This window comes from Theropithecus gelada, chromosome 1 (assembly GCF_003255815.1).
Source record: "Theropithecus gelada isolate Dixy chromosome 1, Tgel_1.0, whole genome shotgun sequence".
Taxonomy (NCBI): domain Eukaryota; kingdom Metazoa; phylum Chordata; class Mammalia; order Primates; family Cercopithecidae; genus Theropithecus; species Theropithecus gelada.
The window spans coordinates 157,734,659-157,806,437 of NC_037668.1; the positions used below are offsets into that span (position 1 = coordinate 157,734,659).

The 71,779-nt window shown below is 44.8% G+C and overlaps 1 protein-coding gene across 2 annotated transcripts; it reads left to right on the plus strand.

Annotated features, from left to right (window-relative positions):
- The first annotated feature begins 13,800 nt into the window (after positions 1-13,800).
- CD34 (CD34 molecule) lies at positions 13,801-38,672 on the plus strand. Of its 2 annotated transcripts, none has more exons than XM_025398181.1 (8): positions 13,801-14,201; positions 25,203-25,385; positions 25,982-26,235; positions 27,624-27,704; positions 35,523-35,679; positions 35,932-35,984; positions 36,298-36,462; positions 37,026-38,672. In XM_025398181.1, the coding sequence occupies exons 1-8, from the start codon at positions 14,123-14,125 to the stop codon at positions 37,038-37,040; spliced, it is 987 nt and encodes a 328-aa protein (XP_025253966.1). In that variant the 5' UTR covers positions 13,801-14,122; the 3' UTR covers positions 37,041-38,672. The 2 variants fall into 2 exon arrangements, with proteins under 2 accessions (XP_025253966.1, XP_025253959.1); XM_025398174.1 differs by having other exon boundaries at positions 37,216-38,672.
- The last annotated feature ends 33,107 nt before the right edge of the window (positions 38,673-71,779 follow it).

Sequence of the window (71,779 nt, forward strand, 5' to 3'; positions counted from 1 at the left end):
TAAGGGGCGGGGGACCTAGAGCCTGCCTCTCAATAATAAAGGCATCAACAAATTTGGGGCCATATCTTAAAACCACCAAAGCTTACAAAAATATGTGGCCTTTAGTCATGTGTTGGATATCTGCACTTCACCGTTGGTATTTGCTGTTCACATTGGGCCTGAAAGTGTTACCTTCACAGCATCCACATTCAGCAGGAGAGATGCCACAGTTCAACAAGAGTTCCCACCACTCCTCACATCAGGAGGATTTGGGGGCCGTAAAATTACCGCTGAACTATATGCTATGAGAAATACATTCTGAATCTTCTATTCCTCTCTTCTTCCTAACGTCATGGACGATGAAAAGAACTGGCCTCATATGGTACCCTAGAGATGTGGTAGGGAGTGCTTCCCTGACTTAAGACATTTTCTTTTGACTTATGATAATGTGGGGAGATATTTGAATGAAGATAAATGACCATGTTTCACATTACATTTGAGTAGTAATGGGTACATTTATTGAGCACTAAACTTATTTGCTAGATGTGTGCTCAGCACTTAGTTGATCTTTCAACATCCTACGACCTTGCTGCTCAAAGTGTGGTCCTCAGATCAGAAGCAGCAGCACCACCTGGGAGCTTGTTAAAAATGCAGAACCCCAGGCCCTAGGCCAGACCTGCTAAGTCAGAATCTGCATTTCCACAAGATTCCCAGGTGATTTGTTCATAAGTTAAAATGTAGAAGTACTGCTTTATGAAGCGGGTGCTATTACTATCTACCTTTTACAGAGTAGGCAACTCCGAAGGGTTAAGAAACTTGCTGATCACATTCAGAGAGAACAGAAAAAAGAAACTTGATGAAGAGTACACAATTTGTGAGTTAGAAGAGCTAAAATTCAAATTCAGGTCTGACTGACTCCAAAACCTATATTCCTCACAATATTCCATCGTGCCTCTCAGTAAATTTCACTGCATTAGCAAATGTGTTCCTTTACAGACAGTTATCATCTGTTTAAAGGGCGGTTGTGAAAGTCTCCAATAATCTGAAAAAGAGGCTCTGGAACAGGTATTGCCACCAAAACAGCATTATTCCATCACTTCACAAATCATTTAGCCCTCTGCCTCCACTTGCTCAACTGTGAGTTCCTTAAAAGACAGGACTATTGTCCTGTTTGTTGTTAAATCTGCAGAAATTAACCCAGAATCTGACACATAACAGAGTATCTGCCCCTAACAAACTCCTTAATTAATATACATTAGGCCTGTTTTTTCAAGTGAGTTGTATCGATTGTGGGCAGTTAACTGGGTACTAAGATTATTCTGCTATAAAAGAGGATGCAGGGGTCCTCCCTGGGGTTTCCTGCAGGCCAGGACTTCGGCAGCAGAAAACCACCAAGGCTGCTGCTCCCGACCCATCGGTGCAGCTTATCTCTCCGTCCAGGCAGCCCCCAGCCCAGCCCAGCAACGGGACTTCCTGAGAAAGGTTCTCCTTTCTTTCCTAGCCCTGGAGCACAGCTCCTCTGCGGCTATAATTAACTTCCTTCCACATGATTTATGCAGAAAGGACAGGACATGTGAAATGCAGGGAAGCTTGGTTATAATCCCTGTATTTCTGTGGTGCCACAATTTCTAAAGCGCTTTTTTAATTGATTGCATCTCATGTGTTCTTATTGAGAAATCTATGGAGAGAGGAACACAGACACTCAGCAATGTATAGTGGCTAGAGCAAGAAGTCCTGGCTTTCCCCGGACAATCCCCACCTGTGCACGCCATCCTGGTGTGATTGTTAACAAACAGCCTTTGTTCATGGTCAAATGTGCCCCTGTTTGGGTGATAAATTATATGGTCACCTTAGTCACTGGGGCTAAGTGGTGGTCCTGATGTCACCTCAGGAGTCAGAACGGGGCCAGTCCCTGATGCAGATTTGCTTTCTGGACCAGTGAACCATCTGTCATTAGGGCGTTTCCCCTAGTGTCGTCTTCAGGCCGCCTGCTTCAGAGCCAGCTGTGAGCTGGGTGTCCACGCAGGTGCCCAGACCCACCTTGGTCCTACTCAGAACCAGAAGCTCTTTTTCGCTCTGAGCCTCAGTCTGATGCTGCCTCCTCTGACCTCAGCTTACCTTGAAGTCCCTGATGACTTTCTCTTCCCTAGGCACCCATTCTCCAACTCTTAGCACTGGGAACCGTTTGATTTCAGTTTGAAGGCCTCCATCTTGCCAACACTTAGAAGGTGGCCTGAATACCACCCTGCCCTGTATCCCACAGCACTATTATTAGATGGGAACGTCAGAGGCTAGAGCTGAAATCCCTAGCAGCCCTTTGTCCCCAGAGCGGAGGAGAGAATCGCCGGAAGGGACAGCCTAGCCTGAGGTTAGGCAGTCCAGTTCTCTTTCCTCTGGGCTCCGGAGGACTGCAGGCCAGCAGGAAAGAGCTGAGCTATTCTTAGCCGAGGTGTGGGAGCCTGGCAGGAGCTGCAGGCGCTGCCCCGAGGGTCAGAGACAGGAACTGGCCACCCACTCTGGCTGCTTCCCCTCTCTCCCTTGGCTGCCCCTCACACAAAGAAATGACCACCCTACTCCCTGCAACCAGCAGCAGTGCATGGCTCAGACATGGGTCACCCGTAGTCCCCTCAGTAGAAAGCACAGCTCTGCCTCCCTTTTATATTACAGTTTGTGGGTATATTTAGAGCTGAGCGGGGCCTCAGCCATCACCTCACTTTCTTCTTAGAACCCTAGCATCCTGATAGGTCAGGACTGAGCCCCACAGAAGGAAAATGATTTGTCCAGGGCCACACAGACATTCAGAGTCACGAAGAACTCTACTAAGAACTCTACCAGGGCCAGGTGGGGTCATAGTGTGTACAAGCTGTAAGTTTGGGCTAAGGTTTCCAAGTGTCAATCAGCAGACAGGCGCTATTTGTGCCAACATCTTTGCAGGTCCTCATAAAACAAAGACCACTTGTGTCATATTACCAACTGTGCTTTCATGGAAAGGATTTTACTTTTTCTGCATTTTTGCTCCTCTTATCTTGAGGTTGCAAAAAAGACCTTGCTTTATGAAATGACTCTAATAGTATATGACAATCCTAGGTCAGTCCCTAACGTTAAAACTTTTTTTTACTGATGTGTGAAGTAAAATATGTATTTAGGAAGCAATAGAGTGGAGAATACTCAAAAGAAAATAAAGATACACTTTATTCATTCATTTAATAAATGTTGAAAGTCTATTTTTGGCGTACACTGCACCAGAGCACAAAATACACCTGATTTCTACACTCATGTTGCCTACAATCAAATGGGGAAGACAAGAAATAAACAAGTCAATGTCACTGTAAAATGTGATAAGGGCGATGATGAGTTTCTAAAATAAAATACTATGAGAGGGAATAAAGGGAATGGTGAGATGCTTGTTTTCAATTGGGTGGTTAGGGAAGACCAGAAGAGGAAGGGGAGCCACTTTGCAGAAAGTGAGCAGGGGAGAGAAGCAATTTGACAAAGGAATAGCTTGAGTAAAGTCTTGAGGTTGGAAAAGAGCTTGGGGAGTTTTAGGAGCTGGAGCAAGGGGGAGGGTCTACCAGATGAGGTGGGAGAAGCAGGTTGGAGTCCAGCCTCTTCAGGTCTTATGGAGGCTGAGAAGAGAAGAGTTTTTTATTTTATTTTCAAAGAAAAGGAAGTTATTGAAGGGTTTTCAGCAGGTGAATGAGATGGTCCAGTTTTAATTTTAAATACAAGGGATTGGCTCCAAGATTCCCTCCCCCAACTGTGGGTAACAAAATCTGCAAAGGCTCAAGTCCCTGATATAAAATGGTATAAAATGGCATAGTATTTGTATATAACCTATGCATATCCTCCTGGATACTTTAAATCATCTCTAGATTACTTATAATACCTAATGTAATACAAATGCTATGTAAATAGATATTATATTGTATTGTTTTGGGAATAATAACAAGAAAAAAGTATGCACATCTTCAATACAGATGCAATATTAGGGGTAATATTTTTGAATCCACAAATGCAGAACCCAGAGAAACGGAGGGCCAACTGTACTTTTCTCTACCTGCTGTGTGAAGAATGGACAGGAGCAACTCAAGAATGGTGCTAGGGAGACCAGAGTAGATACCAGTGATATTCCAGGTGAGAAGTGGTAGGTTCAAGACCTTCCTAGAGAAGATAATTTTCTATTTGTTGAGAAAATACACACACACATGCTAAATGAGTCAGGTCATCTGGCAAATGTAGTAAAGTCATATGTTTGGACACAGAGCTTTGGAAAGGAGAGTTGAGAACATTCCAAGACCTTCCCAATCCCTCTCTAGCTCCAATCTTTTACCCTGGGGTCTTCAGCTGGTTGCCGGGCTTGTTCCCCATAGGTTAATACATCCTCAGAGGAATCTCTGAGGCCCTGTCCCTAATGTCCCCAACCAACCCTCCCAAAGCTCTCCAGTTTGGATATGACCATTTCTGCAGAATGCACACATCTGGGAAGCAGCTGCCTGGCCACTCTCACAAAATCATCTCCCTGTAATCCAGTTAAAGCTGGAGTAGAGAGGAGGCATGGGGGACTAAGGAAAAATGTGAAGTCTGCCCAAGATGGGATCTGGGTAGATGTCAGGGGTACCACCCTGATCTTTGTAGACAGGCCTCCAGGGTAGCCACTGGGATTTCAACTGGCCTCTGTGTCTTCTTCTGATCCCCGCAAGACCAGATGTGTCCCACAGCTGTACACCATCTGCTACCCTCTACCCTAGAGGAAGCTACAGTTTAGAGCTTAAAGAAGTGATGGGGAAGACAGTGAGCTCTCCCTTGTCTATAGAGAGTTAATTGTGGGAATAAAGAGTCTAGACGTCCCATGAAGTGGGCAAATGGTTTGGCATTCATCTGCACAGTGGCTCCCCAAAAATGTCCTGGCATGGGAAAAAATTTCAAAGAAAACTTAATGTCCCAGGGTTTCTAACTCCCTTCTTACTCAATGTTTCAGAGACTCTAGTTTACGAACTTGATCTTTCCTATTTGCTCTGCTCTGTGCTCCTCTTCTTTCCTCCCTACCTCAAACACTGGCACCCCGAATTCCCAATCTGGGTCATCAAAAGCCTAACAGCATCTATTCAAGCTGACATCTAATCCTCCCCAGAGGAAGGGAACTGCACTCCCATCCAGCAGATGATGTTATTGGCCCCCTCCCTGAGCCCAGAGGCTTGGTGCAGCCCAGACATATGGATCTTTTTAGAGACTTATGCAATTTGGCAACCCTGTTTCTCACCCTCCAAGCCCTGCTGCTCAGACACTGCTTTGCAGAGAGAGCACCCGGAGAGGGAGGGAGTGGATCCCTGCATGCTCTTTTATTCTTTCCTTGTCATTTCTCCTGGCAACTCTCTACTCAATTTGGAAAACAAAAAGTAAAGTGTTCTTCTCCTGGCCCAATCTTTGACTGAAAACAGGAAAGAGAAAAAAAAATCAAATAAAAAGAAAAAGAGGAAGAGAAAATGAGAAAAAGAACACAGAACAGCACCATGAATATTCTGATCAATTCTCCAAGACAAAGACTGAGAACCCCTGAGCCAACAACACACTGTCTTGCTTCTCCTCTTCTCCATCTCCTGTGTATGTGAATAGACATAGATTCCAGACTATATGGAGCTCCTGGATTTGTGCAGTGCACAACCTGAGCACCATCTGCTGCAACCCTACCTTCTTCAACACTTAATTCATCCTGAGGCTCTGATGGATGAACTTGACCTTGCTCTGTGTGCCCAGGAATGATGTATAATGCTTCTACTGAGGCAAAAACATCTCTGACACTTGGCAGGCTCACCCTTGCCCCTTTGTCCCCTCAGCCAGATACACAGGAGACTGGCGTGTCTTTGAAAAATAAGGAACTTTCTTGCTGCCCATGGAAGAAAGAATGGCTTCTCTGCTTAAGGACCAACAGACAGAACCACCAAGAAAATTCTGTAGATTCCCCAGTCAGGACTCACCAAAGGTATGGTGCTAGGAGTGTAAGACCTTCTAAGGTCCCAAGACCTTATTTCCAAATTGAGACCTTAGCACCAAGACCTTAGAAGGTCTTACTCTCCTAGTACTAGACCTCTGGTGACTCCTGGCTGGGGATTCTGCAAAATCTGAACCTTAAAGGGTGGGGCCATTTTGGTTGAAGATGTTAAACTAGGAGGGGTCCACAAAATTCACAGGAATTAGGTTGTCCTTGAGCCATCCCCCCCTGCACTGCCTCTGAGGTGGTCTCTTCCAGGCCATAGGCCCAACTCAAAAGGCAAGAAGCAGGAGAAATGTGAAGTAAGGAAGCTTTGCCCTTTTCTTTCAGAGCCAGGCCAGGACCAAACACCTTATTTTATTTTTGATGGTTTCATGATAGATGGGACCTCTATATAAAGCTCAAGAGAATAGTTTGGGACAGATGTTTCCTTTCCAGTCACATTTTCCTGCCTCAAGTTAAAAATAGCCATCCTCTTTGCTTTGGCTTCCATAAGATGTATGCCATTAAAGCTCTCTATTTGGGTTCACAGAGACAAAGGCTGTTAAGTCCCCAGCTTTCACAGCCTGTTGGGCCATGAACTGATGCAATATTGGGTTCAGGAAGAACCAGCCCCTTGAGGCAGATTCCTGGACACTTTAGTGAGAAAAATTATTTTCCTACACCTACCTTTAGGTAGCACCAGAAAGAGAATTTCCAAGTGGGGAAGGACATTTCGCAAAGTAGTTCTGTTTTTGTTTTCCTGAATAAATCCCTCATTATGGAGTTTTCTTGAATCAACGACACCCTCACCCCCAGGGTAACCTGAACCCCCTTTGGTATCTGGCTTTAATGGAAGCATAAATGCTGTCGGTCATATTCATGAGCAATGTTGACTTAGGCTTCACCATCAGGAAGATCAATTGAAAGCCTAGACACTACAGAGGGAAATAAGCAGAGACAACACCAGAATTATAGACACAAATCCACAAACAATGGATTTCTGACCTGTTCTCAGAGAGCTGCTTCACAGGGTGTAAGGAATCTTTACTCAAGTCGCCCTTATCACTGACACATTAGCCCTTTGGCCAAGCTGTTTCCACTGTCACCTGACAGCTCCTGTGGACAACCCAGGACCTGACAAATCCAAAGAAATGAACTACAGTCATGCATAATTGCCACATCTTTTCCTTTTCACAGTACAATAGCTTTATGTATTTTTGTTTCTAAAAGTAGCATGTTTATTGTGAAAAACAAAAGTGTTGCATACTGGAGTGAGAAGGAAAGTGAAAATTACCCACAATTCCAACACTGAGACAAATCAGTATGTGTGTATATGAGACATGTATTGCCACCGACACTGACTTTTTACCTCTGCCACAACAAAATAGCATCATACTGTGACATGCTTTTTCTCCCCACTTATATGTCAGATCGCCAGGTCTTTTTTTTTTTTTTTTGAGACACAGTCTCACTTTGTCACCCAGGCTGGAGTGGAGAGGAGTGACCTCGGCTCACTGCAACCTCCGCCTCCTGGGTTCAAGTGATTCTCCTGCCTCAGCCTCCCAAGTAGCTGGAACTACAGGCGCATACCACCACACCCAGCTAAGTTTTGTAATTTTTACCAGAGACAAGATTTTGCCATGTTGGCCAGGCTGGTTTTGAATTCCTGACCTCGGGTAATCCAGCCATCTTGGCCTCCCAGCGTGCTGGGATTATAAGTGTGAGCCACTGCTCTCAGCTTCAGGTCACTAGGTCTCAATAGCTGTAGCAATGACAGAAAAGCTGTGAATTCTGTAGTAGTCTAGTTGACACAACACATCTTTCTCACTCACTCACAAGCTTGTCCCTTAGGGGGCAAAACTGGGACGGCAGCCCTAGAATGATGCTTGGAGGGGAGGGGGACACAAGGCATTGCATTTTACAGCTCTGTTCTGAACATCGTTCCATTTCTGCTTTTGCTGACATCCCAAGGAGCCTATGAAACACACCAAGGTATTATCTTGGGTGCCTTGCACTGGTTGATCAGCCCAAGCTCACTCCCTTCTAAGAAACAGCCCCACCTGCTCAAGGGCAAGAGAAGGGCGTTCTCACAACGTAAGAATCACCTCCGACCCATTGGAAGTAACATAGAAGTATATTTAACATATGTATATATACATGTAAGTAATTTAAAAACTTTTGTAATTTAAATATCTGTAACAAGTTAAGACAAATTATTCACAAACAAGTAACAGTACAAATTAAAAAGGGAACACACTCTAGGTAAAGTACAGATTAACAAGCAAATAGGAATTTTATCAACAACAATTTGAAAGGTTTGATAAATACCCAGTTTCCTAGGAAAATAACAAAACTTACTCAAGAAGAAATTTTTTTAAATCTGAGAATTCAACGATTACAAAAATACAAGCAGTATTGTTAAATAATCCCACATTAAATACTAGGCCCAAATGATTTACAGGCAAGTTCCCACAAATTTTAAAAGGAAGTGATTACCCTAGTCTTATAAAAAACTTTTCCTGAAACTAGAAAAACAGGGAAATACTCTCCAACTCATTTTATATGGACTCCGTAACCCCAATACCAAAACCAGACAATGATGAAAAGAAAAGGAAAAATTATAGGGCTGTTTCATTTATGACTATAGAAGCAAAAATCATAAATAGAAGATTGTATTAGCAAATTAAATTCTACAGTGTATAAAAAAGATAATAAACTGACAAAGTTGGGTATAACTCAAGTATGCAAAGTTGATTTAATGTTAGAAAATCTATAAATGTAATTCACCATACTACTATATTAAAAGAGAAAAACCATATGTAACTTTAATAGGTATAGATAAGGCATTTGAAAAAAATCATTAGTTCATTACTAAAGAAAAAATATTTTAGTAAAATAGGAATAGAAGAGAATAAAGTTAACATGACAAAAAGCACATGTAGGCCGATTGCAGCAACTCATTCCTGTAATACCAGCACTTTAGGAAGCCAAGGTGGGAGGATCACATGAGGCCAGGAGTTCAAGACCAACCCAGACAACATAGCGAGACCCTGTCTCTAAGATAAAATAATAATTTAAAAGTGATAGGTAAATAAATAAAAAGTACATTTAAAAAATTAAGCAAATGTGGAAATATTAGAAGTTTGTGCTTCAAAATCTGGAATGAGGCGAGAATGTGCATGATCACCACTTCTTTTTATCCTTAGATGTTCTTGCCAGTATATTAACTTAAGTAAAACAAATCAATCGCAGAAGGATTGGGAAGGAAACATAAAATCATCACTATTTGCTTATGATATGATCATTTACATATAAAACCCAAAAGAATCTATAAATACTTCAATATAATAAGAGAATTTAATAAGGTAGCTCAATAAAAGATTAATATAAACAATAAATTATAATTTCATACACCAGAAACAAAAATAATTAAAAAGAAGATAGTATTTGCCATAGTCTTAGAGGACATAAATTACCTAGGAATAAATCTAACAATAAATTAAATGAATTTATCATTTAACAATAAATGAATTAAAACCATTACAGGGAAATTACAAACTTTAATGAAGACTCAAACAATGGAGATATATATCAAGTTCTCCGAAGGAAAGATTCCGTTCTCCACAGGTTAATCTATGGAGCAATTTTGATCAAAATCCGTATCGTTGTTTTGGAAGAAATCTGATAAGCATTTATAAAATTATATGTTATTATTATTTGGAAGAACAAAGAGCCAAGAATAGTCAGGGCATTTCTGAAGACAATTTGGGAGAGGAAAACTTGCCCTACAGATATCTGAGCTTATTCAATGCTACAGTAAATAAGGCAATGGCGAAGACACTGGGGTGTCCATACTGACCAATGCTAGAGAGCCTAGAGCCAGACCCACATATGTATGAAATGTGGACACACGACAGATATAGCATGTCAGATCAGCAGGGAAGGAAGAGACTACTCAGTAAATGCAACTAGAAAAATGGTTATCTGTATGAAAACTATATAAAACTGGATTTCTGCTAGTTATTTATTTTGTCTCCCTCAGCCCCAACCTCACTCCTCTGTACTTTTCTCTATGATACTGGCTATAATGTGTGTTTACTCTATTATGTGAGAATATTCAGTTTCATACAGAGGACAAGAAAAGCAGGTAGATGAAACTCATCAGATGTATTAACTACAGATACAAAGTAAGCAAGTCATTTGTGAGACATAGGCAGAATTCAAAAGATGTGCTAAAAATACCGGATGAGTATCCCTTATCTGGGATGCTTTTTGGATTTTGGAACACTTGCATTACATTTATATGTTGAGCACTCCATTCCAGAAATCTGGAATCCAAAATGCCTCAGCGAGCATTTCCTTTGAGTGTCATGTCAGTGCTCAAAAAGTTTCAGAATTTGGAGCATTTCAAATTTCAGACTTGATTCTCAATCTATAGTAAGCTAGCAACCTGCAAGACATGTAAAACAGAATAAATGGAATAGACTACAAAAGGATGGAGCAAACAAGAGTGCTACTTACAGGCAGAAAAGGATAGAAAAAAACAAATCATAGGCCATGAGGTATAGATTATGCCACCTTGGGGTTTGTGTCCGTATCATCCCTAAATTGACCATCTACTGGTGGCACCTTCCTGCCCCCCATAAGCTCTACCCAAGAAATGCTGGCAAAAAGGATGGATTCCCAGAACACTGACAAAGACCTGTGGCCAAGCCTACCTGCCCTTAAACATCTCTCAATAGAATGAATATACCTTGGTTCCAAGCATCTTCCTCAAGCTGATCCCCTTACTCAATCTCAGTTCTGGTCCTCATAACTATACCACTGCAGAGCGAAACACATGATTGAGGCTGTGAGACTATGCAGGACTTTTGCCCTGCTTGCATTCCCAAGTGTATCAACCTCCCGTAAATCTGTCCCCTTGGTTCTGGCTCTATGCTTCAAATATATTCCATAACCCTTGAGATTTGATCATCGTAATTTGGTCTGAGCCTTCCTGATCTGTGGCCTCTGGAATAGGCTGCCTATCATGGAGGCAAACATTGCATCATGGTGACTTACCACAGGACACTGGTTCCCAGACTCCTTTGTCGGCTGATTTCTGGTTAGGTTCTGCCAAGAGGAGGTGCTGGAGGGAGACTAGAAGGTGGAAAGAGGAAAAAAGGGACTCGCAGGTTGTCACTGCATCAGTCCAACAGCTGAACACTTCTACAGCCAAGGATCTCTCCCTGCCAAACTGGGAAAAAAAAAAAGTTTGCAATGTGGGAAAAAAGTTTTGGTTCCAAAATATAAAATTGGAAAATCAAAGTTCACAAATTTTTCATTAAATGCCTATAAAATGTCAACTCAGTCAACTTGTAAACTGCAATTCAACTCTTTAATAGTTTCATGTAAATGTAATAAAGTTTGAATTATAAGAACAAAATGAATATATTTTAAAATTCAGAATTATAACAGCCATTTTCCTTACTTTTTTAACATCAAAGACATTATATTTGACATAGGATGAGGGCCTCTTTTAGGTTGATTGACATGATACATGTGTATTTTGGGGAGGGGTGAGGTAGGGGATGTTTAATAGTAAAAGTGGTCATGACCTCCAAGGGTCTATAAAGGGCCTGAGACAGTCTCTCATTCAGTGTATTTCTGTTGTATCCTCCACTTTGTGCAGTGTAGCTAACATTTTTTAGCAACAGCTTATGAAGCAGGAGAGCAGAGAATTGAGGAGCAGCCCAGAAAGGCTAGAACTTTGAAGGGACTACACAGTTCAACTCTATCTGGCCTGTGAGGAAATGTAAGGCTGGGGTCCCTTGGTGCCCTTGTGTCCAGTGGCCAGAACCTGTGTTTGTGGGTGGCTGGGGCAAGGGTGTGTGTGTTTGGGGTGATGAATCTCAGTGACCCTGGAAAATATGAAGAGTGGCCAATCATTGTCTAGCTTTGTGGTTCTGGGGCTATCCATAGCCTTGCAAGCCAGAGAAGAAACAGCCCTGGTCTCTCAGAGGAAGGGATTTACCAGCCTCCCATATCCTCTACTTCTATTTTTCCTCCCTGAAGCCTGACATCCACTTCGCCCTTGCTCCTTGTACCCAGCATGGGTTCTTTCTATACCAGGGCTTCTTGAACCTCAGTGTGCATAAGTCATGGAGAATACTTATTCAAAGTACAGATTCTGACCCTCACCATTGATTCTGTGTAGACCATGCTTTGAGAAAACTCTGCTCCATAGAATCATTCTCTCTCTCTTTGCTCCCAAAGCTAGTTAAGAAGTTCAGATACTAAAGAAAGACAAGTTACTTCCCCTGTTTCCCGTGGTCCAGCTATGGGAGACAAATAGTATTTAAAGTAACCAGAAAAAAAAATCTGGAAATGGAAGTTAAAGTGGACCAAATTAGCTTTCATATCTAGCAGGAATTACAACTCCACATTTGTTCACAACCGCACACTGGGTGCCTGAAGCAGACCCAGTGGCCCCTGGAGCTGAGGAAGTTGAGGGGAGTGGGGGGCCTGGCAGTGTTGCAGCTAACTCCTTTTCCCTGTTAATTGGGAGTCCCAAGGACCGATGCCTGATTTTAAAATGCGTGTATGCCGCTCTTTCTGTCCCCGGGCCCTTGACATCACTATGTGATCAGTTCTGAATCACCATTTGCACTTTGAAACAGATTCATACCATTCTGTTATATTCAATCAAATTAGCATATCAGGCCTTTGCTCTGATTGTGTGATGAAAGACTTTGTTCCCTGTTTAAAGGAATACTAGGCAACAAGACCAGAATAAGGAGATTTTGGTTTTGTTTTTAGACCTAGATCCTTCTCCGGTGCAACCCCAATGCATAGTAGGTTTGAGATGGACCATAAAGGTAAACCTACTTTTATAATGCTAGAGTGTCTGCAGAGAAATCAGAAATGACCACAGAGTGCTGGTCTGGCTTCTCTTTTTTCCCTTTAGGCTATGTGGCACCGACTTCATGGAAGAGGCTGAACTGAGTATAATTTCACGATTCCACTCTGGATATCAGAGCAGCCTCTCCCAGGTTATGCCTTATCTGATCCCCCACCTGGTGCCATCATCTGCCCAGGCTGGCTTCTCTCTTCTCCGATCTCTACATCCCCAATTCAAGACTAGGCTGCCTACCCCGCTCAGTTTCTTCTATTCAGTTCACCAACACCCAGAAGAACTGGTGAGGAACAGGAAGCTCAAGGATCTATCAAGTGGTGGAGGATGGAGTCACAGAAAGTCCTTTTTCTGATGGGACAGCAAGGTGAAATCCCTAGTGGCTTAGACCCGGGGCTGGAGAGGGGATAACCGGGGAGAAGGCAACCAGGGAAGTCCTTTTTCTTTAGGATGATGGTGGTAGGGAACTATGGAAGGTCACAGGAAAAGTTAACACAAGTTAACAAAAAGTTAACACAAAAAGGTTTGCAGGAAAAAGAAAGAAAGAAAAAGAAAGAAAGAAAGAAAGAAAGAAAGAAAGAAAGAAAGAAAGAAAGAAAGAAAGAAAGAAAGAAAGACTCCAAGAACGGTTTGGACAGCTAAAATGAATACTTACAGTCACGTATACCTGCTCACTCCTGATGCTTCACTCACAACACAGCACAGGATCTTGTGAGGCTATCACTAAATGTGTCACATTGTGGTTAAGTTTTACCTGATTAACGAAATGCTCACACTTCTAAACTGAGGTCCTTACAGTAGATTCCTTTTGCAAGATTGTTACTAGCTTACAACTTAAAAATAAAGGAAAATCAAAAGGAAAGAAAAGGGGGGAAAAAATCGGAGGAAACTTGCCCCTGCCCTGGCCACCAGCAAGACTGCCACAAAGGGGTTAAAAGTTAAGTGGAAGCGGAGCTTGAAGAAGTGGGATGGGGCCTCTCCAGAAAGCTGAACGAGGCATCTGGAGCCCGAACAAACCTCCACCTTTTTTGGCCTCGACGGCGGCAACCCAGCCTCCCTCCTAACGCCCTCCGCCTTTGGGACCAACCAGGGGAGCTCAAGTTAGTAGCAGCCAAGGAGAGGCGCTGCCTTGCCAAGACTAAAGAGGGAGGGGAGAAGAGAGGAAAAAAGCAAGAATCCCCCACCCCTCTCCCGGGCGGAGGGGGCGGGAAGAGCGCGTCCTGGCCAAGCCGAGGAGTGTCTTCCACTCCGTGCGTCTCTCTAGGAGCGGCGCGGGAAGGATGCTGGTCCACAGGGGAGCGCGTGCGGGGCCCAGGATGCCGCGGGGCTGGACCGCGCTTTACTTGCTGAGTTTGCTGCGTGAGTAGCGCCCGCGCGCCGCGGCCGCTTGGCTTCGCCGCGGGGAGGGTCGAGTCTCTCTGGGAGGCTGAACGACAGAGCAGAGTCTCACCGAGAGAAGGGACCCCTGCCCAATCCCTGCACTGCCGCCCACTGCGGCTTCCCCTGGGGCCAGCGCCTCAACTGGGAGCCGACGGGGGTGGGAGGGGAAGGGAAGGCCACCACCCCGCGGGTGTGCGTTAGCCGAGGTGCGAATCGGTCAGCACGACTGGCTCTTGGACTGAGATAAAGTGCTTTGGAGATGCCAGGGTCTCTTCTGGTTGCCAGAGGTGCGGAGTGCGAAGTTGCAGCCAGAACCGGGAGACTGGGGAGGAGAGAAGCAGGAAAAGTTTTGTGGCTCTTGGTTGATTCGGAAAGTATAGATCCGGAGCTGATAGATGGGAAGGGGCCGGGGTGCCCAACTTGCACCGGGACTGGGAGAGCCAGAAGTGGACATTAAGGAATTCGAGGGAAGCGAATCAGGGATGAGGCTCCAGGTCCCAGGCCAGGGGAGTTCGGAATGAACAGTCCGTGAAAAGGAAAAACAAAACCAACCGACCAAACAAAATCCTTGTATTTAAGATTAGGAAGCTGAGTTTCAATTCCCACTTCAGCAACCCCACCGCGGAGGTAGAAGTAGACAGAATTTGCTCTGCACCCAGCCTCGCTCGCCTTACCAAAAACCGTCACCCTTGCACAAACTCAAAACTTGTTAGCTTTTGGAGTTTTCTTCCTCTACCCCCGCTCCAAGTTCTAAAGCTAGTAGATGGGTTAGAACACTCTCCCCACTCACCTACACATACCCTTACTCTTAAGGTCTTGCTCTCACTTTGGAAAAAAAAAAGGCTTCGAGTATACGTATTTATACTCGATTAATTTCCTTGGGGAATGACATTCTCCACCTCATCTCTTTGCACTTGGAAGGTTTGAAACTTTCGAAGCTTTGTACATTGCTCTCCCTTTTGCTTACAGCACTCCAGGGCTCCCAATTCTATACTCTCACTACATCCTAAAGGCCACCACTATGGCCCTGCAGAGTGACCTGGACTAGACCTCTTTGCTCCCAGTCTCTTCTGTTGTCCCCCTTTGGGTCCGCCCTGCTGGGGAGAGCTGCCCCTGGGCTGGAGGAAGCTCGGAGTGAAGTTTTGAGTTGCCCTGTTTGGCAGTCCTGGGCATGTGCTTCGGAGCAAGGAAAAGCTATCACTGAGGTTTCAAAACCCTAGAGTGGGTGCTAGACTAGGCCCTCATAACAGGGGTGAGTTGGCCGGGCGCAGTGGCTCATGCCTGTAATCCCCACACTTGGGGATGCCGAGGCGGGTGGATCATGAGGTCAAGAGATTGAGACCATCCTGGCCAACATGGTGAAACCCCATCTCTACTAAAAATACAAAAATTAGCTAGGCATGGTGGTGCACACCTATAGTCCCAGCTACTCAGGAGGCTGAGGCAGGAGAATCCCTTGAACCCAGGAGGTGGAGGTTGCAGGGAGCCAAGATCCTGGCACTACACTCCAGCCTGGGAGACAGAGCGAGACTCCGTCTCAAAACAAAAACAAAAGCAAAAAAGTAGGGGTGAGTTGGCCAGTGGTGCAGATTCCAATCAGATGCTCCATTCTCCTTTGGCTACACAGCTCATGATGACCTGGTCCTCAGCCGAATGAGGTCCACCCTTTCCTTATTTCCTCAGCTGGTGGGTGTCAGTCTCGCCTTAGTCTGCTGAGCTTGGGGTTTGGGGAGCAACACAATCTCTGCAAAACTTTGGACTGATATGCTGAGAATTCTATATCCCAGCTTTGGGTGGGGAGGGATGGGGCACAAGGCCCCATTCCCAGCCTTGCCAGACTACTTGAGCCAATTGTAGTTTTATGCCCTTCCCAAGAGCTTTCTAGGGTTTTTGCTTGGATTTGTTTTGTTTTGTTAATACTAGGAGTCATTTTCTGTCCTGGGATACATTGTGGGATAAATGAGATAACTGAGTGTGCCTTGAAGTGCTACCATAGGGCCGTTGCAGAAATGCTATTATTATTGTAAAATTTAGGGTGGAGGGGATTTGTGTGGTTTGTTTTCTCATCATTTACCCCAACAAATAGCTTGTTCTGGAAAGTTCTTTTTTCTGTCCCTTTGAGAAGGTGGCATGGGCACAGGCACTGCAACTAACCAGAAGTGGGCTGTCTTTGTTGGAAGTGGGGTAGATCACAGAGCAGAATCGGGGTGGGGGACATAGGGGCCACCAGGCAGCACTGACAGAGTACTGGCTGGAACAGGAAGCCTTTCAGGTAATTAGGGAACCCCTTTGTCAGGCTCAGGGTATCTATTTCCTCCAAGCTTTCCAAGGCCTGTCCCTCTCCTCACTCTGACAACACCCCCAGGCCCTCCCCATTGCATTCCTCTTCTTCCTTTGGGTCCTTCGTGCCTGCTGACCCCCACACCCATATCCTGTCTAGGGCTACATGTAAGAGGGGAAAAATAAAAGGGAAAAGAATTTTATCAGCTATTTTCCAGAGGGGAGAGGACTCCACCCTTTGAATCTCTGCCATATGGCGATCGAGGAGGAGCAGCCTTGGGGAACCTCTGACTAATTCAGTGGTCCCCAGTGCTCCCCACTTATAGACCCAACCCAGCTGGCACCACCTTTGCAGATGCATGTCTACAGCAGCATTCCTGTTTGGCTGATAAAACATGCAGGGGCCTGGGGCCTCTTTTTCTTATCCCTTTGGCTCCACCTCCTGGACCTCCTCATTCCCTTGTCCTCGTCTCCTTCCTTCGCAATCTTTGTCTCAAAAAGCTCAGGGCAAGAAGTGCCAAACTGCAGCAGATAAACTCATCTGCAGAGTCCTACAAAAACAAATAAAAATGAGGAACAAATTCCACTTCTTACGGTTGGTCTCATTGCCTGATTTCCTTTAGACCCTGAGCTGGAGGGCCTGGGTTTACTTTCAGGGCTGGATGGTTACCCAACTCCACCCTCAGGGTACTTGGGCCTCCCTCTCTCATTGACTTTGGTTGATCTAACTAAATGGCTTGCAGTGTGGAGAACTAAAAATGAGAAGGTATGGAAAAAGAACACAACACCACCCTCCAAAAGAAAATTCTCACAGTCGCCAGGGCTGCGAGAATTCCGTATTTTTCTGGGCTTTGACTTCTCTAATGAGAACATTCTCTTCCCTCCTTAGCTAATAAATGAAAACATATTATTTATGAGTTTTAGTCCCAGAGCTGGACTTTGTGCTAAGGAGAAAGATGCATGCATGTTGGAAAGATGGAGAGACAAACAAATAGGGATGCATACAAAGGTGTACTTCCTAGTACCTGTGCTCTTGGAGCCCATCATGGAATGAGTCACTTCCTTCAGATGCAATGGAAAAGGCTTTTGGGCTTAATTGGGAAGTAGGCTTCTTCCTGATTTGGAAAAGTGAAATCAAAACTGATACTTCTTAGACAGGAGTGGCATCTCTCGGCAGCTGATTTAAGAAAATGTCTTCAGGGGTCTTTGGGTGACAAAGCCTAGAACCCCAGACAACCCTGGATGAGCAAAGGCAGGCAGGAACTGAACTGCTTAGCATGATAAAATAAAGTAAAGCCTTCTGTTTGTGTGGGCCTAAGAGACACAAAGCTGAAAGGACTCCGGAGCCCAGGAAGAGCATATAAAGGGCAGCGAGGTACCTGGAGTCATAGCAGGATAGTGATGGGTGGAGAATGGAAAAGACCTGGGAGGAAAATTTTTTTTTTAATACATGGCTTCATTAGCACAGTAATGTCTAATATTTCAAGGTTATGCCATTGTCTCCCCTGGGCTGCCCTGTAATCTCGTTCCATGCCCTCAACCATTCAGTAAATATTGGCTACACACACTAGCCTTGAGTTAGTGACTCTCTGGGGAGAGTAAAGTAAAGAGTGCTTGGCTAGCTTACGGTGAAGTGGTATACTAGTGCCGACAGGGAGCCATTGAGCCATGGGGCCACAACCCAGGAGTCTGTGGTGCTGGTAAAATGGAGGAAGAGGTGACAGAGAGAAATGTAGGTGGCCAGAGAATCTTCAAAATAATCAGGGTTCCACAGTAAGTGGATGGGGTCCAAGACATGCTATTTTATTTATTTATTTATTTATTTATTTATTTATTTATTTAAGACAGAGTTTCTCTTTTGTTGCTCAGACTGGAGTACAATGGTGTGATCTCGGATCACCACAGCCTCTGCCTCCCAGGTTCAAGCCATTCTCCTTCCTTAGCCTCCTAAGTAGCTGGGATTACAGGCAGCACCACCATGCCCAGCTAATTTTGTATTTTTAGTAGAGACGGGCTTTCTCCATGTTGGTCAGGCTGGTCTCGAACACCCGACTTCAGGTGATCCATCCACCTCGGCCTCCCAAAATGTTGGGATTACAGGCATGAGGCACGGCGCCCGGCCAAGACATGCTATTTGAATATAAAACAGAAATCTCGGTACACTGGGAACCCTCAGGCCACAGACCCTTGGTTTATATATACTCACACCTCAGCTTAGCCTTTGAAGCTTAAGAAGGCATCTGCTCAGTCCTTTGTTCTAGTCTAGGATGACTCAAATTCATGGTAGGCCTCAGAGTTGGACAGCCCCCTAACATGGATGCCTCCTGAGTGTTTGCAAGAAGCATGAATGGATCACTTATCTCCCAATGTGGCTTATTTCATTCTTATAAATAGCTACATCATTTTAAGCTTTTTCCTTGGATTGCAGTGAAATTGGCCTTCCCATAACTTCTAATCATTACTTCTAATTCTATTCTTTGGGCTGGCACAGATTTAATCTTGTCCTTCATGACAATACCTGAAGACGTTTCTAGTGGACCCCACTAGATTATAAACTCCTTGAGGGATTGATTTAAATGACAATGACACTACACCTAATGGAGGAAAGAGATCCAGCTCTCATTTTATACTCTCCACAGCACTGAGCAAGATCCTTTGCCCATCACTGGCACTGCAGAAAAATGAGAATGAATATACAGAATGAATATATCCCTTCTCCAAAATTCTTACGACCGGAAGTGTTTCAAATTTCAGATTTTTTCAGATTTTGGAATATCTGTGTAAATATAATGAGATGTCTTAGGAATGGCACCCAAGACTAAACATGAAATTTGTGTTTCCTATATACCTTATATACATAGCCTGAAGATAATTTTAGACAATATTTTTAATACACTTGTGCATGAAACAAAGTTTTGACTGTGTTTTGACCGTGACCTGTCACATGAGGTCAGGTGTGGAATTTTCCACTTGTGGCGTCATGTTGGCACTCAAAAAGTTTCATATTTTGGAATATTTTAGAATTTCTGATTTTCAGATTAGGGGTGCTCAACCAGTATAAATAACATGAATCTTAAAGAAAGTTATTTATTCTTCCTCCCCAAATTCTTCTTTTCCATATCAGGGGTCAGCAAACTTTTTCTATAAAAGGCCAGAGAGTAAATATTGTAGGCTTTAGGGGCCATATGTGGTTTCTGATGGATGTTCTACTTTGTCTTATCTTATGACACTTTTAGAAATGTAAAAGCTGACCATGCACGGTGGCTCACACCTGTAATCCTAGCACTTTGGGAGGCAGAGGCAGGCAGATCACCTGAGGTCAGGAGTTTGAGACCAGCCTGTCCAACATGGCTAAACCCTGTCTCTACTAAAAATACAAAAATTAGCTGGGCATGGTGGTGCACCCCTGTAATCCCAGCTACTTGGGAGGCTGAGGCAGGAGAATGTCTTGAACCTGGGAGGCAGTGGTTGCAGCCAGTCAAGATCACGCCACTGCACTCCAGCCTGGGCGACAGAGTGAGACTGTCTCAAGAAAAAAAGAAAGAAAGAAATGTAAAAGCCATTCTTTCCTGACTGACCATACAAACAGCCTGTGGGTCAGGTTAGGTTCACTGGCTATAGTTTGCCAACCCCTCATCTAGAGGAAATAACACTAGACCCTCAACAATATGACTTGGTTTCTAGACCTCTCCTAATCCTGGTTATCTTCACATGAACAGCTGCCAGTTTAATTAATTCCCCCTTAAAATATAACATGAGAACAAGACTGCTGTGGCTAGAGGTAGCTGGTAGGAACACACCTGCCACAGTTGTCCTTCAATCCTATTGCTTTTCCTAAACTCCAAGGATTGTGCTAAGCACCAAGAGTAAAACACGTAAGAATAAGAATGGTTCCAGCACTTTAGAAATTTATATTCTGACTGAGGTGACAGTTAGACCTATTCTGAGGAAGCAGCATATATGATTTTGTGGCAGATTAGTCACAGAAATAAGTATCTCATGCCCTCTGAGAAGCAGAAGGAAGGGGCCTGAAACGAAAGATATCCACTATTTCTTGAGCTTTTACCGGACAGGATAACTGCTTCCACTTCTTAGCTCCTTTGTTCCTCAAAACAGCTAAGACATAGGGACTACTTTTATCTCTGTTTTACAAGTGAGGTTTACAGAGTTGAAGTAACTTCCCAAACCACAGCTAAAACAAGGTAAAGAAGCCTTTCAATGTGACCTGTCTGGCTGCAGAGCCTGAGCTCTTTGTCTCTGGGCTATACTGCCTTCCTGGCAATACACTCTGTGGCTCCCAATGGCCTACTTCCCAGCAGAGGCTGGCATGTCCCTTCATCCTGGTTCTGTAACTCTATGGACTAAGATTCCCAGGAATTCCTTCAAGATACTCCTCTTGATCCAGGTGCTAGAATATGAAAGCATGGGCAAAATAAGACTGGCAGGCTAGGAGATCAGGAAACAGCACCAGGAAAAAACTAAGGAGGACTGTGAAAAGCAAGACCAACTATAGGAAAATTCAATCTCTTAAAGTATGGGGATTTAGTTATTTAGGTAGCAGAGCTTTCTGGATTGCTGAGGATTTGCAAACTCACTTTAAACAACAAAAGAATCTTCAATTTACAAGTGGCAGGTAGAAATATTTTCAAAATGTATTGCACATGTCTTTGCTTTCTTAGAATACCCCCCGAAAAGGACTATATGACTCAGATGTATCATGAAAATGTCATGGCTATGTTGCAACTCAGTGACATCATTAATGCTTATTAAGGTATAGATATCTAACCTATTCACTCCTACCATAAATGATTCTGGAAAACTGGTGTGAGTTTTCATACTCATGTCTGCTTTTCACTTATTTCTGTTTCTTAGTTTTCAGCTGTTGCTTCTCCTTATTATTTGCTTCTAATAGGCTCTTCCTACGTTCCAACTTTAGCTAGGATATCAGATAACCAGGGTTATTAGAATTATGTGTAAAACAAGAGTAATTGCCTCTGAAGAAGTACCTGAAAGTTCAGTGCATGACTTTTACTACATGAATTTTGTGACATCTATTTGGCTTCTTAGAATCCTCATTTTACTAATTTCTTGAGACCTTGTCTCCTCCCTTGCTCCAGGTTCACGAGTTGAGATCAAATAGGGTAACTAAGGGTCAAATGGAGTCCCTAGGGAGACACAGTTAATCAGGATGGACTGAGAAGTAAACAACAGAGGAGAGCTTTTTATTCAACTTTAAATTGTACTATAATTCTCATAAGCTTGTGGACAGGGGCTGTTCCTTCCATCTAGAATGAAAAGGAGTGGAGGTTTCATCAATTGTCTCTTAGGATCTGACAAGCTCTCACTGACTGGTAGACTCCTGCTATTCCCCTACAGAGTTGAAAGTCAGAAGGTCAGATAAAGAAAGGTCAGTGTTTGATGGTTTAATGCCATGGATGTGTGTGGGAAGAGAGGATAAAAAGAGATCTGTGGTCAGTCTTGACTCTCATAAATGTCGTTCCTCCAGGGCTCTAGAGACTGTAAACCTAAAGGATGTACTCACCCTGCTGTGCTGCAGTGTTTACGCCAGGATTGGCTCCAGGCCCCTGGCTAAGGTGTCCCCTTGCTCTGCACCAGCTCAGGCATTTCCAATCACTCCGTTTTGACTTTCTGCTCTCCCACTTGTCCTGTCCCCCTGGTGTCTCAGAGGGTGCTCTGCTCACCCTGGGCTCAGAGCCCTGACTCTGAAGTTGGGGTCCCTTTCTCACTTGCAGGTGGATCCCGCTACTCATTCCACAGTGCTCGGCCTGGTTTTGGGTGGAGGGGCTGCTGCAGCTGGGAGCCCAGCCTCAGTGGATCAGTAGCTGGCTTGGGTCCAGAGTTGCTTTGCTCTTCTGGAACAGGCACCTCTGTCCTCAGAACTAGCAGCAGGTCTTGCTCCACATCTGGAAAAGTTCAAAAGTGTTTGTCTGGGTGAAGGAGGTCCTTCGGGGGAGGGGGTTCAAGAGCATGACATCATCTGAGTCAGGTCCAGCTTCCTCTGGAGAGAAAAAAGGTCTGGGCCAGGGAGGACCAGATGGGGTTCCTAGGAATCAGTATGCTGGGGGAGAAGAGGGAGAGAGCAGGCAAGAAGAGGAGTCTTGGAATGGTGCCTTGAGAGGGTAATCCTTCAATTCAGTGTCTGAATATTGCCCCCTTGGATGAATTCAGATGAATCTGACCTTAAAGTCAGAGTGGTGAGAGGGTCCCATCTAAACAGGAAAGAAACCTGGATTGGCTTCTGAATCAATTTTATTTTGATCAACCCACCTCCTGTTTAAGCCAGATGGGAGCTCATCCTTTTCTCTCCAGAGATGTGGGGGAAGAATTGTGATTTTTTGACAGTTTAGACCCAGCCTAACCTCCTTGCTGCATCTACTCAAGAGTTAGCTAAACCTCAGTGTTCCATTGCTGCTTCCCTTCATGAACTATGGCCTTCCCTTTGGGAGATACCTTGGTCATTCAGGCTTTTCATCTCTAAGACAGAGATAGTGATATTCCTTCTTCCCACTGCTTACCTGGCACATAATAGTAAGACATGATTGCTGCCCTCACCATTAATAGCAATCTACTTGCAGCAGGTTGTGGAAGGAAGCAGATATGAAAGAGTGAAACCCTTGTCCTCACCTTTAGGAAAAGCATTCTTGGCCCCAGGTTGATGGCTGTGAAGCCAAAAGTCTAACTTCCCTCTTGATCTTAAGGGAAACAACAGATGTCATTCTACCTTGCTGTTTACCTGGAAATTGCTAAAAAGTACAGATCTAAATCCCAATCAGGAAAATTTAGAGACAAGCTTTAGGGTGGCCTGGGACCCTCCAGGGCTTTTCCTTGAAGATGGAACTGCCTTTGTGAACTCCGGATAACAAGTTCACCCTTAACATTTACAAGGCCCAAGGCAAGAGTACAACAGAGGCCTACATACTGTATTTCTAAACATTTCAAGGTTGTAAGTCAGGCCAACTAAGTGATAAAATATCTTCTATCCTATTCCCTTGACAAACATATCTTCATGACCACTTGGAAGGCCAGGTTTGAATTTAGGATGCTCAGATTCTTGGAATTCAGTGCCACAATGCAGCTGAGCAGGAAAAGATGGCTCCTGACCCCAGCCCACTTCCCTTCTCTTCTTTCTACTCGTGACTCTGGCTCAAATTGCAGGGCAATTGCATGTGTGTCTGGGACACCCCACCCACAGGCTTAAGCACTAAGCACTAACTCTTCTCCCTGCAAGCAGTCATCATTTGGCCACCACTGGGCCTTGGAGGTACACACCCTTGTGCTGCAGTTCCCCTTAGCAGGATGGACTGGGAGAAGAGGACCAACGTGGATGTCAGCAAAGTGCCATTTGAGCAAGAAATGCTAGGACTTCTGGTTCCCACAGTATGATCTAGAAGAGAGGGGACATCCTGATTGGTCCTCACAGGAAGCAGGACAGAGTGTGGGCTCTTTGAAGCATAGGGTTCAGGCAAGAAACTTCTCCTTCCTGTGTCTAATGATACTGACTGGGAATGGTGAGTCACATCTGTAATCCCAGAGCTTTGGGAGGCCAAGGCAGGAGGATCACTTGAGCCCAGGAGCTTAACGTTACAGTGAACTGTGATCTCACCACTGCATTCCAGCCTGGGTGCAGTGGTGACAGAGCAAGACCCTGTCTTTTTTTTTTTTAAAAAAAGGATGTATCCCAAGATATATGGAAGAGATGTGCAAGAACACTCATGAAGATCTTCAGAGAAAAATGAGATCCAAAACATTATACTATAACACTATAATAACTTAGCATTTGGTATCTCATTGATTCTCCCAACAATCCATGTAAGGTAGCCAGAAAAGACCCTTACTTAAGAGGTAAGAGAGCTGAGATACCTGCATGCACTAAATTACATGGTTAGTTATTGGCAGAGCCAGAACGAAGCTTGTCTACCTTCCCACTACATTGATGCGAAACCAGACCTTGTGTTCCCTGGTTCATTAGCTGAATTCCTAGGTCAGAGCATCCTAAAAGCTGAATTCCTCAAGAAAAGGAAAGGCAAATGGGTTTGAATACCATGAGCAAAAGGATGAGGGGAGTTTGGGAATGGGGAAGCCTGAGAAGGATAGATTTTTAAGGGGATCACATAGAGACAGTGTGAGTCTAGTGATTATTCCGAGAATTAGTATACCGGATGGAGAGTGACCAAAAAAGAGGATACAGTGAAAAGGAAAAAGAAGCATGACCTCTTGCACACTTTAGATCTTCCCAATATTTATGCAGGTGTAATTTTATACTTTAGTATGTAACTAAACATACTATGAATACCACCTCATATTTCCACGTTGCTACTGTTTTTATAATTTTTTCTTTCTAATGATTTTTTATATGATTACGTAATGATTGTGGTACATTAAGTGCATATATCACTTATCCTATTGTAATTCATTTAGTTGCTCACGTTTCCCTCCTATAAATAATACTGTATGAGACATTTTTATGCATATAAATCTTTCCTTCCCTATGTCCTCAGGGCAAATCTGGTAGTGGGGAATTAGTCCACTGTCCAGGAGTATGTTCTTGTTGCTGCCCCATTGTCAGGGACAGCAGGGAATGTTCTAGACGGATTCTGCCTGAAGTCAGGAAATTGCATCAGGTAATATCACAAGGCTGATACCTTTAGGTTCTGATTCTTCTTCCTCGTTTCCCTATAGCCTCTGGGTTCACGAGTGTCAACAATACCAGTACTGTTACCCCAAAGTCAACTACCCAGGGAACATTTTCAACTGTTTCTACAAATGTATCGTACCAAGAAACTGCAATACCTAGTACCCTCGGAAGTCCCAGCCCACACCCTGTGTCTCAACATGGCAATGAGGCCACAACAAACATCACAGGTAAAAAGAGCATTTGTGTCAGATCCCTGAGAGGTGCTGGTGATGCTTGGGTAAAGCATTTAGGATGTTTTCAGACTGCTCCCCCCACACCACAGAGGAAATTATACAAGTCCCTAGTACTAATGGCTCGAGTATCATGCGTAGGGCACCCTGAAGTAAATTCTAGATAATTCTTCCTTCCGTGACAGTTTTCTCAGGCCCATGTCTTGGGAGCTGATCCCGATCAGTAATGCCTCCATACCCCTTCTCTCATGCTGAGTTCAGCTTAGTAATAAAATAAGGATCAGATGACTCCATAGAGATCTCTGATCTCTTCTAAAGGAAAGAAGGTGGGTACAGGTCCCAACTGGGGGTCTTTGGCTTCTCTAAGGTAGACCAGCATCTATTTCAGTTTCAGGGCACCTCTAATACATTCTGGATTCTAGCTCTGGTTCCAACAGCTTGAAATGAGTTTGGTCAGGGATGGGACACGAAGTAACTGTTAGCTCCCCAAACTCCCTTTTCTGTGCTGAAATGCATGCCCATATCATGAACTAAGATCGTGTGTATGTATGAGCACGTGCACACATACACACCCATGTTTTGTTCTCTTCCAGAAACTACAGTCAAATTCACATCTACCTCTGTGATCACCTCAGTTTATGGAACCACAAACTCTTCTGTCCAGTCACAGACCTCCGTAATCACCACAGTGTTCACCACCCCAGCCAACATTTCAACTCCAGAGACAACCTTAAAGTCTAGCCTGTCACCTGGAAATGTTTCAGACCTTTCAACCACTAGCACTAGCCTTGCAACATCTCCCACTGACCCGTATACATCGTCTCCTCCTATCCCAAGTGTCATCAAGGTGGGTGAATTGGGCCAAAAATAGCAGATTGCCCCTCACTTCATATGTATGCAGGCAAGCTGTCTCTTTCCCTTCACACCTCTCCTCATCTCTGCCAGTGGGATTTGGGTCATGTCAGAATCAGCATGGAAATACATGGTTTAAATATTGTTGAGAGAAGTAGAAAGAGGAGGAAAGGGGTAGAGTTAGGTAGTAAGGCCCATCCAGGCTTCGGGTATTGCATTTTAGGCAGTAGAGGGTAAATGGGATTCTCAGAGACCCAACCAATCCTCTGATTCTTTCTAGTACCTATCGGTGGGGCTTTGACCAGGGCACCATTTCCCTTTGGGAATATTTGGAAACTATTGCTCATTTGCTGGGGCTGCTTCTCCCCAAATGGTTAGGACAAATAACATTTCCTCTACGTGAGAGGATTTGGTGGCTGTGCCAGGCACAGAGAGGCAGTAAAGGGGGTCATTGGCAATGGCAGGAACTGGGCAGACCAGGGATGGTGAGCTCAGCCTTCTCAGCCTTAGGGCCTATGGCTGTCAACAGCTTTCAGCATACAGGACAGAAAATATGAGGGCCTCAGTCAGGAGATATGCCTGAGGGATCTGTCTGCTTTCTGTTTTTAAAGGAGCCAGGGCCAGGCGTGGTGGCTCATGCCTGTAATCCCAACACTTTGGGAGGCTGAGGTGGGCAGATCATTGAGGTCAGCAGTTCAAGACCAGCCTGGGCAACATGGTGAAACCCCGTCTCTACCAAAAAAACCAAAAATTAGCTGGGTGTGGTCGTGCACCTGTAGTCCCAGCTACCCAGGAGGCTGAGGCAGGAGAATTGCTTGAACCAGGGAGGTGGAGGTTGCAGTGAGTCGAGATCACGCCCTTGAACTCTAGCCTGGGCGAGACTCCATCTCAAAAAAAAAAAAAAAAAAAAAAAAAGAGCCAAAATGGGAATCTGGAGAGTCCTGGAGGCCAGGAGAAAAACCAGGTATCCCCAGCATCTGCTGGTCCACCCCATTATCCCTGTTTGCCTGTATGGCCTTCCTGCAAGTGTGTGATTGACTAGAGAGAAAACAGCCCAAATGGGAAAATATCCTCCCCTCTCCCATTCCCGCACCATCCAAGCCAACGTTTACCAAGATTGCAAATAGCAACTTGCCAGTAAGCCCAGGCTAATAACAAAAGTTTTGTCATCTGATGAGGATAATGAGGATAGAGGTGAAATAGAAGAGAGTGTGACTATTAGAAATCTCTAGTCCCCTGACAAATTTTAAATTTCCTTTTCCTTAAAACTTCCTAAGAGAGCACACCGCGGAAAGCAAACTGGAAAAAGTTGGGAAACAAATGAGGAGCAAAGATGCTGGCTTATTTACTTTGTTTTTCTTACTGTTTTTTGTTTTAATACAGACAGAAATCAAATGTTCAGGCATCAAAGAAGTGAAATTGACTCAGGGCATCTGCCTGGAGCAAAATGAGACCTCCAGCTGTGTAAGTCAACTCCCCATCCAACCTCTTCCTCCCGCCCCCTGTCCCCTTCCTCAATCCCTTCTGAACACCCTTAAACCTTCTTGGATTGCACTGGATTTGAGTAGGGGTCTGGGGAGTTTAGCTTGGTCAACCTGCTTTTAATACCCAGCTTTCTGTTTAGGAAGTAAGAGGCCCCATCTGGTGGGCAAAAGAGGCAAAAACAGTTTTAATTATTAATAAATTTTGTTATTTTCCCCTCCTCTATAGTACTTTTTCCCACTCCTCTATAGTACTTTTTAAATTTTCCCCTTCTCTATAGTACTTTTAAATCTGAGAGAGTCAGATTTAAGTTGCTTTTTGGTTAAGAAAGCCCTCTCACTCACCAGATATAAACTAGTCACCTAAAATGTCAGTTCATTTATTATTATTAAATATTTACATGTAACTCTTTAATCCATATAGAATTTATTTTGCTGTAATGTTACATTTTCCATGTAACCATTTTTCCTAACATTATTTGTTGAATGACTCCCTCTTCTGTTGCATGGGATGTATCCTTTAGCTTATATTAAGTTTTTATATGTCTTAGGGCATACTCTTCAGACATATTTTATTTGTTCAGTTTGTCTATACTTTTGCCTATTTTAAATTTTCAAAATTATTGTATGTTTTTGCTATAGTATTTTTAATATCCAGTCAGGCAGATCTTTTTTTATTACACTGTAAAAACTGTGACTTTTTTTTCTTTTAGAAAAAAAAATGCAAAACAAAATGCTTTAAAATTTGAATTGTAACTGCTCTGGAATTTCTTCATTTTTTCTGGTTTTCTTTTGTCTCTCTCAGCATCTTGTTTCTTTAGCTTTATTTTTTCTGTAGATTTGATGTATTTCATAGTCCTATTTGTCACTTAGATCTCCCATTATATATCCAAATTGATTGTCACTGATAGGTTAGAAAGTTAATAGGGTTTTGAATAATTATTTTTGGGTTGGCCAGTTTCTTGAATTTGCCTATTGATTCTAGGAACTTTTTAGTTGATTCCTTTCAATTTTAAGGTGAGCTATGTTGTTATCTACCACAATATATTGTTTTTCTCCTCCTGTTTAGTAGTTATGCCTCTTGTTTCAGTTTCATGTCTTACTGCATTGGAAAGAATGTAGAGGGCATTGTGTTAATTTAAATGATTCTGGCAGACCTTGCTTTGTTTCAGTAAATCTAATTTCCTAACAGTAACATGGCTCTGGAGGAAGGACGAGGTGAAGGAAAGAGTGGTATTTACTTACAGAAGAAAACATTTTCTTATGAGTTGGGGATCCATTTAAGGGAATCACATATGTGATGTGTTGGCATGCATAGATTGGAGAGATCGCAGTCTGTAGAGGGCATAAATTACTTATTTTTTCCATTCGAACTTGGTAGTTTTACTACAATCATCAGTTGGGTCTCTCAGACTTAAAAATTTGTAAAAATTATACCTGAAAGAATTTAACTTAGGACATCTAAAAGCAACCGAAATAGTGATGACATAAGTTTGCATACTGGAATAACTAAATGCAGTCTGCAAAATAGTTAACTTAAACATAAACATACAATGTACAAGTAACATGCAGTGTGCTTCTGATGCTGATTTTCAACTCAACTCATTAGAAAAAAAATTGTCAAGTTCTTTGCTGATCGTAGCCAAGGAAAATGACGATCTTTCCCCCTGCAACTCCATCGACTTGGTGGAGCATACGTTTTGCTGTGTATCACACAGGTATGTGCCAGAATGCTAATTCTTTGTGCCTGGCATTTAGAGTTAACTGCAGAGCCTTTGCCTTTCTGTTGCTCTTCAAAGTTCACATGTAACTTGGGTCACTGTATGAGAAACGTGCCAGAAACTTACTGCTCTTTTAGAAGTAATTCCTCTTAACTCTGCTGTGGTCTTTGCTGTCTGGCCTACTTCGTGCCACGGCTGAGAAGGTCTCTGCATGTTCCTCTAAGATTCAGGTAGGATCTGTGAGTGGTGATGTGAAAAGAGAGCAGCTCCCCTCCAGTTCCTATGCTAAAGAAGACTTCCATCCACACTGTCCCTTCATGAAGCAACTCAGTGGCAGCTCATATGAGTGCTTTTGTTTCCCTGGTCTTTCCACCAGTGTTGATCCCCTTTCTTCCTGAGGGCTCCTCATCCTCAGCCCCCATGTGGCAATGCCTTCTCCTGCTCTCCAAGGTAATTTATCCTCAGCCAACTATCCTGTTCCAAAATGTTTGTCTGAGATGCCCTTTCCTTCGGCCCTACTCCCTGTTTGTCTGATAAACAGTCTGTTTCAAAAGCTGCGAGTGCTGCAGGGCCTCCTAATTTTCCTTAGGTTGAATTTGTACTTTCAGTGTCAGAGGGCCTTAAGGTATTGGTTCTAACGTTGGGAGCCTCAGGCCCTACGTAATATTCTCGTGAAGAGCAGGAAGGATTTGGTTTCCCCAAGCATCACGTCCTTGATGTATGTTGGTACTCTCCTGCATCTGATATATGCCCATAACAGGAATATGTGTGCATGAGTCTAGCTATCCAGACACTCGTTCTGCACTGATACATAGTGAGTGCCAATATGTTAGCTCACCCTATGTGAATTCTGTAGGTGTGTCTTCTGTATGTGCATTCTGTAGACATGTCTATCCCATTCACTCTTTTTTTGCCCCCCAGCCGTCACCTCTAGGCAGCCAGGGGAAGGGAAGGTGATACCACTCTCATCTCAAACACCTGTTACCATATCTCAGCACCCTCATTAGCAGTGTGTGTCTTCCTAAGTCTAACTTTCATTCTTTTGGCAGCAGTGTCAGCTTAATTTAGTTTTTGTTGTTGTGGTTCCCCAAATAGTTTCCAAAATGTAAGATTACTTGATACTTTTATGCCACACCCATTTGCCCAGAGGAATCCACCAAAATATTTTTAATTGTGGTAAAATATACATAACATAAGTCATGACTTTAACCACTTTTAAGGGTACCATTGAGTAGTAGTAAGCACGTTCACATTATTGTACAACCAATCTCTAGAACTCTCTGCATGTTCCAAAACTGACACTGTATACCCATGAAACAACTCCCTGCTCTCCCCAGACCCTGGCAACTTTCTGTTCCTATGAATTTGGCTACTCTAGGTACCTCATATGAGTAGAATTATAGTGTTTGTCTTGCTGTGTGACTGGCCGATTTCACTCAGCATAATGTCTTTAAGGTCCAACCATGTTGTAGCACCTGTCAGAATTTCCTTCCTTTTTCAGGCTGAATAATATTCCATGGTATGCATAAACCTCGTTTTGTTTCTCCATTCATCCGTTGATGGACACTTGGGCTTTTTCCCCTTTAGGCTAATGTGAATAATACTGTTTTTAACATAAGTGTACAAATATCTCCTTGACACCCTGATTTGAGTCCTTTTGGGGATATATCCAAAAGTGAAATGGCTGGACCACATGGGAATTCTATTTTTGAATTTTTCAGGAACCACCAGACCATTTTACATTCCCACCAGTAGCGTACAAGGGTTCCAATTTCTTCTCATGCTCATCAACACATGTTATTTTCTGGGTTTTAAAATAGCAGCCGTGCTAATGGGTATGAGGTGGCATCTCATGGCAGTTTTGATTTACATTTCCCCGATGATTAGTGATGTCGCGCCTCTTTCATGTGTTTATTGGTCATTTGTATATCTTCTTTGGGGAAAGGTCTAGTCAAGTCCTTTGTCCACCAATTTGTTCTTTAGAAATACCTATCTTTAGTACCATATCTGTTTATTTGCAGAGTTTGTAATTACTCAGCTAGCTCACTTTACTCCTATTCACATTGACTTCATCTGAGGCAGGCTGCCTCCAGCCTCCACTAAAGGTCAGTTTCCATGTGGAAAACATAAGTTACAGATGAAAGATTTATGAATATGGTGTGTCTACTGCAAAAAGCCTGCGATCTGGAAGCAATCTCACTTCTTATCCTTGGTTAACTGCCTCCACTAGTTAAGTGACTTGAAACAGGTCCCTCATTATTCCAGTTCCTATATGAAAACGGAGTTTTCACCTGCATTGTCAAACTCACACCAAAATAGATAAAATGATTTTAAAAGGGGCTGGGGGAGATGATTGATCCTAGAATCTCAGCATTGGAAAATATCTTAAAGGTCATTAAAAAAATACCTATCCTTCCCCCACCCCCATCCCCATCCCAATGCTTGACGTTAAGAGTCTTTGCAAAGTTTGAGAATGCTACTCTAGAGAGGTTAGATGGGTTTATTATGTTTGCAAAGAAACATGTGTGAGCTGATGTAGTTAGGAGCTTGTAAATCTGATTCTCATGAACAAAATGGTGAGGCTGTGTCTTCCTCCTGCCCACTCTCCCGTGATGTTTGCCCACAGCCTCTCTTGGGGGAGGATGTTTATTCCAAGCGTCCGGAGAAGCATTGTGCTTTGTTCAGGATCCACCTGCTCCTCTTGGGGCTCAAACACAATTCACTGATGCGGTTGGATTCCAGAGTGGGAGGCTGGCCGCTATTATTCCTTTGAATCTAGTCCAAGAAACTGTGCAAGGGGGGGAGGGACCCTGTGTCGAAGCCAACTGCTTGGGATGTTAAGTTGAACAACAATTCCCTGAGTTCTTTTGTTTGCTGCTATGGTTTGTGCAGTCTGGGTTGTAAATGCTACAATGTACACTCCCCCCAACACACACACTTAGGAGTCTTACAGTCTAGTCAGAGAAAAATGATGATAACAATGCACAGAATGTGATCAATATGTAGACTCTAGATGATATGGTATATAAGGTATAACTATTATTAATAATGATAGTAGCAGCTGCCATTTATCTAGTGCCCACTAGATTCTCAACACCACATTGGACACTTTTTTTTTTTTTAGACAGAGTCTTGCTCTGTTGCCCAGGCTGGAGTGCAGAGTGTAGTGTTGTGATCTCAGTTCACTGCAACCTCTGTCTCCTGGATTTAAGCGATTCTTGTGCTTCAGCCTCCCGAGTAGCTGGGATTACAGATGCCCATCACCATGCCCAGCTAATTTTTGCATTTTATAGAAGAGACAAAGTTTCACCACGTTGGCCAGGGTGGTCTCAAACCCCTGGCCTCATCTGATTTGTCCATCTCGGCCTCCCAAAGTGCTGGGATTACAGGCATGAGCCACCGCACCTGACTGGACACTTTCATACAATATCTCTTTAGTCACCACAACAACCCAGTGTATAGCTGAGGAACATGACAGTCAGACTAGTTGCATGACTTGCAAGGAATCCAGTAAAGAGCAGAGCAAGGATTGATGCCCAGTCTGGTTGAAGATAGGACGAGCTTCATTGAGGAGGTAGAAACTGAGTTGAGTCTTGAAGGATAGTGAATACCAGGGAGAAGGAAGTGTTCTTCATTCTCCTTGAAATGAAGGCTGTGGAACAATGCATGCTCTCCCCATCTTGGGCTTCCTGGAGGTGGTGCCTCGATTCCAAATGCTCTTCCCCACTGGCTTCCTCTGCTCACCCTTCAGCCATTCTTCAAGGCCTATAGTGAGATGTGTCTGCTAACCTTAACCAGACGTGTCCTCACCCTCCTTTGTATGTCCATAGCACTTTGGTTGTACCTTTCTTATGGTGCTTACCATGGTAGTAGCTCTGACCTCTAAAGTCTCTTCGCACCTCCATTTCTTCACCTACAAAATTAGTAGAATAGCTCTCCCAATCTTGTAGGTCATGTGAGGCCTAAATGAGTTAATATATGGAAAGCACTCAGAACTGTGTAGGCATCTGTTATTTTATTTTTTATTTCTTTATTTTTGAGCCCGGGTCTCTGTCACCCAGGCTGGAGTACAGTGGACTCAACCTCTCAGAGTGGAGAGACCCTCCCACCTCAGCCCACCAAGTGGCTGGTATTATAAATGCATGCCACCACCCCTGGTTTAATTTCTAAATTTTTTATAGAGATAGGGTTTCCCTGTGTTGCCCAGGCTGGTCTCGAATTCCTGGGCTGAAGTGATCCTCTCATCTCAGCCTCCCAAAGTGCTAGGATGGCAGGCATGAGTCACCGCGCCTGGCTAGCATCTGTTATTTTAATTGCCATACATGCAAACTGAAAACTTTCACCGGGTGGAATTCATAGATACCTCCCAATCCCCACCCCTCTACACATGACACATAAATACAATACACACATACATGACACACGCACAGAGGTTTTCACATGGCATCCTATATTCAGGGCTTGATAAATTGTCAAGGTGTGGCTTCTTGCACTCAGCAGGCGTAGGAAGGTGCCATTTGGTTTGGCTAGTTTATGACCTGCAGGAGCCCTGTCCCTCTGCCTCTCTTGGGAAGCAGATCCATTTCAACTGGAGACACTTCAGAAGGCCAGAGTCATCCAGGCAAGAACCCCCCTCCTTCTCATCCAGACTCTTGGTGCTGGGGAGCGGGTGTGCTCAAGGGGAAGCCATGTAAGGCTCCCCTGAGAGAACTGGGTTTAGAGAGGTGGAGACTGTTGATTGGTTCAGTGTGGCATTCAGACTACTTCGTTCAAATGCTGTTCAGAAAAACAGATTTTTCCAGAGGCAGAGTGTCTATCAAGGACTTACTGGGAGACCTGCAGAATTGCTCCTTTTCCTGAGGAATGAAGCAGCAGTGGCCTGAGAACTCATTTCTCTGTAGTCTTGTTTCCTGGGGGTTTTTTGAGGCTCCAGTTTGGGCTCGTGTCTCTGTGACCTGGGGTTTGGCTAACCACACTCTCCTGGCTTTATCCAAGTCCAGTTATTTTCCCTCAGCTGCTTCAAATTCCAGCTGGGTCCTGAGGCCAATCTTGACCTTGCTTTGTGTAGGAGCAAAGGAGCCTGGGTTTTCCTGCCTTGGGTCACAGCAGTGGGAAAATACCCAGGCTCCATTCCAACTGGGAGGACCCTGTGGCCTTGTTGCAAGCAGCGGCCCTACCCGCAAACAGGAAGCTTTCTTCTCCACAGAGACCCAGTTCTGATGATGGTCACACACCCCAGCAGTTTTCCCCTAACAGGAAAGTTGTCAGGACCGTTCAGGCATTTCCTTCTCTGCCATCTGCCATCTGGACTGAAGAGAAAGTCTTAGTTTCGATTCCTTTCCTGTTCAGGGGAGGAGGTGACTGATTGGAGGCTGCTGGAATAAATTCTGACTCACTGTTGAAGAATTATCAGAGTTTTTCTTCTGAGTCCGAGTTCCTGGGTCTGATGGCCCAGTCAGCAACCTGGAGAAACATCTATGAACTTCATTAAAACTGGGTTCCATGCTTTCAATGGAAAAGCAGGGATGGAAGACTAGACAAAAATGCCATTTCAGTCTGAGCAATGCGCTTCATGAGACTCCTTTGGGTAGTAAGAGGGAGGAGGCCACTGAGGTTTCCACTGAGTGTATATTATAGATTCATTCTCTACTCCTCACCTTCCTTGACTTTTCTTCCATCACTGGGGACTGCTGTAATCTTGAAACAGAATATTTTCTCTTAGTTATTATTGTATTATTAATATTTTCTGTTGGTCATTTCCTTTTAGTTTAATTTGCATATGTGTACATGGGTGATGCTTCAATTAGACAATTTTTTTAAGTTTGTTTTCCGACATCTTAGATACTAGAAGATATGGATTTTCATCCTTGGAGATTATGTAGGGTTTTTTCTTATTGTGTTGTTGCACATATACAGTTAGCAGTATTTTTTTTTCTGTTGGAATTTTAGAAAGAAGGATGCTTCTTGTGGATGGGGTAAGAGTGTGACTGTAATTGGAATTATTGCCTGAGACTCTGGGTGCAGTTTAGGGTAGAGCAGTAATTTCATCTCTTGCTCTCCATGTTTCTCTGTCTTCCCAGGCGGAGTTTAGGAAGGACAGGGGAGAGGACCTGGCCCGAGTGCTGTGTGGGGAGGAGCAGGCTGATGCTGATGCTGGGGCCCAGATATGCTCCCTGCTCCTTGCCCAGTCTGAGGTGAGGCCTCAGTGCCTACTGCTGGTCTTGGCCAACAGAACAGGTAAGGTGCACCTCTGTCTGGGGGAACTGGGAGGGAGTAGGGCTGAGATTAGAGAATCCTAGGTGGAGATGTGGCATCCCAGATCCAGAGAGACCACAGGTGCTGGGGAGAAGGGCTTGGGTGACTTTGGGAGAGATCCCCCTGAAATGGACTACCCTGACCATCAGAGCATCTTGTAGAACAGGATGGGAGGGTGGAGCAGGATAAGCTGGTTTCTCTTCTAGATTTAGAAACCCCTGTTTCTAATTCTAGAAATTTCCAGCAAACTCCAACTTATGAAAAAGCACCAGTCTGACCTGAGAAAGGTAAGTTCTCTGAGATATGGGTCTCAGAGGGAATGCCGGGGCAGGGGGGCTCCCTGGAGTAAGAGGGGAAGCCATTACCTTCCCCAGTTCTACCTACCCTCCTTCTCTGAGTCTTCTCCTTTCTAGTCTCGAACCAAAAATGGTGGGGTGTGACTGAATTAAGAGATGTCAGTCTCAAATCCCATTTCAAAAATTCCTGAGGTCAATGCCCTCAAGCATCTGTTCACTGTTGAGTTACACACAGGGGGCTGGAGTGGGCTGGGCTCCACTTTTGGCAAGTGACAGACTGTGTCTTATGTGTCTTCTTTTCAAGCTGGGGATCCTAGGTTTCACTGAGCAAGATGTTGCAAGCCACCAGAGCTATTCCCGAAAGACCCTGATTGCGCTGGTCACCTCGGGAACCCTGCTGGCTATCTTGGGCATCACTGGCTATTTCCTGATGAATCGCCGCAGCTGGAGCCCCACAGGAGAAAGGCTGGTCAGTTCTGGGGGCCAGGGCAAAGGAAATGGGAAAGATAGTGAGTTTCTGGGGAGTTCAGTGGATGTCATGGAGCAGGAGGAGAAGTACCAGAAAAAGTCCTCCTGTGAGCTTACATAAAGACATGCACGTGTGCACACACAGTAATTGGTGGAAGATTCAAAATATTACGTAGCAAACTGGGGAGGGAACAGTAATGGTGCCAGCCCACCTACTCAGTGTGGTAGCAGATGATTCATGTCATCTATTCATTATGTTTTCTGGGATAGCTCAGCTTGGTGCCACCAGAACAGCCTGTTAAATCAGCCACACTGTATTTGTAACCATGTTAAATGCCCAGTGGGTGCCCCTTTGCTCAAAAGGAGGCATATGGAAGGAGAATCTCCTTTTGCCATTCTGGATGAGGGAGGACAAGGCTGAGGTCTGAATCTTGGCCTCTGGCCTGTCCCCTATCCTGGGGAGGTCATCCCACCCTTCTTGGGACTGCCCGTTTTCCTGCGGGAGCTGGCTGCCAAGCTGCGGTGGCATGGTGTGGTGCCTCTCCTATGTCCTTTCTCCTCTAGGAGCTGGAACCCTGACCACTCTTCAGGAAGAAAGGAGTCTGCACATGCAGCTGCACCCTCCCTCCCATTCTCCCTCTCACCTCCCCCCACCTCCCGCCCCTGCCCCCACTTCCTGTTTGGGCCCCTCCCCCATCCAGTGTCTCACAGTCCTGCTTACCAGATAATGCTACTTTATTTATACACTGTCTAGGGCGAAGACCCTTATTACACGGAGAACGGTGGAGGCCAGGGCTATAGCTCAGGACCTGGGACCTCCCCTGAGGCTCAGGGAAAGGCCAGTGTGAACCGAGGGGCTCAGGAAAACGGGACCGGCCAGGCCACCTCCAGAAACGGCCATTCAGCAAGACAACACGTGGTGGCTGATACCGAATTGTGACTCGGCTAGGTGGGGCAAGGCTGGGCAGTGTCCAAGAGAGCACCCCTCTCTGCATCTGACCACATGCTGCCTCCATGCTGGAGGTGACATCTCTTACGCCCAACCCTTCCCCACTGCACACACCTCAGAGGCTGCTCTTGGGGCCCTACACCTTGAAGAGGGGCAGGTAAACTCCTGTCCTTTACACATTCGGCTCCCAGGAGCCAGACTCTGGTCTTCTTTGGGTAAACGTGTGATGGGGGAAAGCCAAGGTCTGGAGAAGCTCCCAGGAATGATTGATGGCCTTGCAGCACTCACACAGGACCCCCTTCCCATTCCCCCCTCCTTTCTGCCTCATTACAGGAACCCCTAGGGGAAAGATGGGCTTTTCTAGGCTACAATTTTCTCCCAGGAAGCTTTGATTTTTACTGTTTCTTCCCTATATTTTCTTTCTTTACTTTGAGGAAACCAAAGTAACCCTTTGCACCTGCTCTCGTGTAATGATATAGCCAGAAAAACGTCTTGAACTACTTCCCTTATCTCTTCTCCAAGACACTGTGGACTTGGTCACCAGCTCCTCCCTTGTTCTCTAAGTTCCACTGAGCTCCATGTGCCCCCTCCACCATTTGCAGAGGCCTGCACAGCTTTCTGGCTGGAGCCTAGAATGGACCTCCCAAGTTTTAGGACAAACAGCTCAGTTCTAGTCTCTCTGGGGCCACACAGAAACTCTTTTTGGGCTCCATTTTCTCCCTCTGGATCAAAGTAGACAGGATCATGGGACCAGGTCTTGGAGCTGAGCCTCTCACCTGTACTTTTCTGAACAATCCTCTTCCTCTGAGGCTGGGTCCTGGCCTTATCCTCTGATCTCCATGACTTCCTCCTCCCTCCTGCCGACTCCTGGGTTGAGGTGAGGCCTCAGTCCCCCAGCAGATGCTTTTCTGTCTGAGTCTGCCCAATCACCTGGAATTCGGAAGTCCTGAATCCGTAGTTTTCCCTTCCATCATATCATCCTGCTCTTCTGCTTCCCTCACCCTGAGCCCCTTCATTGCTCTGCACCTCCATGTGGTCAGAGACCCAGATCAGCTCCTAACCCTTATCACCAGCTGCCTCTTCTGTGGGTGACCCAGGTCCTTGTTTGCTGTTAATTTCTTTCCAGAGGGGTTGAGCAGGGATCCTGATTTCAATGACGGTTGGAAATAGGACTTTCCAGAGAAGAGAGGATTGGGTAGATATTTTTTCTGAATACAAAGTGATGTGTTTAAATACTGCAATTAAAGTGATTCTGAAACACATCTGTTATGTGACTCTGTCTTAGCTGGGTGTGTCTGAATGCAAGAGCAGCACCCTCCACTAGACCTAGCTAGACTATGCAGTGATGTGGTGGGGAGGACTAGCCAGGGAAAAGGGTGGAGCACCTCAGCAGACACAGGCACCAGCCAGGATACTAAGGACCTTTAGCCAAATCTGCCAACTATTCTCCTCCATGGGAAGAGGAAACACCCATTTCCAGTGGTAGAAAGGCAGACCCAAATGTACCAGGGAGCTTCCAAATGGAGGGTGGTATGCTAGGGTCTTAGGAGCTATACCCTTCATGAACACCATTCTGAGAAGAGGAACATGCTGATCACTGCTGCAAAATATGCAAAACAAAGGGAAGGGGCAATGTCCTGTGCATCCTCTATTATCAGGCCACCCCTGCTCCTCGGCTTCCCAGGTCACAGCAGACACAGTGAAGGTCTATGTGGGGATTGTGGTTCTAGAGACCTGACAGTCAACTCAGGGAGGGAGCTGGTTTCTGCCCTCAATATTAAGACAGCAGCCTTAATTAAAAAAAAAAAAAAAAAAAAAAATCCGTAAGCATGTACCTCCCCCCAGGTTCCAGAACAACCCCCGCCCAATCCCTACCAGGGGGAAGTTGGGGAGGGAGTGCTGAGGAGCTCCAGGAAACACTCCCAAGTGTGTCAACAGTGGCAGAGGCAGTTGGGACCAAACAAAGGTTGATTCTTCCATTCTAATCTCCACAAAGCCAGACCTTTCCCTTCAGCACTCCTCCACCCCCATCTCCTTCTTGCTTTTCTCCAACTTCTCTAACCATAGGTTCCTCTCCAGGACTCAGGGGAGGTGAAATGATGAGGTTTAGAGTCTTCCCTTGAAGGCGATGGCTACCTTGAGGATTGGAGCAAAGGACGATGGTAATCAGTAGGGAAGTCCAACCGGCCTGCATCTAGTTGCACGTCTTGCCTTGAGAGTGATCCAGTGAGGATCTGTCCCAGCTAGGTCATCAGGTAGGAGGGGTGCGTTCAGGGTTCAGATTCGTAGGAAACATGGGAGGAGAGGAAAAGGCAACTTGCAACCACCTCCAGCCTCAGGCCTAGCAACCTGCAATGCATTTCACCCTGTTTGTTGGAATGTGAATGTAGGCTTTTGGAGGAAGGGGTTTGTGTGTATTGTGGGGTGGGGTGCAGCAACTGGTTCCTTCTGACGGCTGGAGCTTGCCCTGAAGAATTTGCCTGCCTTCTGGAAAAATCCAACTTTCCCACCCTGGGCCTGAGCATCCTGATACAGCAATGGCGCCACCTGCTGGCCTTATTGAGGTCCTACTGCTCAGCCTCAGCTCAATCGCCTCCATGTTGGGCTTCTCTCCCTGGCCGCCCCATCCTCTAGTCCAATTTCTCTTGTACACAAAGCTCACATAATTATAGAAGGTCACTGTTGAAGAGGACTTTAAAGATACATTTAATTAAACTCCCTTATGGTATAAAGACAAACTAAGGCTCAGAGAAGGGAGGTGCCTTGCCCAATCACTCAGAATTCAGAAGTCCTCAATCTGTAGTTTTCCCTTCTATCATATCCTACTCTTCTGCCGAGTCCTCCGGGTTCCTGCAGTTGGATGTCATGAAGCCAGTGTGGCAGTGTGAAGATAGGTTTGGGACTTTACTTCTGGAGCATTTCATCAACATAAGCTATCGTAGGCCTGGCCGGCCAAACAGGTCCTGGAGGAGCCCCGGAACAAAGAGATCACAGGAGGCCATGAGATTCGGCTTCTTTGGTGTCCACAGTGAGCCCAGGAAAATTAGCTGTAGGGTATTACACTGTTCACTATGGAGATAATTCACCTGGAATTATCTTCAGCCAGATTTTCATCTGAATGGATAAATGGGAATACCATCTAAATCCAGATAAATAGATCACTTCCATCTCATCCCCTCTAGGTAGATTAATCCCACACTTCCTCTTCGCACAAAACCAGTAATAGGTCATCGATTTTGTGCAACAAAATGCTGCTTCTCTTCCTAAAGTCCCCATCGAAGAGGCTCCCAGCCACCATTCAATCATTCATCAAGTCTTATGATGTGCCAGATACAGTGCCACATGTGCCAGAACATCTATTATGTGCCAGACACTGTTCTTGAGACTGGGGATAGAGCAAACACTCATGAAGCTTATAATTCTAGCAGAAGAAGACAGTAAACAATGTCATCTCAGTAAGTATATACGTGTGTTTTCAGGTCATATTGAGAGCTATGAAAAATATAAAATATATTGAAAATAATGGTTGGTATTTTACATATGGTGGTTACTTTCAGAAAAATAACAGTGGAGAGCACAGGTTAGCTTGAATGAAGTGGAGAAGCAGGTTGTATGCCAAGCTGGGAGAGATTATTCCACACTGGGGAAAGGACAAGTGCACAGCCCTATGATGAAAAGCCGCCAAGTGCAGAAAGCCTCATATGACAGGGGGCAAGATGGCCATGAGGTTGTGTCAGTGAGTGGGGGGGTGGGGAGACACAGGAGGTCAGACTATATGGGGCCTTTTAGTTGTAGATTGGGAAGCCACTGGAGGGTTTTGAGCAGAAGAGTCATATGATCTGCTTTATGTTTTAAAAGGATCATGCTGGCTGCTGAGTAGAGAATAGAGGTTGAGGGATAAGAAAGTAAAAGAGACCATAGCAAGAAGAATGATCATGGCTGGAAGCAGGTAATCACATTGGCAGTGATGAGATCAAGCAGAATTCAGAGAGTGTTTTGAAGGTAGAGGTAACAGGACTTGCTCAGTCCATTTATTTCTTCAAATAATAATCACACTAACAATGATAGTAGTTAACATTTTTGAGTGCTTACTGTATGAAAATTGAGACATGGTGCCAATATTTAAATAGCATATTTTACTTAATATTCACAGAAGCCCTGTGAAGTAGATTCTATTATCTCAGAAAAAGAAACTGAAACTCAGAGAATAACAAGGGACTGTGCTGGGTGCACAGTGGCAGAGGCAAACATGAATAGGATGTGAGTTTATTTGAACCCCAAATGTTTAAATCTTGAGGTTAATATAACATACATTTAAACAAACAAGCAAGAAAAAAAAATGCACAGCAGAAAGTGAGAAATAACATGAGGAAAGACTAGATGAGGTGCTGTTATCTAGACGTGGACAGGACTCTTTCCAGCTGGGAAGATCTGAGACTGGGTCATGAACAGGTGGTTTCTTGAGTGGGTCCTGTAAAAATGAATATGATTTTGATGGCAGTAATGAGTAAGGACATTTGAGACTGATAGAAGAGTACATACAATATGTAGTGATGGGGAAAGATAAGGTACTGTCAAAGGACAACGTGTTTTCTGGTATGTCAGAGAAGTAGAATGTGTTAAGGGAAGCTGAGCACCAGAAAGATCCGGGTGTCACAGTTTGTGTAGGATGTTTAAAGCTAAACCACAGAGTTTAATTTTATCCAATAGAAGAGAACCCACAGAAGAGTTTCCATTTATTCATCAATTTATTCATTTATTCAAAAAATATTTCTTGAGTGCTTATTATAAGCCAGGTACTGTGCCAGGCACCTGGGATAAGACACAGTCCCTTCTGTCAAGTCTTTACATTGGGTGGATGTGGGAGGGACAGATGACAGAACAATATGCATTGAGTGTAAGCACTATGGTATAGGAAGCTCTGAATGGGAGGGGCATGGAAGCCATGGAAGATCATGGAAGGCTTCCCAGGAGAAGTGACGTCTGGACTGATCCTTTGGTCAAGCAGGAGTTAAAGAGGAGAAAAGGAGAGATATGGGTGTTCCAGAGAGAAGAAGGAGCCTTGTCCCAGGAGCAAAGTGAGGGTGATTATTCCAGAAATGTGAGTGATTCTTTTAAGGCTCAAGCAAAGCATATGATTCTTCTTAATACTTTCTATTTCTTTGCTGAGTCTTTCTGTTCTTTTGTTTCAAGCATGCTGCAGTTGCTCATTAAAGCATTTTTATGATACCCGTCGTTTTAAAATTCTTGTCAGACCGTTTCAACACCTTTATCGTCTCAATGTTGGCGTCTGTTAATGGTTTTTTCTCAATGAAATTGAGATTTTCCTGGTTCTTGGTATTACCAGTGATTTTAATTGCATCTGGAAATTTGGGATTTATGTTGAAAGACTGGATCTTATTTAAAGATTCTGTTTAGCACGCCTCCTTTGATACCACACTGGTGGGCCCAGGTTCCCCATTCAGCTGTTGACACTTGCAGGACAGAGGGGTGGGATGGGGTGAAGTGGGTACCTCATTATTGCTGGGCCAGGGTAGAAGTTCAGGCTTCCCAGTAGATATCTGCTGATACCACCCTGGTGCCATGTCATTCCTTGAGTCCAAAAGTTCCCCCAATTCTGCCTTCTTTCTGCCTATCAGAGTCTCCCTATGTTTGACTCATATATAATGTCCAGGGTTTTCAGAGGTACTTAACAGGAGGCGTAAGAAAAAGTGTGCCCACTCCATCTTGTCTGGAACTGGAAGTTCAAGTCAAAAATAAGAGAGAGGACAGGAAATCACAAGCCATGAGACTGGAGAGTTAGGCAGGTTCTACACCAGTTATTCTCAAAGCCCTCTTACACTCTTAAAAATTTAGAACTTCAAAGAGCTTTTGATTTTGAAGGTTACATCTATCAATAATTACTATTTCAAAAATTAAAATTGAGAAAATTTTAAATTATTATTAATTTGTTTAAAAATAACAATAATCATTCCATTACATGATAATGTAAGTAATGTTTTCTTAATGAAAATTAATTATATTTTCCAAAACAAAAACAATTAGGAAAAAGAGTGTCATTGTTTTAGACTTTGGTAAATCTCTCTAATATCTGGCTGACGGGAAGAATGCTGATTCTTTTGTTTGCTTCATATTCAATCTGTTGTGATATTATACAACGGGTAGCCTCTGAAATATTCCACTGTATACTTGTGAGAGAATGAATGTGAAAAAGGAAAATAGATTTTTAGTATTATTATGAAAATAGTTTTGACCTCAGAGACCACTTGGAAATGTTTTAGGGAACCCCCAGAGGACCCTCGATCACACTTTGAGAACCGTGGCTCTAGACATGTTACTATTTCAGTAGCATCTAGGTACATGTGGCTGCGGAGCACTTAAAATGTGGCTGGTGCAAATGAGAGACAGGACTTCCAGCTATATGTAATTTAATAAACTCAAATTTAAAAACTGAAACAGCATAAAATGTTTTGTTGTTGTTGTTGTTGTTAAACATGACCTTATAGTTTCGGTAAGAATACATTTCACTTTAACCCTTCAAAATTTAGCATCTGAATTGAGATATGCTGTACATGTTAAATACATGACAGATTTTGAGGACTTAGAAAAAAACAATGTAAGATGTTTCATTAATAGTCTTTATACTGAGTATGTTTTGCTATGATAATATTTTTGATATATTGAGTTAAATGTATTTTAAAATTAATTTAAGCTACATTTGTTAAAATCTTGAATGTGGATACTAGAACATTTAAAATGACATATGTGATTCACATTTTGTTTCTCCTGGACTGTGCTGCTCTAGATGAATTTAGATGATGAAGGCTTTGTGTGTCATGTAAAGCTCATTCTTTATTTTGAAGGTAATGTAGAGCCATTGAAAAGTCTGAAGTAGAGAAATAACATATCAGATTTGCATTTTAGAAAGCTTACTTTGGCTTCAGTGTGGAGCATGGACTGAAGGAGGAACCAGTGAGGGTTAGGAGGTGCTTGCATTATTGAAGGGTAGGAAGACCGTGGCCTGAAGAAAAGTGGCTAAACTGGAGACGTATGGCTGGGCACAGTGGCTCACGTCTATAATCCCAGCACTCTGGGAGGCTGAGGTAGGTTGATCACTTGAGGTCAAGAGTTCGAGACCAGCCTGGCCAAAATGGTGAAATCCTGTCTCTACTAAAAATACAAAAGTAGGTGGCATGTGCCTGTAATCCCAGCTAATCAGGAGGCTGAGTGAGGCACAAGAATCACTTGAACCCAGGAGGTGAAGATTGCAGTGAGCCAAGATCACACCATTGCACCCCAGTCCGGGCAACAGAGTGAGACTCTGTCTCAAAAAAAATAAATAAATAAACAAATAAATAAATAAATTGGAGACCATAGTGGAAAGATGAAATCAACTGGACTTGGTTCTTAGGTGTAATAATGGCACTTTGGTTATGTAAGAGAATGTTCTTATTTCTAAGAGATGCACACAGGAATCTTTAGGGATGAAGGGCCATAATGTGTGTAATTTACTTTCAAATGGTCCATCATATTCACACACACATACACAGTACATCTGTGAGATAATAAGAATGAAAAGGTAAATAGCATCTTAGTAGTATTATGAAAAAATATATATGGAGAGAGGGGAAGGAGAGAGAAAGCAAATATGAGACAAAATATTAGCAATTTTCAATCTACATGACAGCAATCTAGTAAATGGTGAATCATTTTACTCTTCTTCCAACCCTTTCTGTAGGTTTGACAATTTTCAAAATAAAAAGGTAGGGGGGGAAATGAAAAAAAAAACTTCAAAATGTCTTGGAAATCACTGATTAGATATGACAGAAACGGGGTGACTTTCTGGTTTCTTGCCTGGCAACAGAGTAGACAGCATTGTCATTCCCAAGACAGAAGTGCAAGAGGAGCAATGGAATTGGAGGGATGATGAGTTCAGTATGGAATGCGTGGACTTTGAGAGGCTCTGGGCTCCAGCAGGCAATGTGCAAGCCTGAAGTTTTTGATAGGGAAATGTGGTAGAGATGCAGACATGGGTGTCTTTAGAATCTAGATGATAATGGAAGGTACTGGGGCACACTGGAGTATCAAGGGCATGTGTAGAGAATGAGAAGAGATGAGGTGTGAGGATGAAATCCTGGTGAACACTGACATTTCAGGGTCAGCAAAGAAGAATATCAGAGTAGACAACTTCCAAGATGGCCCACAACACCACCTCTTCATAGGCAGGCTCTTGTGTAGTCAGCTCTTCTCACACTGTATCAGGGTTGGTCTGTGAGACAAGAGGGGCGGAAGTGATGGCATGTCACTCCTGAGATTACATCATAAAAGACATGGTGGCTTTCATCTTGGCTTGGTACATGCTCATTCTTGCTGATCCCTTGTTCTGGGGGAAGCTGTCTATCATGTCAGGCTACAGGGAGTTCCATGTGGGGAAGAACTGAAACCTCCTGCCAAAAGCCATGTGAGGAAGCTTGGGAAACCTTGGAAGAGTATCCTTAAAAAAAAAAGTTTTAAATTAAACATAAATAAATACATAAACAGCACAACTGCAATCTCATGAGACAACCCAAGCCAGACAACTCAGGTAAACCATTCCACCCAGCTAAATTGTTCCAGATTGCTGACCCTAAGAAACTGCGTGAGTCCGGGTATGGTGGCTCATGCCATAAACTCAACCCTTTAGGAGCCTGAGGTGGAAGGTTTGCTTGAGGCCAGGAGTCTGAGACCAACCTTCACAAATAATGAGAACCCCCGTCTCTACAGCAAATTAAAAAATTAGCCAGGCATGATGGCACGTGCCTGTAGTGCCAGCTAAACAGGAGGTGAGGCAGGAGGATTGCTTGAGCCCAGAAGGTTGAGGCTGCAGTGGGCTGTGTTTGTGCCACTGCATTCCAGCCTGGGCAACGGGGCAAGATTCTGTCAGAAAAAAAAAAAACAAGAAACTGTGAGAGAATCCATGTTGTTTTAAGCTTCTGAATTTTGGGGTGATTTGTTATGCAGCAACAGATAACGAACACAGATAAGCCTCAAAGAGGGAATACGTCGAGATAGGAGAACCATGAGCCTGGGATCATGAGAATATTTCATGGAGGACAGCCTAGAATATGGTGGCTAATACTACTGAATGGTGGAGGTTTGGAATTTTCAACAAAGAGGTGATTTATAACCTTGGTGAAAGCAGTCAGGAGAGTTGGAGGGGGGCGGGTCGCGGGCAGAGACCAGATTATAATAGGCCAAAGAATGAATAAGAAAAGCTGTAATTTTTCCATTATCACATTTATTGAGGGGAAAAGTACAGTAAGTATCATAATCCTAATTTTAGATATGAGAAAGCCAAAGTCACATTGCAATTATGTGGCAAAATCCTCCTGACCGTTCCACCAGTGATACATTAAAGAATTTTCTCTGGTAGCAAGGTGGCTCATGCCTATAATCCCAGCACTTTGGGAGGCTGAGGTAGGAGGATTGCTTGAGGCCAGGAGTTCAAGACCAACCTACTCAACATAGCAAGATCTGCCTCTATGCAAATAAAAAATAATAAAAATAAATTAGCCAGGTGTGACGGTGCATACATGTAGTCCCAGCTACTCAGAGGCTGAGGTGGGAGGATCACTTGGGCCCAGGAAAGAGGCCAAGGCTGCAGTGAACCATGATCGCACCAGAGCACTCCAGCCTAGGCAACACAGTGAGACTCTGTCTTTAAAAAAGATAATTATCAGCCAGAAGCGGTGGCTCACACCCGTAATCCCAGCACTTTTGGAGGCCGAGGCGGGCGAATCACGAGGTCAGGAGATTGAGACCATTCTGGCTAACATGGTGAAACCCCGCCTCTATTAAAAATACAAAAAATTAGCCAGGCGTGGCGGCGGGTGCCTGTAGTCCCAGCTACTCGGGAGGCTGAGGCAGGAGAATGGCGTGAACCTGGGAGATGGAGGTTGCAGTGAGCCAAGATCGCACCACTGTACTCCAGCCTGGGTGACAGAGCGAGACTGTCTCAAAAAAAATAAAAAAATAAAAAAGAAAAGAAAAGAAAAGAAAAGAAAATTCTCTCCACCTACATTCATTACTGTTTCTGGGAAGAGTTCTGATAAATTCAGTTTTTGCGACTTTGTTCCATTTCCAGTGATATTCTTGAATCCCTTATGATTGTGGTGACCCAGCCAGCTTCCCAGCTGGGATGCTCCTTCATCTGGTTCTAACTCACCCCCGAGCCCCCACTGCCTTGGGTAAGTCCTTAGAAAGAGAACTGACAAATTAAAGTGAGACATTCTTTCATTCATCCCATAGCAATTTATTGAGCTTCTTATAAGAGCTTCAGCTACCTGGCTAGCATTCTTAGACATCAATGGGCAACCAACTTGTCGTTGGCAGTTTTACATATGAAGTCAGCACTCCACAAGCAAAAGAAAATCTGCCTTAGCTTCCTAGAGAGGGGGGCCCTACTCAAGGTTGAATAGAGCACAGTAAAATTCAGCAACTGCAGCATCAACAAATGAAACAATCAGGGTAATCATTCAGCAGTGATTAATAGCAACATCTCTTCTTGGGTCTCAGACGTGAAGCTATATATAGGTAGCTATTCCTAGCTCTAACTCTATTTTAATGTATTTGGCCTTCAGTCAATCAATTCACCTTCCTCTGACCCATACAGTCTTCCCTTCGAAAGGTTTCTTGAGTAAGGTTTGCCCTGGGGGTGCAACCCACTTCAGACCTGCTTGAGCTGCACCTAGCGGCCACATGGTGTCGTGGTCACTCTCTCTGGCTTTGGAGTCAGACATGCCTGTATTTGGAGTCCAGCTCTGACATGTTAGCTATGTCACTTTGAGCCGATTACGTTTTTAACCTTTTCCATCCTCGGTTTCCTCATCTGAAAAAAAAAAGGGGGGGGCAAGGGATAATATCTACCTCATAGTATTACCATAAGTATAACAGGAAGAAAAAGATGTAATGTAAAAAGTGACTGCCATATTTCTTCATTCTAGGAGGGAGCAGGATTCATCACAGAGGTGCTTCACTCATTTGTGGAGGAATAAACACTTTGTTCAACTTTTTTGGTTAAGAAAAGCAGCTGAGGATCCAATTCTCAGCTCCTCCTCTGATCTCAGAGTGAGAATAGCCCAGAATGGAGATGTTTGTTCAAAAGAGTTAAATTTCCTTTGTGTAATAAAGTAACAGTAATCAGATATTTTCAGGGAGAGGTGGAGGGCAGTAGAGAGATGGAGGGGAAGAATTGGGGAAAGAGAGAAATGACTGCAGGCAGCGCTCTGGGAGGCAGAGCAGCCAGGAAAAAGGACGCTGGGCATGCTAGTGTGATGATTTTCAGCACTTCCTGGTCTGAGTGGTGCTGTCACAATCCTATGTTGCCCTGACCTTTAGTAAAAGTCTTCCATGCAAAATGACCTTATGTCCTGGGGCTCTTTGGGGAAAGAAGGAAAGAAGGGGCCCATTTGCCATGAATGAGAGTGATGTGATAAGAGGACAACATTGTCAGCGGGCGGGTGAAAGTGCCCAAATTCAGTTGAAGCAGGAATTCATAAGGAAAAGTGATCACAAAAAATGTCAGTCCATCCCCCAAGAGTTTTTGGAAATCTTGGCTGGGTGTGGTGGCTCATACTTGTAATCCTAGCACTTTGAGAGGTCAAGGCAGGAGGATCACTTGAAGCTGGGAGTTCGAGGGCAGACTGAGCAATAAAGCAAGGCTTCATCTCTACAAAACAAACAAACAAAAAATTAGCTAGACATGGTGGCTGGCACCTCTCACCCCAGATACTCAGGTGGCTGAGGCTGGAGGATGGCTTGGGCCCAGGAGTTCGAGTCTGCAGTGAGCTATGTTTGGGCAACAGAGCAAGACTCTGTCTCAAAGTAAAATAAAAAATATATATATATACACACACACACACATATATATATACACACACACATACATATATATGTGTTTTGGGAAAACATGGACTCTCCAGACTTGGGTTGTTAATGAAACATGATTCAAGAAGGCTGGTAAAAATTAAGTTACATAAGGATTAAATGAGAGAATGTACATAAAGCAATTAGCTCAGAGCCCAGTTCTTGATAAGGATTCAACTTAAAATAGCCCTTATTACTATGACTTAGTGTTCAATTTCCTCTTTTCTTCACCCCTTTTACTTCAACGGTTCACAATCTACTTAAAAATTTTGATATAGTCACTTGTTTATTCTACAAACATTTATCAAAGTCCTTTGATGTTTCAGATAAGTTAAATAATTTCAGGCAGTAGTAATGGTCATAGCTAATGTTTTTGAGGGCTTAGTAAATACTAGGTACCGTGCTAAGTGCTTTACATAGCTTTTTATATTTAATCCTCAACAGTCCTAGGGAGGAACAATTATATTCCCACTTTACAAATGAGGTTAGAGAATAAGGCACAGTGAGTTCAAGAGACTTGCCCCAGATCACACAGCTAGCCAGTGGGAGAGCCAAGGTTTGAACCCAGGCTGCTAGATTTCAGTGCACACTTTTTTTTTTTTTTTTTTTTTTTGAGACAGAGTCTCACTCTGTTGCCCAGGCTGGAGTGCAGTGGCGCGATCTTGGCTCACTGTAACTGTAACCTCTTCCTCCCGTGTTCACGCCATTCTCCTGCCTCAGCCTCCCCAATAGCTGGGACTACAGGCTCCTGCCACCACGCCTGGCTAATTTTTTTGTATCTTTTGGTATAGATGGGGTTTCGCTGTGTTAGCCAGGATGGTCTTGATCTCCTGACCTTGTGATCTGCCCACCTCAGCCTCCCAAAGTACTGGGATTACAGGCGTAAGCCCCAGCGCCTGGCCTAGTGCATGCTTTTAAGCTCCACACTACACTATTTTTTATTTAATTTTTTCCTTTTTGTGTCTTCTCATGCTTGTTTCCTAAATATACTGTTTTTTAATGCGACTGACAATGTGTGTGAGTTATGGCATACAGAGTCAGAGGGATCACGAGGGAATAGCCACCATGGGGACATTATCCTAGAAAAATGAGTGGGATTTTCTTGCCTTCTTTTCCCTCAAACCTCATATTCCTTTTCCAGCTCTAAGCACTCAAGATGGAGTGGCAGTAGGATCCCAACACTAATATCTGTCCAGAACTGGTCATCAGCTGGCTTGAGTTCTCCCATTCTGCCTGTGCCTACCCTTAGCAAGGGGAAGAACAAGATGGAAGAGAAGGAAGAGACCTGATTGAACCAGCCAATAGATAATTAGAAGCTGACTATTTTGCAATAATGCAGCACAACAGCAATAAATAAATCAATCACTTGGGGGGTGGAGAATGGCTTTCCTATAATCAGCTATTAAAGGCTTGTACCACTAATTAGTCTATTAATTAGAACTGTTCTCTTCCTTCCACATGTTATCAGCCTGCCAAGGCAGAGAAAACTCAGCCCCGGGGGCAGGAGATAAGAGAAGTAAGACATACAGAAGTGGCAGATTCAAACAGTTGGGCTTGTGTGTGTTTTAAAAGCACAGTTCTTAGTGCCCCGGGCATATCCACCTGCTAGTAGGAAAAGAACGTTTATCAAAAACCAAAGGGCTGTTGTCTGTGTTGAGCAGAAAGGGGAAAAAAAGATTTAATCTTTAAAGAGAAAAACCACTATAACCACACTCAGGGATCTGTGAAGGGCAGTTCCACTGGGTGTTCCCTAGAGCACAGGACACAGTGAGAAACAAGCATACTTAGTGCCAAGGCAGCATAATCAGAAGACCCAGGGGCAGAGGCACTCTGCTCCTACTATGTGCCTGGCACCACCCCCATTCTTTATGTTTGTAGTGTCTTGTCTGATGATTTCATCTACATTCTCAGATGCCCTTGAGTTATTTCTGGGAGTGCCCAAAAAGGGACCTCATATGAGCCCTCACAGCTGTGGTCACCAAAAGATGGCTGCTCTGCTCTGCCTCTCCTGTTGTGGCTCTCAATGGGTCATGCTCCCTGCCCACCAAGAGCTTGGGAAAGCCTCTCATCACCGTGCCTGACCTTGTTTTGCAAGCTCAAAGGGCTCTGCCTGGGCTCAGAAACTCACAAGTCATTCTTAAAGAGTTCCAACGAGCTCTGAGCCCCACAGCCGTCTCCATACTCCTGACAAATGCACACTGAGGAGTACTGCAACCTTCACACTCCTTTTTTCACTTTCCCAGCTCCTCAGATCTATTCTTTCCTCCCCTATTTACTCAGCAGACATCCCCTTGCACTCACATGAAAAATAGCAGACACGGGGTGGGGTTTTGGGGCAGGTGTCTCCACTAGCAACAGCTCACCAACAGTTGATAGGTTATCTTGCTTAATCCTCCCAACAGCCGTGTGATGGGCTATCAATCCCATTTTGCAGAATGGGGAAACTGGCTCAGAGAGGTTAAGCAATTTGACCTGGCTTCCATGGGCTGTGACAAAGCACTTGGTAAGAGCTCAGTAAACATTTGCTGATGGACAGAATTGAAAATATGGAGGAAATGGAAGATCTCCAGCTTCTGAGAAGCTCAGAGTCTGTGTGGGTCCAACTACATAGTGAAGCAGGCTGTCAACTGAGGTGGCCCCATTAGAGTAAGAGAAGGGGCAGAGGTAGAGAGCATAGGGTCAGACCCAAGGCCAATTCTTCCCCACTCCATTCTTTCCTATCTTGATAACTGTTGATATATAGTCCATTTTCTACCAACAACTCACCCCTGCCCCCTGCGTCCCAACAAGCATACCCACACACACACGAAAACCCTTCAGAAGCGGTCAGTGGTGACATTTATGAGCTGCATGATCCTCAGGATGTCAACATGTATGTGTCCCAACATTGATACCTACTTCGGGAATGGAGAGAAGAGCAGTGGTGATGTGGCAGAGAGAGTCTGAGCTTGGAACCCCGTGTCAGGCCTCTGTTCCTTGGTAACCAGCTGGGTGACCTTAGGCAAATTGCTTTACCATGTCTACCTTCAGTTTCCTCATATGCAAAGTAGGAAATGTCAGCTGTCTATTCAAAATGTTATTGTGAGGATCAAGTGAAGTAATACAATACTTCTCACTAACGTATATATATATGTGTGTATACATATATATGTGTGTGTATATATATGGAGAGAGAGACAACTTTAAAATTACAAAATGCTTTGTTACACATGTATCTCTGGCCACCTTCAGAGCAAGCCTAATTATTATTATTTTCATTTTTTAGATAAGGAAATAAAAAACTCAGAAAGATTGAAATTCACTTGAAAACAGTGAATAGTGCTATTATTAAAAAGCAGTAGGCCTGTCCCACCTTATCTGATTTTTAGATTACGAAGCACCACTGCATTTACCCCCAGAGTCTCTCATCTGGGGTATGTGCCATGTTCAAAGCTTTCATTTATTTAATAAATATTTATGTGTTCCCATTTGGCACTAGGTATTGTGCCAGGCATTGAGGATACTATCGCAGAGGTATTAGTGTGGCAGGGAAAGCAGACGTCATATAAGAACAATAACAATATTGTGTTTTTCACATTATAGCAGAGGAAGGGCCAGGTGGTGCAAGAGGAGACAGTCAGGAAACCTGAGGAATAGGTGGAACAAAGTCTCAGAAAGTCGGGGAGGACCAGGCGTGGCAACTCATGCCTGTAATCTCAGCACTATGGGAGTCTGAGGCAGGCAAATCGCTTGAGCTCAGGAATTAGAGACCAGCCTGGGCAACATGGCAAAACCCTGTCTCTACAAGATACAAAAATATTTGCCAGGCATGGTAGCGCATGCCTGTAATCCCAGCTACTCAGGAGGCTGAGTTTGAAGAAATCACTTGAGCTGGGAAGGTCAAGGCTGCAGTGAGCTGAGATCACACCGCTGCAACCCAGTGACAGAGTGAGGCCATCTCAAAAAAAAAAAAAAAAAAATTGTGGGAGAACTCTTATCAAGGTGGGAGAAACATGGTGTTTAGTACAAGTGAAGCATACAGGTAAGAGTGGAGGCTGTGCCAAGACAGGAGGCTGGAGAGTCAGTTGGGACCAGATCTGGGAGGCCTTGTTAGCCAGGTGAAGGAATTTGAACCTCATCCTTAGTCCACAATGAAACTACGTAAGAGTTTTACGTAGGGAAGGGATTGGTATGTTTGCAAGATCCTTCTAAATGGGATATTGTATTAGTCCAAGCTGCTATAACAGAATACCATAGACTGAGTGGCTTAAGCAACATTTATTTCTCACCATTCTGGAGGCAAGGTAGTCTCAGATCAAGGCATCAGCAGATCTGTGTCTGGAGAGGTCTGCTTCCTGGTTTGCAGTTGGCCATCTTCTCACTGTATCCTCCCGTGTTGGAAAACAGAAAGAGAGGGAGAGAGAGAAAGAGCACACAAACAAGCTTTAGGGAGATATAGACATTCAGTCCACAGCAGATGTGGAGACTGGATCTGGGCCTACTGAGGCTGGAGGCAGGTAGGCGAGTTAGGCTAGAGACAAATGCAGAAATCCCAGCAAGAAATAATGGTGGAATGAGCTAGGAATAAAGAGAGGGCCAATCTTAGAGATTTAAGATTTAGGAAGTAGAATCAGAATGTGGTGATTGACTGGCATATGTGCAAGAAAGGAGGGAAGTGAAATGGAAAACTCAAGGATGAAATCCACGTTGCTTGTGCACCAGGCGGGTGGGGACACCCCTCACTGGACTAGGAGATACTGGTGGTAGAATATCTGCCATTTGGTATGTGCATCTTGCATGAACTTGTCTTGCAACTTCATCCAGGAACCCCTCAATTATGGCTGCCTTGCCTAGAGGAGCAGGAAAGAATGAGATGAGCCTATCAACTTGAGGACTCTGTTTTCCAGACGCCTAGCAGTCCATGTGGTGGAGCATCAGGAAAGGAGGAGAGGTGCAGGTAGAGCAAAGGCATTCATCTCCCTGGGCCTCCTATTCTGTCAATCCAACCTCTCTTTGATTATTTAAGAACTGTTTGTCAAAGTCATATCATATAAGGCCCTTAGTAGTTGCAGAGGGAGAAACTGATCTTAAAAGAGTTTTACTATCTAGAAGGAGATAAGAAAACCAACCACAGAAATAAATACGGGTGTATGTATAACATGTTAACAGCCATAAAATACATACTCAGAAAACTGAGGTCATAAATGACATTGCTGATTGGGAAAATCAGAGAGGAAGAGGTTTTCGAGTTGGCCTTAAAGGACAGGTGGAATTTGTGCAAGCAGAAATGTGAGATTGGGGGTCCAGTGGAGATATTCCTGAAGGCGGAAAAAGCATGAGATAAGATGGCAGCGTATTCAGGTAATCACCAGCTCGCTCTTTCTGCCTAGGGTATCTGCAGAAAGTGAGATATTAAGCTGGGATCCACGGAGCTTTGAGGAGTTTCAGAATTCCCTGAAATATTGTGCAAAATTATATTTCCGTATGCATGCGCATTTTTTGAAGAGAGGGTCCATAGCTCTTCTGCAATTCTCAGAAGGGTGTAGATACAAGAAAAGGTTAAAAACAGTACTTGAAATTTCCGAATTAGAATTTACAGGTAGACTGGAGCATCTGTGCATGTATGTTCTAACAAGCTCTGGAAGTGACTCAGTGCACACCTCGGATCTTTGGACGAGCCCATGGAGGCCTTGAGATGCCAGCCTCGAGAGCTTCCCACCCTTTTCCCACCCCTCGATTCTCCACCCCCATTTTACAAGGAGTCACCAGCCTCCCCACAGTCTCCACTGCCCTGGAAGAAATATGGCGAGGCAAGGTCAGAGGAACAGGGGGAAATCAGAGTATCTTGCAGACTCTGGAGTCTCCTTCAGAGACAGGGTGGGTGGGAGCTGCTCTGCCCCAAGTCTAGCGACGGCCACACGGCCTGACAGGTCTGCCGCCCCGCCGCAAGCCTATGCTCAAATTCTGGGAATTTCCGAATCAGTTGGCCGGCCCGGCTGCGGCAGATTTTCCCGGACACGAGCTTGCAGCGCCCGACGCGGCCGCTGGGTGGCGCCGCGCAGGACGCCGAGCGTGGGAAGCGCGGGCGCGCGGGCAGGCTGAGCTCACACGCCCGGGAAGCGGCCGCCGCGGAGCCGGCGTCCGCAGCGGCTGCGCATCTCGGGCCTGCAGCGGGGCGCTTGGCGGGCGGGGGTTGGGGGGAGCCGGTTTGCGCAGTACCCCCGGAGGGAGGAAGGCCACCGAGGTAAGCGCCGGGACCTGGCCAGGTGGGAGTGGGCACCTTGGGCCGGGCCTGCAGGGCGGTCCCCGAGCGTCCCGGGGTAGGGTGGGCTCCCTGGGGACGATGCCGGAGGCCCCGGCCGCGCTCCGGTCGCGCCCCACCCCGGCTGCAGCGCGGCCTCGGGGCGCTGCTGGCCTCGCCGCGGGGGTGGGAGCGGTCGCGGCCTGGAGCAGCTCCGGGCGGGCCCCGGGCTCTGGGGCCAGGGCCAGCTGCGCTCAGGGGTGAGTGAGCAGCCCCCGGGCCCTCAAGTGAGCCCCTGCCCACTCCCCACCTTGCATTTCTCCTCTCCGCAGTGGGCGTGGTGCCCCTTTGCTGCAGAGGGGGCGCCCAGAGTTGAGGAAGGCTGCGGGGGAGAGGGCAGAGACAGGTGGTTGAGGGGGCGAGGGCTGGTGCGCCAAGGCTCGAGGTATTAATGCGTATTTCTTTTTGCCCCCTTCTTCAGGGGGCGCGGAGGTCCGTGTGGAGGAGGAGGCGGGAAGGCCAGAGGCATAGCTCAGGAGAGGGCAGGTGCTGCAGGAGATCACTTGGCTCTGTCCCTGTTCAACTCCCCCCGACCCCTGCCAAATTAATAAAGTGGGTGTGGTGATGACAGTGGAGGAGTTTGATGAAGACCTGGCCCAAACTGCCCAGAACTGCCCCAGGTCGGCCGCCTAGTCCCGCGTGTATATCTGGGAGCCGCAGACTGAGCATTCTGTAGAGGGAGGGGGAATATTCGAAGGAGCTACAGCCACTGAGGCAGCTCCAGACATAGGGGCTGCGGGGCAATCTTCGGGCTCACAGCCCAAGTTCATAGATGGTGAACTGGCCAGGAATGGTGGGAGATGGGGGCTGTAGGGAAATAGGGTAATTTCCTTGGGACCCCTTCCTTCCAGCTTTGCAACCCTAGACCAAAATTTGGGATCTGGCGTTTGTCATATGTGCTTATTTTTTTTTTCTTTCCCTTTCGGTTTGTTTTGTTTTCTAGAGAAACAGCAAGTGACAGAGCAGAGGAACGGCTGACCCAGCCAATCCTGGAGCTGCTGCTGCAGCACTTGTTCCCCAAACAAGTGCTCCTACATTCTGGTAGGACAGAGAGGAGGGGGCTACTGGCCCACACCCCTCCCCTGCCCTGGACCCCCTGGCTGCTGCCCTGCGGAAAGGGCAGTTAGGCTGCCTCAGGCCGGATGGGCAAAGGCTGCCATGGGCCAGGGTGGTGACGGTTTTGCGGCCCCTCCCTGCTGCCGCGTGTGGGAAGAAGAGCACAGAGCTTGGCACGTTTCTCTCTGTGTCCTCTGGGCTGGAAGGAGCAGGTATAGACAGGGCCCAGGCAGCCAGGGCCTGGTGCTGCTTTGGCATCGGTGGCAGGAGGGCTGAACCTCCAGCCCCTTGGGTTTGGTTCCACCCCTGGCCTGTCCCTGGCACTCGACAACTGCTCCTGTGTGCTTATTGGTGCCACCATGTTATATAACGCTTATATAATCTTCCAGGGCGAGCACTGTGTCTCCGCTCTCAGGTCACGCAGACACGGTGTCCGTGTGGGAGGCAGGATCTGTGGAAGCCTGTGGGTGAACCTACTCCCCCCATCCCTAGCCTGGCTCCTTCTCCTGATCTCAGGCATAGGATGGGGGCTGGGAGACCCAGGTCCCTCTCCACACCAGCTGTGTGGGATGAGAATATGGTTGGCTGGGCAGTTTTCCTCACCTTCCTGCCCCACTAGTCCCACTTGCCCTCTCTGGTAGAGCAGATGCCATCCTTGTGCTTTGAGACCAGCTCTTTGTTTTGGGGGACCCCTGGCATGGCAGGTGGCATGGTGAGATGAACCCCAAAATGTTGCAGTGGAAGAACACATGGTACTTAGGATTGGATAAAGAGAGGGAGAAATTAGCTCTGCCTTTGAGGTTTCGAGCAAGGGTAACCAGAAGGATGGTGGTGGCATTACAAGAGATTTGGAGCAGGCCCAGGGGCTAGGGGATGGTCAGGGAAGGGTGTACAGGGAAGTAGATCAGACAGCAAAGATAAACGTGGTGTTCTTTTACTGTACTCTCCACTGGGCTGTCCCTGGTTACCAGGGCAACAGAAGCAGTGATGAAAATCATGCCTTTCGTTCAGTGGAAAAATCTGGCTCCTCCTCCTGGCTCTTCCTTCTCTAAATCGCCTGTGACCCATTGAGAGGGTTGTACTTCCAAGGATCAGAGAGAGACCCCAGCATGTTTTCATCATGCCCCCCTTTTCCCAGTCTTTTTTATCATCTCCCCTCTTCTTGCATCCCCTGTCTCCCCCCACAGCTTGGCAGTTGGCAGTTGCGTAGGAGTTGGAGTAGATGCAGGGGGAAGGGCATGGACGTCATCACAGGGCAGAGTGAGCAGAGCGTGGGCAGAGATGTGGATGCAGGAATGCCTGGCACATGAGGAGGGTCCAGCATTGATGAGCTAGATGGAGCCAAAAGCCTGTTTCTGGGCTGGTAGGAGCTAAGGTAGGCAGGGTAAGATGATGGAGGGCCTTCAGAGTTCAGCAGTCTGGGTTCAAGGGAGTAGGAACTAGGAAGGGCATGAGGTTTCTTGTGTAGTCATCTTGTGATGAAAACTACCAAACCATATCCCTTTTTGAAGTTAAGATTTTTGTTTAAGTTTTATCTTTCATCTTATGATGAAAACTGTGATTCATTCATTCAGCATTTATTGTGTGTCCCCCATATTAGGTGAGGTTCTGGGAACTGGAAAGCGAAAGGTGAGTAGCGCTGGACCTTGACCTTGAAGAGACTGTGGTGAATGGAAGGAGGATGAGTATATGGGGGGAGATTTGGCATTGTTGCAAGCCTGGAATCTGGGGTCCCCAGCAGGAGACTAGCAACATACCAGATTGGGAGGTGATAGGTTAGGGTGGAGCCTATGGAAATGAAGAGGAAGAGGTAATTTAGAGTGCTACTTTGGCTTGAGAACAGGACATGGGGAAGAGGAAGTGCTGAAATTTTGAACCTTACTGATTTATAGAAATAGAAACATTAGAGTTCAAACTTGTTTTGGGGAGTCATATTTGATTTTCTTTTAGACATGTTGCCTTCAAGATGATGGCAGGTTATCCAAATAAAAATGTTTATGGTCAGGCAAGTAAAATATGCAATGGAAGTCCATTCTGGGAAAAGATTTGAAGGATATTGGATTATGAAGCTTGAAGGTGGGTAGAGGTAGATCCTAGGGCCTGGGGCATTACCTGGAATTGAGTGAGGCTATATGCCTTGTACTGGTTTATTATCCCAGGGCTTGCCCAGACCCTGGACATTTCTGCTAACAAACACCCACATCTTCTACCAAACCATATCCCTTTTTGAAGTTAAGATTTTTGCTTACGTTTTCCTCTCCCTAGTAACTATGTCCAGGTATAACTGGAAACACACACACACACGCACGCACTTATTTCCCCAAGCTCTTGTACCATTTGCTTATAGCCCGGGACTGTGCTGTAGAAATGCGCCACAAGTCTTTGGCCTCTTCCAGCATGCTGTTTGTCACCCTGGAGGAGTAAGAGCACTGGACAGAGAGGCGACTTTTGCTAGCTACATAATCTTGGTCACACCACTTCCTTTTCCGGGCCAAGTGTCTAGTCTAAGGGATCTAGCTTCTTTCAGTTTTGAAGCCCTCTGATTTGATGTCTGGAAAGCTTTTTCTACCTTTGCCCAGGTTTCTGATGCAGATCAGGCTTTTTGAATAAGTAGCCTAGATTTCTTAGTGTCTTGTGGGAGGGACTGGTAGGGATGGAGGCCTAGTCCCCAGAGTGGGTCCCTGTCTTCAGGGTGGATAGGAGCCCTCCAAGTGGATAGGAGCCTCTGTTCCTCTTTGGAGCATGGAAATACTGGAAAAGCAGGTTTTCCCAATGACCAGGGGTTGCAAGCTGTGGCCCGTGGGCCCGATCCCTGTTTTTGTAAATAAAGTTTCACTGGAACAGAGACATGCCCGTTTGTATGTCTGAGACTGGTTTCATGCTACAATGGCATAGTTGAGTAATTGCAAGGGAGCCTGTATGCCCCATAAGTCTAAAATATTTACTATCTTGCCCTTTAGGATAAAAAATAAAACTTGCCAACCCCTGCTGTAGACTACCAGAAAGGTGCTTGGCCTTTTACTGGGGATGCTAACGATGGCTGTTTCAGATTTCTAGGGTTCTTAAAGATTCTGTGTTGGGCCTGTCTTTGTGATCCCATGAGAGCATGATCTGATAGTTGAAATAGTAGTAGATTATTAGAGTCAGCTCAAAAATAGTCATTCTGTATCTAGGAAAGCGCTTTCATTTTCAGCCTTTTCCCTGGAGCCTGGAGGCCTGAGCTCCTCAGCAGGACTGGGTTTGACAAGCTACTGTCCCTCTCATTCTGATTTCCCAGGGCAGTGCAGAGGATATACTGGACTGACCCAAGCCTAGTGCTGGGTGAGGAGAAGGGAGGCTTATTGGTTCCACCTGTCCTGTAGGATCTTCCCCTGATATCTCTGTTGCTTCTGATCTCACTGGCACCTTTAATGCCAAGGTCCTGGAGATGCCACTGCAGAGAGAGTCGGCAACCCAGCCTGGCATGTCTGTCTGAATCTGGCACTTATCCACTCTGTCGGAATAAGGCCCTGGGCTTGGCGTCTGTGGGATGTGTGTCTGTGTTGGCTTGGGACTGGAATCAGCATTGAGTATTCCTGCAGCCAACCTTTATGGAGTCCTCCTGTGTCCTAGTTTCCACCTTTTTGACCTGATCCTCAAGCCGGAGTCTTGCTGAAACTCCTAGCTAGGAACAGGGCTAAAGTTCTCACTGCTGCAGAACAGCAGCAGCCCAGCAGTTGGGGCAGTTCTGCTCAGGGCTGAGATAGGAAGTGAGACACGTCGGTAGCAGGAGGAAACCACGTGCTGAAAGTAGCAGGGGGAAGGGAGGTGACTGAGGTTGATTCTCATTGCACTTGGTAGGGAGGAGGCCAGCAGTGGGAGGAGGGAGCAGACAGTCCGCAATAGCAAAGAAGACAGAAGTCAAGCACACCTAGAGCTGCTTTTAGCTGGTAATGGTAACTCTGGCTCTAGGAGCATTCCTTCATACCTCCCCGACACAGTTTCCCCAGAGGCTGTTATAATGAAAACATTCTCTCTCAAATATCTTTTCATTTGTAGGGTTTAGGGTGACCCCATACTATATGGTCTTAAACTTATGTTGAGACAAGTATACTGACTTGGATAAATAAATATCTTTTACCAGATATTTATTAAAGATCTATTACATGGTAGGCACTGTGTGAAGTTCTCAGGATACAGAAGTAAGTAAAAGATTCGCAGTTTGATCTGGAAGGTTTATGGGCAGCTGAACCAATCTTAATTCTGTCTGTACTGGATCACATGCTTCAAGAGAACATGTCTGTATCTGTCTTGTTCTTTGCTGTCACCCCAGTGCTAAGTACAGAGCTTGGCACACGATAGGCCTCAGATATTTATTGGTTGACCCATCCTTGTTTGATCTGTCCTGGAAATGTGCAGGAGGGATCTGAGTGGGTAAGTGGAGGAAGAGAGCTGCTTAACGCAGCAAGTGTGACAGATTTGGGGGAAGATGGACGTACTCGGATATAGGATGATGACTGCCTTTAAGTGACTGCCTTTAAGGAAAAGAGAAGGGTTAAAGCCGTGTGGGCATGACAGAATCCATTGGCGTTAGGGCCATGAGAAGGAAGGAATATGACCTGGCTACAAAGGTGGGTTAGAGGTAGTCAGGATCATTGGATAAAGCAGAGGGCCACCAGAATAGTGAAGAACTAACAAGCGGCAGAGAAGGGAAGAGTGGAGGGAGAATAGGGGCCATTGTGAGAGGAAACATGGAGACCTCTTCAGGCCTAGGATGAAAGCAGAAATGACACAAGCGAGTCTCCGATGAACATGATGGCAGGGATAAAGAAAAGATGGGACTCTCAGCTCTGTTCTGCCAGTCTCCTCAGAAATGACTGTGTCCATGTATGACTAAAAATGCCTCTCAGTTATTTTCCAACAGTGTGGCAAATGCAAGGAAATTAACTGTGGTTTGACATTATGGTTAGTCTTTTTTTTTTTTTTTTCAAATTTGTCAATGGAGATTTTCACAGGTACACAAAGAATTAGCGTAATACACCTCAATGTTCCCATCCCCCGGTTTTTTGACACATAATCAACACATGGCTTTTCTCATTTCTTTCATACCTTCACCCACCTTTTCCTTACCCCCTTCTTGGATTATTTTATAGCAAGTCCTAGATCCTGTATTATTTTATCCATGAATACTTTTTAATGTATCTCTAAAAGATAATATCTTTTAAAAACATAACCCTAGTGGTATTATTACACCTTGAAAAAGCACAGTCATTCCTAAATATCTCCTGTCATCCAAATATCCAAATAATGTTTAAATTTCCTTTGTAGTCTCAATTTCTTTCTTTCTTTCTTTCTTTTTTTTTTTTTTGGAAAACAGCGGGTTGGTTTGAGTCAGGCTCCAAACAAGATCCGTATGTTTCATTTAGTTGATGACATCTTCAAAGCTCTGTTAATAAAGATTATGGTCATTCTTAAAAGAATTGATGTTTTGCAATTCTACCTTTTAGATTTACTTAGCTGCCCACCATTCTTCCCAGTCAACTGCCATCAACAGCTTCCTGAGTTTTGTTAGATGGTTTTTATGATTTTGAGCATTTTTTCATGATCCCTCTTGCCTTTATGGTGTAATGTAGCTCGTCATTTTTCCCTTCCTTCAATAGATATTTCTTGCGAGCCTGCTCTGTTCCAGGAGCTGTACTGGACACTGGGCCTACACCTGTGAAAAGGACAGACAGGGCCCAACGCCTGGAGCTTACAGTTTGACCGCAGGAGAGCTGCTGCTTGGCAGTTTTCCCCGTGTGTTCACCCCAGCTGAGCAGTGTGACCACAACCGTCACTTCTGTGCAGGCAGACCTGCCACGTTTTAGAGCATGGTGTTCATGCTCTCATGTTGTCATTTTATGTAGTTGATAAAGGTGCCCCTAGCATGTTCAAGAAGCCAGACGTGGCTTCTGTGGCAGGACTATGTCTCATAGCCACGCGACCCGGCATTTTAACTGTGGTGCTGCCTGGGCTCTGAGCGTATCCATGTAACACTTTTGGGCTTGAGTGTGTATAGCTTGGAAAGTTAAAATGGAGAGCTTCCTGAATGGGTGGATTGTAGAGAGGCTAAATGAACACGTTTAAAGAGAGGGGCTCTGAATTGTTACAGGGCTTGTCAAACGCCAAGTGTTGCTAATGTGTTTGAGCAAATTGGATGTTTCTGTGGCTTTGTGGACTTCAGGTTGGTTTGGGGCTTTTGCCTGTTCCAAATAGGCTACCTGCCAGCCTTTCAGATGACAGGCCCACTTTCTTGATTTGCTGTTTGTTATGTATTGGGTAGCCAGTCTGCCTCAGTAGCCAAATATGATGGTACAATTCAGGCCTGTCTTGCTGATAAAACTTTTAACTGATTTACATTTCTTTATGTAAGTAAATTATCAGACTCTGATTCCTGTGATGCTCTGATTTTGAGAATGGTCCATGATTCTTTTTACATTTTTGCATTTTCAGTTCAAGTGCAACTGTATTGTAGTTACTGGATTATAGTGTCTGAGCCTTTAAAAAAAATCTTAGTTAATAAAAGTATATTTTCAGATACAAGACCTAGTAGCCTTATGATACCTTGTCCCTGAAGGCTACATGTTCAGCCTCTGAGGATATGTTTTGTTTTCTTTCAGTTAAGAGGTCTTTAATTATTTCGATTGTGTGCCCATATCAGTTAAAACTTTTGAGCAATTCCCCTTGTTTGTGTGTGTATTTATAATTTATAAAAAGCAGTGCTGTGCTAAAATACATTATAGTATTATAAAACACAAAACAAAAGACTTCAAATGGCTAGGATATATAGTATTCCCTACCTTCTTCCTAAGTGAAGTCTTCATGGTTCTGTCCAAGGACAGCCTTCTACTTTGCCCTAAATTTCAATTCCTCTCCCTTATTCAACATTGCCCCAGCCTGTCCCCTCCTCCTTGCATCCCCACCTTTTCCCTCTACTGGATTGTTTCCAAAGGCTATCTTTCTCATCTTGAAAAAGTCTTCTTTGGTCACCTCTCCCAGCTACTGCCCCATCATCTGTCCCTCCATATTTTCAGTCCTGGCTGTCTTCACATCCTCTCTTGACTCATGCCACTCTGATGAAAGTGCTCCTGTGGTAACTCCCATGATCCTGACTCTAGTGGTCACTTCATCTTCCTCACAGGAGTTCTTCAGCAGTTTGGCACCTCTGGTCATACCCTTTTCCTTGACGCTGTTTCTTCACTTGGCTTCCAGGGTGTGTATTTCTGGCTTTCCATCTGCCTAATTGGCCGTTCCTTCTTGGCTGCTCATCTCCCTGACCTCTAAACATTAAAGGCCCTGGGCACCTCCTCTCTATCTTCTCTCATTCTGTCTGTGATCCTCTCCTGTTGCATGGCTTTTAATACCATCTATATGAGTGATCTCCAGAGTTTGCTTCAGTGTAATCCTGGGAGATCAATAAGATTGACCATGAGCTGATCATTGTTGAAGCTGGTTGATGGGCACCTGGGGTTTTTTATACTGTTCTCTCTCGTTTTACTTATGTTAGAAATTGTCTTTTTTTTTTTTTTTTTTTTTTGAGAAGAAGTCTCACTCTGTCGCCCAGGCTGGAGTGCAGTGGTGTGATCTCGGCTCACTGCAAGCTTCGCCTCCTGGGTTCATGCCATTCTCCTACCTCAGCCTCCCGAGTAGCTGGGACTACAGGCGCCTGCCACCACGCCCGGCTAATGTTTTTGTATTTTTAGTAGAAATGGAGTTTCACTATGTTAGCCAGGGTGGTCTCAATCTCCTGACCTCATGATCCACCTGCCTCAGCCTCCCAAAGTGCTGGGATTACAGGCATGAGCCGCTGCGCCCGGCCCAGAAATTTTCTATAATGGAAAGTTAAAAAATCGATATGCTGACAACCCTTAATCATTTGTCTGCAGCCCAAACTCTCTTCTGAACTGTAGACCTGTGTATCCATCTGTCTGTTTAATATTTCAGCTTCGATGTTAATAGATATTTCAGTAAACATGTCCAAAATGGAACTCCTGGTTTCCCTCCCCAATATGTTCTTCCTGCAGTCTCCCCATCCCATTTATGGGAATGCTGTCCTTCCAGTTGCTTTTTGAAAACACCTCTGGTCATCTTGATTTCCCTCTTTCTCATCTGTCCTTCATCCAGTTCATCAGTAAGTCTTGTTGACTCTACCTGTAAAACATATCCAAAATCTCATCTATCAGAACTACTTCCACTGCCATCACCTTGGTCCAAGCCACCATCCTCTCTCGCCTGCTTCTTTATTGCCCCTTAGAGGCTGTTAGTCTTCCCCACAGCCGAAACAGTCCTGTGAAACGTTAAGTCACATCATGCTCTGCTGTGCCCAAACCCTGCAGTGGCTTCTCTTCTCTCTCAGTAAAAGCCATCACCCTTACTGTGGTCCATAAGACCTCATAGCTTATCTCAGCACTGCCCAGTAGAAATATAATGTGAGCTACACGTGAGGGTCATGTATATAATTTAAAAATTTTTGATAAAAGGAAAAATGAATGGAAAATGAACCAGTTGAAGTTAATTTTGTAATGTATTTTATTTAGCCCAGTATGTTAACAGTATTTTCACCTCTGAGGTATATTACGTTGTTTTTGTTTTGTTTGTTTGTTGTACTAAGTAATAGTCAAAGCACATCTCCATGTGAACTAGCTGCCTTTCATGTGCTCCATAGCCTCACATGGCTAGTGGCTGCCATCTTGCACAATACAGGTCCATATGACCTTACCCGGCTTTATCACGTTGCTTCTGTATCTATCTCCTGTTACTCTTTTCAACTTCCACTTTGCTCCAGCATCACTGGCCTCCTGCTGTTGTTTAGGTATACTAGGCATTTCCTGTTTTAGGGCCTTTGTACCTCCAGTTCCCTCTGTTTGGAATGCTTTTCCCCGATAGCCCTATGGTTAAATCTCTTACTTCTTTTGGGTCTGTGCTCAGATGTTACCTTGTCAGTGGGTCTACCAAGCCCCCAGCATTCTCTAGCCTTCCTTGCATCCTGTTCATGTAGTGTTTTTTCACCAGCTGGCGTACTATTTATTTCTATTAGTGTATTTTCTGTCTCTCTCCACTGGAATATGTGCTCCATGAGAGAAGGGATTTTTGTGAGTTTTGTCCCCTGCTATATTTCGGAGCATGGAACAGTGCCTGACATATGTATATAAGAGATGGTCATTTGTTGAAGAATTAAGTGAAATTAGCTATTAAGAATGATTATTTTTCAGTAAGAACATTGCAATTGAGCATAATTTATTATTTCAGGATAGCTCGGTGTCATTTGCAACTAGAAGTTCTGTTTGGAATCAGGATATTTTAAAAGAGACCTCACAATGCTATGCAGATGCCCATGGCAGAAATGCATCCTGGATTATACTTACGAAATCTTGATACTTGTTTTTTAGTCACATCCACCATGTTCTGCAAAGGTTTTTGTTGAAATCCAGCTAATATATTTCAGTCAGTCTTGATATCAATCAGTTGTTCTTAAAAACTCATTGCAAAATTTAATAATTTTATATGTTGAATTTAATAAATGGGTTCACGACCCCAGAAATACTTCATTTTGGGTGATTTTAAAACAAGTTTTGATGTTCTATTTTGAGTGTGTGTAGATAATGAGATTTTAAAGATGACATCCTTACATTGATATTGGCAACACTATCATATAATGGTACAAATGATTTCCAATTGCCCGTTTTAAAAGAACAATGGCTTTCTTACCCATTAAAAAAATTCAACCTTCACCATAAAGATACAGGGTAAGTATTTATTTGTTTGCTTAAAAATATCCATTAAGTAGCATTCTACTTACTGGCACTCATTGCAGAAGAGGTCAGCACATTTTAGTACTCTTGTTTTCTGGTTTAAAAAAGTATAATTCCTCTTTTTTTTTGAGACAGAGTTTCACTCTGTTGCACGGGCTAGAGTGCAGTGGCACAATGATAGCTCACTGCAGCCTCAAACTCCTATGCTCAAGCAATCCTCAGCCCCGCTAGTAGTGAGAACTACGAATGTGCTCCGTGATGCCCAGCTGATTTTTAAATTTTTGTAGAGACGGGGTTCTTGCTGTGTTTCTCAGGCTGGTCTTGAACTCCTGGTGTCAAGAGATCCTTCTGTTTTTGGCCTCCCAAAGCACTGGGACTATAGGTGTGAGTCACCATACCTGGCCCGATTCTTCTCTAAGTTGAGCAACTCTTTTAGATATTTTTACCACAAGATAATTAGTGACACTATGGTCAGATGACGTTCAGGTCTCACCGTCTTATTACAAAGGACTGTTGTTTATTGTATTGAAGATGGTATCTTTAATTTTGCTTCACTGGGCAGATGTAAACTGTACTAAATCAACAGGCAACTGGGGGTGTCACTGTCTACCCTTCTGCATTTGGATCTCCTACTCAGACACAAGGATGCCTCTGGTACCTTAAATGACAGCAACCACCCAACACACAAATTGAAGGAGTGTGTCAGTGTCAATTCCTATATTAAATAATACTAAAATTTAATTTTTTGTGTTTCAGTAAAGTATAAATATTCTAATATTTTCTTCTTCATCCTAGTGGATCTTCTTATACATGCCACATTAGGGGTGATTGCTCTGATTGTTTCTTCTATAGTAACCTTGCCTCCCTAACAACCTTTAATTGACATAAAGGTTGAGTCTTGTCTTTTCTGTTGTTTATAGTACCTGACAGTGCTGGGTTTCACTGATATTCGTTGACTGAATAGTGCTGAGGAGTATCCCATTCTCTGACCTCAGCACCATAAGGTCGTATTTCTTGGACAACAAAGTCCAGTAGCAGATTTCTTTGGTGGCTGCTAGAGCCATTTCGTTAACAGTATTGAAAGCTTTTGTGATATTAGAGAAACAGCTCTGTGGTCCTGTTGCCGTTAGCTGTGCATCCTTCTGCATCTGACAGGTTGAAAGGATGGTGGCAGCTCTAGTCACTGCCATGTTGTCATTTAGGAAGTAGATGGTCGTGTTTAGATGCTCCAGAAATGAGCTGGCAGAGATTGCTAGAAGAGATGGCCATGGTATCTAGAGCAGCCAGCTCTCCTCTTCATGAGAGAGTATGTCTTTGATGCATTGTTTCATGTCTTCCATCAGTTTACATGCTGAAAATATTGGTGCAGATGTCTGAGATGTAAGCTTCTCCTCCACCTGGATAGTCCAGGAGGTATGTCAGCTGGACACATCTACTTGGTGTTGTTTTTCTAACTGCCCTGACTGGATGCACAATTTGAGAGATCAGCAGCTGGGATGAGAACTGCAGGCTGTGGCTGAGGAACAGAGGCCCCGTGCTGTCTTTACTGCAACAGAGACGTCTCCCAAGGTCCCCTGGACCCTGCATTGCTGAGTCAGGCTTGCCCTGGTATGCTAGTCTTGCTGCTTGGACCACTGGTGAGCCCATCAGCATTCATGGATTGATGTGCATTTGCTTAGGCTGGCCTCTGTGAAAGATTCTGTGTCTTTTTCTCTTTTTGGATGTAGTGGGGTGGGGACGGAGAAGGAATGAGTGAGGTAGACAGATACCTTCACCTAAAATAGAGTATAAATGTGACACAAATGAAGTGTAAGATAGTGTTGTATTAGCCATAAATGGGGTTGGGAGCTGGAGGATGTCTCTGGGAACACAAGGAAGATCTCATTCCGCTTGTTTATGGCTGTATCCTCAGAGCCTAGCATGATGCTTGGACCCATCAAGTGCTTGTTAAATAAATAGGTGTTTGTTAATAAGTAAGGGTTCAAGGATGAGAGGACTTCACCTGAAAGTTCATGCCAGACCACAAAACTGAAGAAGGAAATAATGGCTTGTTGGCAGAAGGAGGTTGGGATGCTCAGAGAGTGTAAGTGGCAGAGGAGGGGCTGTGTGTTGGAGAGGTAGAGGTGGTCTTGGGAGGCCCTTGATCAACTTTCTAAGAATTTGGTTTTGGTGACTCTTAACTTATTTTCCTGCCAGTTCATATTAGAAATTGCATGGATGCTATAATCTCTCCAGGAGAAAAAAATAGTAAGGGCCCACAATCTGGCATACACCATCAGAGGATTCACAGATCCCAAGTTACAAAAACCTGCTGTAGGGGATGGGTGCGGCGGCTCATGCCTGTAATCCCAGCACTTTGGGAGGCCGAAGTGGGTTGATCACCTGAGGTCAGGAGTTCGAGACCAGCCTGGCCAACATGGTGAAACTCTATCTCTACTAAAAATACGAAATTAGCTGGACATGGTGGCGTGTGCCTGTAATCCCAGCTACTCGGGAGGCTGAGGCAGGAGAATTGCTTGAACCCAGGAAGCAGAGGTTGCAGTGAGCCAAGATTGCACCATTGCACTCCAGCCTGGGCAAAAAAGAGCAAAAGTGCATCTCAAAAACAAAAGAACAACAACAACAACAAACAAACAAAAAACCTGCTATAGGCTGGTGAGCCGTCAAATGCTCACTGAGCTCTTATGATGGTGATAAGATGCTTTTTCTCCTGGAGTCTTTGGTACTTGCCCAAGTGCACTGAGTGGGCATTCTGGGTTTAGAGGGTGCTGATAAGCAGCAAGCACGACAGTGGTCCCGAGGAGCTTGGGAAAGCAGTGGGGAATGGGAGTGTGCACACTGACACAAATGGAGAGGTCCAGTGTTTGCTCCACTTAACAGGGGACAAAAATACCTGTTCTATTACTTGGAAAAAAATAGAAAAAAAATTAACCTTTACAACTTACTGATTCAAACTATTGAATGTTTATGCTAAGTTTTTTTTCTGTGACATGTTTTCCAACTTAGATACCCACCCAAGCCGTAATGATGGATTCAGAGAGGCAGCATGTTACATTTGTGGGAATGGTGAGTGTGGAAAGGAGTCATTAGAGTTTTATATTACCATGGCATAGGGTTTGGAGAATTCCTTAGCTGTCCTGACCCTTCAGGGAGGGCTGTCTGGAGGAGGAGGCATTTCACAGGCCTCTTGGAAAAGCAGGAAGACTGGACTGAGGAAGGTTTAACATTGGATTTCTTTTTCCTGACATTAAATAGATTCCCATAAAATGTGTCTCTGTACCATCAGTTTCAAAAAACAAAAAAAGGCCGGGCACGGTGGCTCACGCCTGTAATCCCAGCACTTTGGGAGGCTGAGGTAGGCGGATCATGAAGTCAAGAAATCAAGACCATCCTGGCCAACGTGGTGAAACCCCGTCTCTACTAAAAAAATAAAAAAATTAGCAGGGCGTGGTGGCACGTGCCTGTAGTCCCAGCTACTCGGGAGGCTGAGGCAGGAGAGTCACATGAACCTGGGAGGCAGAGGTGGCAGTGAGCCGAGATGGCGCCACTGCACTCCAGGCTGGCAACAGAGCAAGACTCCGTCTCAAAAAAAAAAAAAAGATAAAAAACTTCCCATCCTCCAGGCTTTTGTAGTGCATCTGATATATAGCTAGGCTGGAGGGGAAAAAAACCAATGTGGGCAGCACAGTGTTGGCATTTCTGCCTTTGTGTGTTATAGGTAAGTTCCTTCAGTGGAAGGTGAGGTTGAGGAGTGGTAAGGCAATGCTTGATCCCAGTGAATGATGGTGACAATCAGCCCTGCACTGGCTTGTGCTTAGGTGCTTGGCCAGCACCAGGAGGCATCACTGCGGGTGTTGGGGGAGCTCCTGCGCCTTGAGAGAGGTGGGGCCGACTGGGCTCTCTGAGGCAGCCACAGCTTGTGCATATTGCAGAGAAAGGACTGGGCAACTGAGGTTCCACTTTCCTCACCTCACTCATGGGCTTAGCAGGAATTTGTTTTGTAGGGAGGTTAGTCTGTAAGGGAATTTTAAAAGTTCTTTCAAGAAGAGCCTCTTCCATTTCCTGCAGAGTAATGTTCAAACTGCAGGTCCAGAGGCCATAATGGGTGAGATCAATTTAGCGGGTTGAGACCAGCCTTTAAAATATATATATAATGGAAAATATTAGATTGCATAGTACGTAGTAAAGATGAGTATTATTTCATGAAACTTTGTTTCAGTTATATATATAGAGAGAGAGACATATAGTTAAGTGCACATATATGCCTGTGCTGGGCTGCTGTGTAGCATTGATTTCCCACTATGAATCAGGGTCCAGAAAGTTTGAGAAACATTGTCCTGGAAGGATTTCTCTGCTCTTAGTGTAAACAGTGGGTTCCAGCCACTTCCCCAGAGGCCATCTCTATGGAGACAGATGTGGTGAGAGGGCTCTTTTTAAAGAGCAGCCAGAGTCAGCTTCTGACAGTGTGATCCTAGGCTTGTCTGCAGCTGCTCACCCATGCCTGGTGCTTCCTGCTGCAGAGGAGCTAGGGAGAAAGACCGGGAAAACCTCAGCCAGGTTTAGGAGCAAAGGTCGCCTTCCCTGTCTTGTCACCAGGGTATGATTCCCTAGAATGCAGCAGCATATCCAGCCCCTTCGGTCTTCTCTTGGTTCCTGGCTTTATTAACTGTTTCTTTACCTTAGAAAGATTTTATATTTTAGCAGCAAATTTCCTTCTTCCGCACATACCAAAGCCATGACAGGAAGAGGAAGGCCATCCCGACTGTGGTTTTGTCCTTACATTCTCTGTTTCTCAGGTTCCTTGCCTAGGGAGGGTGGAGTCCTGGTGATCTGGGGGCGGGGAGTAGGATTCGTGGTGGATCAGAATGAACTTGCTGTCACCTCAGTGATTCTACTTACATCTGTGATTCTCTGGCTCCATCTTTCCCCCCGGAGGAGAAGAGCCTTTCTTGGGTCATAGTTGCCTCTCCTTCCACCAGCTGCACTGACCGACCTGCAGAGTGTTGACCCACTTGTCGTACCTCAAATAGAGGTTTAAATTAGGGCCTTTAATCTGTAAGAGGCTTACAGCTTGTTGGGTGGCCAGCTGCTCTGGACTCCCATGTGGGCAGAGCTGGGTTTTTCCTGACTCTTTTGGGGTTTAGGGAATCATGGGGGTCAGTGACTTTCTCGCAGGTTCTGGGACTAGGTGGGCGGGATCTCTTGTGATGGAGTTGGGTGGTGGTGTGTCCTTGTAATGATAGAATGGGGAGCTGGGCCAGCAACTTGGGTGCTGGGCCTGCTTCTCTTGGACACTGAGCCTGGATTCTTGCTGATGTGCAGTTAGCTTTGCTGGCTCTACATGTGTTTTCATTTCACA

Coding starts and splice junctions, on each gene's coding strand:
- CD34 (XM_025398174.1), top strand. CDS start 14,123: ATGCTGGTCCACAGGGGAGCGCGTGCGGGGCCCAGGATGCCGCGGGGC. Junction 25,386..25,981: donor GGCCACAACAAACATCACAG/GTAAAAAGAGCA, acceptor GTTCTCTTCCAG/AAACTACAGTCAAATTCACA. Junction 26,236..27,623: donor CTATCCCAAGTGTCATCAAG/GTGGGTGAATTG, acceptor GTTTTAATACAG/ACAGAAATCAAATGTTCAGG.